General features: G+C 31.7%; 2 protein-coding genes across 6 annotated transcripts in view; both read right to left on the reverse strand.

The window, feature by feature from the left end:
- The window catches only part of LOC130941449 (probable leucine-rich repeat receptor-like serine/threonine-protein kinase At3g14840), a 19,059-nt gene extending 8,028 nt beyond the window's left edge, over window positions 1-11,031 (reverse strand). For 3 of the 5 annotated variants that reach the window (XR_009070645.1, XM_057869954.1, XM_057869953.1), the window contains exons 1-12: window positions 10,756-11,031; window positions 10,117-10,309; window positions 9,284-9,355; window positions 8,923-8,994; window positions 8,518-8,589; window positions 8,231-8,302; window positions 8,051-8,122; window positions 7,613-7,684; window positions 7,443-7,514; window positions 7,257-7,328; window positions 6,234-6,305; window positions 6,073-6,150 (exon numbers count right to left, since the gene is read on the reverse strand). Coding sequence is in view for 4 of the 5 variants with exons in the window: in XM_057869954.1 (XP_057725937.1) it covers window positions 6,073-6,150; window positions 6,234-6,305; window positions 7,257-7,328; window positions 7,443-7,514; window positions 7,613-7,684; window positions 8,051-8,122; window positions 8,231-8,302; window positions 8,518-8,589; window positions 8,923-8,994; window positions 9,284-9,355; window positions 10,117-10,309; window positions 10,756-10,867 (1,031 nt within the window). In the remaining variant the exon portion in view is untranslated. The remainder of the gene's footprint in view (window positions 1-6,072; window positions 6,151-6,233; window positions 6,306-7,256; window positions 7,329-7,442; window positions 7,515-7,612; window positions 7,685-8,050; window positions 8,123-8,230; window positions 8,303-8,517; window positions 8,590-8,922; window positions 8,995-9,283; window positions 9,356-10,116; window positions 10,310-10,755) is intronic. The other 2 variants (XM_057869951.1, XM_057869952.1) reach the window with 2 other exon arrangements.
- An 11,913-nt stretch (window positions 11,032-22,944) lies between these two features.
- Window positions 22,945-49,754, reverse strand: LOC130940066 (probable leucine-rich repeat receptor-like serine/threonine-protein kinase At3g14840). The gene is made up of 24 exons (XM_057868115.1): window positions 49,658-49,754; window positions 49,009-49,192; window positions 40,547-40,618; window positions 40,358-40,426; window positions 40,201-40,272; window positions 40,048-40,119; window positions 30,222-30,293; window positions 30,047-30,118; window positions 29,887-29,958; window positions 29,700-29,771; window positions 29,526-29,597; window positions 29,154-29,225; window positions 28,361-28,423; window positions 28,133-28,189; window positions 27,996-28,034; window positions 27,598-27,644; window positions 27,074-27,456; window positions 26,792-26,987; window positions 26,246-26,377; window positions 25,837-25,955; window positions 25,520-25,730; window positions 24,225-24,462; window positions 23,695-23,845; window positions 22,945-23,313 (listed from the first exon to the last, which is right to left on the reverse strand). The coding sequence occupies exons 1-24, from the start codon at window positions 49,752-49,754 to the stop codon at window positions 22,945-22,947; spliced, it is 3,003 nt and encodes a 1,000-aa protein (XP_057724098.1).
- Window positions 49,755-60,948: the final 11,194 nt, after the last annotated feature.

The following is a 60,948-nucleotide window of genomic DNA, read 5'->3' on the forward strand; positions in this document are numbered from 1 at the left end:
ATGTAATTTTTTCTGCTGTACACATTATCTTACTACATGAAGATCCAACTTAATGTTTAATTTTGTTGTAAAGGATATGATTTGCTGTAAGGAGAACAACACTAATGTTGTCATAATAGAAAAGTTCACGCCAGCCCCCTTTAATAACTCTAATATGTTTAGATTGAGTGAGAATGTATGACTCAGAATCTGATTTGGTTTATCCGATTCCAAAAAAAAAATTAAATTTACCCAACTCTTTAAAAAAATTGAATGTAATTGTTGCATAAGTAATCAAATTTTCTCAATATTAGCACCAGTTATTAGGATATCATCAATATTAATAAGGATATAAATAACTGAAGAAGGTGTAATGCATGTATCAAAATTCGCACCCTCAATTTGGTAAAAACCTTTTGCAATAAGCCTGACTTTGTATTTTAAAATTGAACCATCAGGATGTTTCTTAATAGCAAATTAAACACCTATCTACATCTAATAACATTGCTATTAGAGGAGTAGTTTCGCAAAGTCTAAGTATTTGTTCTTGTTAAATCTACCATTTCTTATTTCATAGCCTGAAACTAATAAGGTTCAAAATTTGAGAAACATGTGAAGTGATCAGCTTTTGATCTTGTCATCATAGGTGACTATTAGTGGCATATGAGGATAGTGGTGAGATAGGCAAATCAATCAAAAAAGTAGAACACACAAATTTTGATATTATGTCATACAAATTTTGATATTATATATACAAATTATTTTTTTTAAATTTAAACTGATAAAAAAATACATAAATAATTATATTTTTAATAGTTTTGATAAAGGATATTTGTATGCTTAGAACACATTTAACATATTTTATAAAAATATAGAGACGTTATAATATTTGTCTTGATTGTCCTTATTTTTAAAGGAACACACAATTAAATAATTTTAATTTTTAAAATAAATCAAATATTTTATTTTTTTATTTATTTCATTACCCAAATAAATTTTTTTCTATTCCAACTTTCAAGCAATATTTTTATAAAGTCAGCAAATAAGCTATGTTTAGAAGAGAGACAGAGACTAAATCAAATTACTATATTGTATTTGGTGTAAAGTATATAAAAATAAATTATATAACAACCCACAATTTTAAAAATATAAATATAAATAAGTTATAATTTATTTTATAAATTAGAGTTTTTATTTTAAAAATTATTTTATTATAAATAATTAAATTAATTTTATAACTATTTAAGTTCAATTAAATTCATATTCCTTTATATATATATATATATATATATATATATATATATATATATATTATGATAAAATATTTTACATAATTAAAAATTATAATTTTATCAATTTATAAATAATGAAAATTATATATATTTTAATTTAAGTAATTGATATCTTTATTTAAAAACAAAGTTTAGTTAATAATATTATTATCGAGTTCGATATCCGTCGATATGAGTAAATATCGGTATTTTTCGGAGAACGTAGCTTTACTAATGCTTCACCGTATATCTTTTATTGTTATGTTGTTAATATCATTTATATTAGTAACTCATATATTATTACTTATGTTTTAATATATCCACCTTTTATAATTATCTTCTTAAGATATTTATAACATGAATTACTGACTCAACAGCTTAAGAACACAACACGTTGCTCTTTAGTGACATCCAATCCTCCCTAATATACATTATCATAATTAACCCTTAGTCTTCTTCATTGATTTTTCAACGAAGCCATGAGAGGAAAAAAGAAAGAGAAAGATTGAGAGAGATTTTCATGGAAACACAAACCTTTGGAGTTTGATTTCTTGAGATCCGTAACTCCAATAAAAAATTAAATTCGGTAAAAATATTCGTATTTTCTTCTTCTATGTGCTGGCGTTATTTTTGTTCGGTAGAAGTTGATGGTGACATAGCTCCATTTCCTCTTGAGTTCGCCCAATTGGAGTTCTAGGAGGCACAGACGATTTCTAACATTTTCTTCTTCAGCAACTCGGTCGAAAAGCTTCTCTGGAGTTTCGAATATTTTGATTTCATACGGAGGCAGGGTTTTTGGTAATTTGTCACTGGCTAAATTGGTATTGGATAAGTGAATTGATGTTGTGATTGATTACTGATTGAATTTGACCGAATTTATGTTGATTTTTTTGTGATATATTGATATTTGTGATTAGTTTGGGATTTGGTCTATTTAAGTGCAATCAAGAACCGAATTATTTTGAGGGATTCGGGGCTAAAATGTTGTTGGTGAATAAGTGGAATTGGTAAGATTTGAAGATGACATTGAGATTTAATAAGAAATGAATTGATGAATTGTGATATGATTTGAGATATGAAAATGGTTTGATTTTGGAAGCGGTTTGATTTTTAATTGGTTTGATTTTATAAATATTTTGATATTAGAAATGGTTTTTGATTTACTAGAAATGATATGAAATAGTTTGAGAAATGGTTTGGATGGGACCCGAGAAAGGTGGCAAAGTCCGAGTTTTAAGGGAGATGCTGCCGAAATTTCTATAAAATCTGAGACTTTGTTTGAAATGTTATTTAGAAAAAGATTGGATTTGAGAAATTTTATTATTTAATTTTTGATTTATTAAGAAAATAGTTATGTTTTGAGTTTAATTCATTTAAGAAAAGTATATGTTTTGAGTTCAATTTATTTAAAAAAGAATTATTTTATGATTTTAAGTTATTTAAGAAAAGTATTTTGTTTTAAGGTTGATTTAAATATGAAAAAGGTATATATTTTGAATTTGACTTAAGAATTTCATTCGGAGGAGTTTTTGTGAACTTTTAAAGCAATTGAATTTTCATTGAATGATTTTGTTTTGCGACGTCTTGAAAAAAATTAAAGAATTAGTTTTAAAGATAAAACTGGGATTGGTTTTAGTTTTGAAATTGGTTTGGAACTTCTGATTTGTATGATTTGGTTTTGATTTGATTTAGAAACTTTATTCGATTAAATTCAATCTAAGAAAACAATGATGATAAAGGATTTCTAATAAATTTAAAGAAATGAGATTGGTTGTCGCTCCCCTAAGGTCTAGAGACCTTGCTAAGACGTTTAACTAATAAATGGTTTTTCTTTGTCTTTTGAAAGAAGAATTGGTTTAAGTGAAATTGTTTCAAAGGTTTTGGAGAATATCACAAAGAGGTGGTTTTGATTTAAAAAAAAAAAAAGAGAAGATAAATTGGCATGTGTGATTATGAGAATAATTGAAAGGTCACGAGAGGGTGACGGGAAGTAAATAGTTATGGTGCCGATGTAAAATTGTTAAGCCGTGGGCTTTGTATGTGAATGATTGTGTGAGGACACCCGTAAATATGGAATGGCTTCCAGGAGAAAGGAGCACATGGTTCAGTTGGAGAATTAGCGCCTACAAGTACTTGCAGAGGTCATGTTCGGCATACTTCAGCTGGAGAATCAGCGCCTGCAAGAGTTTGGAACCTTGTAGAGGTTATGCCGCTGGAATGCCTTATCTGACTTGCAAGTCAGATTGCGTCGGGTGCGGGTCGCAACCGACAAATAAGCTCATTACCTGCACTAGGGATATACATGCATCATACTTGTTTGTGCATATCTTTGTGCTATGTAACTTTATGATTGTGTGTGTGCTGCGTGACTGATTGACTTCTGTGTTCTTTTATTATTTATGCTTATATGTGTCTTGCTGTTAGTTGTGGTTGGTTAATAATAGCAAAATGAACTTAATTTCTAACCCAGACCCTACTAAGAACTCCTCAATTTTCACTCCCTATCTCCATCTCTTTCAGCTACAGGTGCAAAGGTTTATTATGGAGTTACAAGAACATAGAAGATGATTTTCACAAGTTGAGTTTTTAGAATTTATTTTTCCCTCATCGTTTATTATTTTGGTTTTTAGAGGGGATAGGACTTGTATTTGAGAATCTTGAAATAAGTCTATGTATATAATGTTATGTGAATATATATATATATATATATCTTTGTGATTAAGTGATTAAAAATAAAATATTTCCGTTTTCTTAATTAAACTTTTGCTTCGTACTCGCGAAGGTTCAATATTAAATAAACATAGTATATAATCAAAAGAATAGAGGTAAGTAGCACTTAAACTTTTAATGCGATCATGAGGTGTTAAAAGTTAGGATGTTATAAATTATGCATAAGATTGAGTTATGTCTCAATATATGTTTGATTTAATATAAACACAAAAATAAAAACAAATAAAATTACTTAAATACTTTTTTTTCTTTTTCTTTTTCTATATTCTTTCTCAAATTTTTTCTTTATGTCACGCCAGCCATCAAATTTCAAAATCATATTCCAATTATCTAAAATCTAAATCTAAAATAACAAAAATCCATTGCCAAATTGGGTCAAGGGATCTTGAATTCTTGAAACTTAGATTCTAACCTGTTTATGAAGATGTCTTTGTTTTTCTCAAGTGCTTTTTGTAGAAGAAGCAAGAATGGAGGAAGTGAGGTTGGGGATCTTCAAATCTTACGTCGTAGAAACAAGGGTGTGTTGGTATTGGAAGTAGTTGTGACCTGAATAGCCAGGCTCCTCGTCACTCACACCATAGTTTTTGTTGGAGAGGAGAAATCGCAAGGGGGTAGGAATGGCAAAATTCTCCGAGACGCGAGGATCTTTGTGGGGACTGTCTTGAATGGAGATCCGATTGTGAGAAATTTTTTTTTTGCGAAAATGAAAACGGGGAAAAGTTCTCCTGAGGTAGGTGCAAGAACCGAGCAGGGATCCCCACCGCGTTCTCGCTAATCCCCGAAATTTATAAATTTATTTAATTGTCCTTAATAATTTATTTCTCATATATGTTTTTTAGTTGTTTCACATGTCATATATATATATATATAGACCAAAAATTCCTAATCTTTATTTGCATAACCCTTCTTTAATTCATAAATCCCTAGCGTTGTCTATACTCCATCCAACATCTTTGCAACCACCCCATCACCACTCTCCGGTCTCACTGCATTGTCACCCCCTTACCGTTCCATCACATTCACCACATCATTCTTTATATTCGTGGCGTTCCTTTCCACAGTTTTGTCGCCATGTCCATTTTCCTCTCTGCTGTCGCGTCCTCCACCTCGTCCACTGCTTGTGCTCTGCCTCACCGTGGCATCTCCCGCTACGTCATTTTGAAAGAAGTCACCACCTTATCATTTAGAATTTTTGTATAAAATTTTGCTATTTTTGTATAAATGGATACTTTCAACTATATTCCTATGGAAATTGATAATTAGTCAGAACTATTAGAGAGATAGGGAATGGGATCCCTGTAGAAAATGAGATCCTATGGAAAATGGGGATGGAGAGCAATATTCTTCCACAGTGGAAAATGAATATGGGAATGAGGAGCAAATCAGGAGATGGAGATGGGGAGTATGGAGGCATTCCCCACCTCTGCCCTGCCCCGTTGACATCCCTAGCAGGGGATGAGGGAGAGGAGGGGGGTACCAGAGAACAATCGGAGAAGAAGAAGGGAGAATAACAACGACAAGTTTACATTGCTGACGAAGAACGAAGGAGAAGAGGTCGAGAAAGGTGAAATGTCGGAGAAGGTCACCGCTGCTACCACTAGATTCAAAGATACAGGAAAAAGAGAGAGAGGATGAGGAAGTTGCGAGGGAAGCTTCTATATTTCTGTTATCGTCGTTGCTACGACCTTCACTCTTGCTGAGCTGCTCTGCCGATGTGTCCACGCTGGAGGAGGAGAGTTCATCGAATAACTGCTATTGTCCTGTTCAACTTTGTTTTGTCCTCTGTTTTAGTGAAAAGAATAGACTTAAAATTCAAAAGATTATATGAGGATACTTTTAAAAATAAATGTTATTAAGTTTTAATTTACGTCTCTAAAAAATTTAATTTTATGTATTTTTATTTTTTAGAAATATTAAAGAAATTTAATTTTTATTTCTCAAGACTAAATTTTTAATTTTAATTTTTATCTACTAAATATAATACTCTTAGTACCACAAAACAAATACTATTAGATTCTCATACTGTGGTAAAATTAGTTCAGTTATAAACACTAAATAAAAGACTATTGGAAAAGTATGATAAATAAGTTACATGTATGCCACTATTCGTGTGATAAGGCTCTTATATTGAGATGGAATTGGTCCAGTTAATTTGTTGAAGCTGAGATCTCTGCAAAAAATTTATAAAATCAGGAAAAAAGTTACATTAGCTAAACATATTATAAGAAAAATATGTTAAAATTATGCAATTACAAGGTTTGTAAACTTGTCATGCTCCCAAGATATGTAGGTAGTGTTCCATTGATATTGCAACTCCTCAAAATCCTGCGAAAACAAAAGAGACAACACCAATCGATAGATAACATTTCTTTCATATTGCACTCTGCCTTTCTTTTTCTCTCAAATTTTAACTAGTATTTTAAACTGGCGCGATACACAGAATAAAGCTTTTTAAAAAGTCTTAGGATCGAGCATTTTTATTAAAATTTAGTTAGCATTTAACTATAAAAGAATATATAATTTTATACTATTAAATATAATCTCACACTATTAAAAATATTAATAATGACTAATTAATAACTATAAATTACAAAATGTGCTAACCTCCTAATATTACTGAGATCATTTTACTAAAGAAAATTACTTATCAAATTAAAATATACTCAACAATGAACAAAGATTTCATTTAATATTTTTTCTTCTTTATTTTTTCATTATTTTATAAAATAAATGTGTATATTCATCGATTTTATTTCAAATTGAAAGTAATGTTATTGGAATAAAATTTGAATATTAGTTAAATTATAATTTATATTTGAATATTGTTAGAATACAATTTACATTTGAATTTAATTTAGACAATTATTTTTTTATTTTCCTTTTTATTTCTTTGACACCTATAAATAGTAATACTTTTATCATAGGATACATAATAGATTCACATACTAAATACAAATATCCTTTTTCCTAATATCTTCTTTTAGTTTCTAACAAATGTATTTTGTTTGAGTTATGCTACATATACACCAAAAATCAGCTACTAAAGTCAGTCATTAGTATAAAATACATCTTAGAATATAAATATACATTAAAATAAATTAAATTACACATGTATTTATACATAAATACGTTAGTGACTGATTTTAATAGCTGATTTTGGTGTACAAATAGTATTTTTAATTTTTTTCTGTTTTCTCTGTTATCTTGGAAACTAATTTTGTTTACTTTCAACTTCAAATTATTTATAAGAGAATAAAATTAAAACAATAAACTTACAGATTTTTCATTGACATATTTTTAAGTTGAGGAAAAGATGAATTTTCATCTCCATTCAGATCACTTATTCTCCTGCATAAAAATGTAAAATCATCAGAGTCATACCTAAATTAATAAACAGAATCATACTATATAAACTAACTTTTGAAAACAATTCAACAATATAAAATTAAATATGATACTTACAAGTCATATAAGTGTTCCAAAACTGAAATCCCGGAAGGAATTGGCCCACTAAGCCCACTCCCTTGAATTACTCTAACAAAATAAATAACAAGCAGAGGCGAATTCAGATAAGAAAAGTTTTAATTAATTAACAGAAAAATAAAAAATAAAGTAAAATATAGAGTTCACACAGTTGCTGAAGATTTGTCCAACTTTGAATAAAATCAGGTATCTTCCCCGAAAATTGATTGTCGGCAAGTTGACTGCATGCATATAAGATAAGGACACATGAAACAAAGAAAAGCATAAAATTAAATTTTCTTTAGTTACATTTTTTTTTAATTCTGTTATGTTACCAACACGGTTTCTGCCAACTTCTACCAACTCTTGTTTATGACTGTATTTAATAAAAGTGTCTTTGTAGATGTATCTAATAAAAATGTCTTTTTTGCGGCTGTGTCTAATAGAAGTGTCTTTATATATGTATTTTCTGGATGTATCTCCTTATACATATGTTTAAAATATAATAATTAATTATTGTTGACAATAAGTTGGCAGATAGTATATTGGTACCCTATACTTTTTCTTTTTTTTTTCATGATTTTGATAAAACTATATATGAAGCTTACACATTCTGCAATGATGTGAGCTTGGCAAGTGTTCCAGGAAGCTCTCCGGTAAAATTGTTGGAGTTAATTTGCCTGTATATTTAGTGATTATAAAATCCAAGAAATGTTTGATAAGATTATGCATGTGAAATATAATATAATATGAGATAAAGGTAAGTAATTAATAGTAAAAGGTCTTACAGTCTTTGAAGTTGTGAGAGATTCCCAAGCTCAGGAGGAAGCTCTCCAGACATTTGATTGAACTCAACAACACTATATCCATTTCAAGTTATTGATAGTTAAGTTCAACAAATAATTAAAACTCTTTGAATGCAACTATGTTGTTGTATTGTTTAATTTTTAAATAACTATTTATTTGATCAAAGTAACACATTTATCCACATACATTTAATTTTAAACTAAATTTAAAAAAAACAGTAAAAAATAATATTTTTGGGTAACTAAGGTGTGAAAGAGGAGTAACTCACAAAACTTGAAGTGTGGAAATGTTTGCTATCTCTTTTGGAATTGAACCCGTTATTCGATTTCCCCCTAAGGATCTGTCATAACAAAGATTATTAATGTTGACATTAGTTTCTTGTTGCTTAAACCTGTGATTTTGATGTTTTACAGAGATAATTCAATCATGGTGAAAATTCAAGTGAAGTCGACTTCACATGAAGTTGATATCTGAGAGCCGTTAAATGAAAATTTAGTTAAATCAATAAAATCATCTAACGGCTCTCAGTTATTAACTTCACGTGAAATTGACTCCACCTGAGTTTCCACCTTCAATCATTGCTCTAAAATTTCTCTTCGTATATTATACAGAATAATGATTCAAAATATATAGTTAATAAAAGAGAAGTAATTAATAAAATAAAATAATATACATGAAGGTAAGATTGGTCATTCGGCTCCATTCTTTGGGAATAGTTCCATTCAGGAGGTTGTATGTAAGATCGCTGTAACAAAAACAGAGGAAGAGTGTTTGTCATGCACGCAACATATATATTAAAGTTTAGGAAACATTTTAAGTGCACCGAGAAATACTGGTGTACCAATTATTTTAACTATTGATTTTAATTAATATATATTATATATATTTTTTATAATTCAGATTAACAGTTAAAACAACTGGTATATTGGTATTTTCAATGTACTTAAAATGTTTCCTAAAGTTTAAGATACGAGAAAAAAACAATCCAGAAATGATTGGGTATTGAATTTTGTAAAGTTAAGAGAGACACATACATTTGTTGAAGGTAAGGCAACCTCACAAGTTCCGCTGGGAGTTGACCTGGGAGACTTTCTCGTTTCACACATCTGTTTATTGGTTCAAAATGGTTTTAAAATAATATTTCATAAATTTAGTTAATTATTTCCATTTTATACCATAGTAATTTTTAATCTTTTTAATAATTATTCGGCATGTGAAGTTTGTTGAAAATATTAATTAACCATTCATAATAATTTGGCTTTCTTTCTCTTTAATTCCTCCTAATTTCAAATATACCCAAAAACAATTTTGTATAAAAAACATATTTAGAATAAATTATATTTATATATCTCTTTTTATATATCAACTTAAACTTATTTAAAAAAATAATATCATGACAAAGTTAATATATATTTTTTTCTATTTTATCTTAATTGTCTCTAATTTTTTTTATCTAAACAAAAAAAATAGCCAAATTTTTTTAAACAAATTTATTTATATTTTGTCAGATACATAATTATTTATATATTTTTATTTAATTATTTAAATTTTGTAAAATAAATAATTTGATGATATTTTGTTATTTTTTTTTTGTATGTAACATTATTTTTTTTCAAAAATATTTATTAATTATGAGAAATGCTAAAAAATTATAAAAATTTATTATTTTTTTGCCATTACTTTTAGCCATAACCTAATTACTTTAGTTTGATAATCTAATAATATATTTTAACGTTAACTCATATTTTTAAATATTAATAATTAATTAACTACTGACCCATAACAATAAATTCTGATAATGAGACACTCTAGCTTTAATTATCAGGGATAAGAAGGATGGAGTGAGAGAGATATAGAGAAGTCCTACAAGCTAGTGACATGGCAGAGAGTGGAATCGGCATAGGAGCAGTTGCAGATGACAACAGTAGTTTGATTACCCTTCAACAACATGCACGAGCTCCCACTTTGTTCTTCTTCACTACTACTGATGCATACATCTTTTTCTTCAGAAAACAAATCCTCCTTTCCAAGCGTCTTAGCTATGTCGTTCAGAGCTTCCACTATATACATACATTCATACGATATAAAGTACCATCAAATTAAAAAATATCATCAAATAACAAAAAGAAGTTTGATATATATATATATATAACTTACACTTTTAAAGTAATACTACAGTTAATAGCTAACAGCGCTAAAATATTAAAGATATAATTATTTATGTGCTTCTTTTATTTATTTAAATTTTTTAGAGAAATAATTTCATGATATAATATCAGCTTCTATTATTTAAAAGTTTAGACTTCGATTTTTGTTGATATAAAAAAAATGAATTTCAACATAATTATATTAAGATTAATATAAGTTGTGTATCATTCACGTATATCCTTCAATCATACAAAATCTTATTATCACATTTAAATCAAGTTCTCTACATAAAATATATTAAAAGGCATCATGATAGAGAGATGGATATACAAAAAGCATTATATTGTGAGAAAATTACCTTCATCTTGGGGCAAAGTGGCCTGTCCAAAAGCCAAAGAGGAAAAGCAAAAGGCAGAGAAGACAAAGAAGAGTAACAGGAAGAAGGAAATGTATGGTGAAGTTTTCTTCATGCTTGCTACTTCCTGATTTAGTTTGATCGATGACCAAATAAACTAATTAAGCTCCAGAGATGATTGAATTTAAAGAAATTAAACTAATATTATGATGTTCATATATATGTAGGAGAGCAGAGAAAGATATTTAGTAGCGTCGGTGAGAAAATGATGGAGGAAAATTAAAGAAGTGAATGTATATATAAAATATAAATATATTCCAAGGACCAAATTTTTTCTTTTACTTTACAATTGGTGTTTTTTTTTTCCCTTTTATTTATTTAAAGATGTTTTATGACTCAATTCAATGGTTATTCACTTATTCTTATTCGTCTAAGTCTAATTATGACTAGTCATAGCTTATACAGATAGAATTTTTTTTGGTTGAAAATTACGTATTTATTCTTGAAAAAAAATATCTATATATAAAATCAATGCATCTAATTATGTAATATTATATCAATAAAAATAATTAATTTTTACATTATTGTTTGACGATCATTCAAAAAAACAGATGCAATTACACCATTATTTAAAATGTTTTACACTGTTAATGCATTAAAATTAAATTCTAAAATCATTCTTATACTTTTATTTAACAGAATAAAATTTTAGAATAAATAATTTTATATAATATGTTATTAAAATTTTTATAATTAAATAAAAATATAAAATTCATTATTTAAATATTTTTATTTAACTGTTTAAACTTCTAGTATAGATGATTTTTTGACAATAATGTGAAATGCATGAATTTGTCCTTTAATAACTATTAAAGGCGATTTTATGTATCTGAACACATAAACTAAATCGGTTAGGGATTAGCAAGAAGTTATTTCATAATGAACGGGAAAACTCTCTAAATTAATATTTGAATGTTCAATAAATATAGATTAAAAAAAATAGATTTTATTATGACGAGTATATCATTTATCATATACATACTTTTCTTCTAACCCACAGTTCTCTAACTTAAAGTGTTCTGTCAAAGTAGAAATTTGTAGTAGACCCGGCACATGCAGATGCATGCAATGTATCATATATATATATATATATATATATATATAATACTTAAATGTGAAATGTGGATCAATCATCGATGACTTTCCAAAAAGCATTTATAGCACCTGTTCTCAGTAGGGTCATAAACACGAAAATGTGTGAAGAGGAGTATATGAAAGGAAAAACAAAAATTGACTATTATTATATTGGATTAATATAATATAGAAGAACAAAATCAACAATCAATTTTGTCAACTTAGTGACAGCAATAATATGCAGAAACAAATGTTGCAGAGCAAGAAACAGAACAGAGTGAGAGTAAAAATTATGTACTTGCTGAATAGAATGATTTGCTTATGAATGATCAACGGATGAAGGTTATTAGGCTACAAGGTTATATATTTTGCATTACTTTCTCTAAAAGGATCCAAGTGATTTTCACTTTGGCGTGAATTTTTTGCATAAGTTTTTTTTATTAATTTTATAATTTTTTTTTGAGGCAACAAAAAAAATTGTTAAGTGATAGAAATTTTGATACTATTTTATAAATTATTTCTTCAATTAACATAACAAAATTCGTTTTACTATTTTTGGATCATTCTTAATACTAATTTATTTTTATGCTCTACAAATTAACATAAACTTTTTTTACAAACTTTTTTATAATTATTTATCAACATCACCATATTATTGTTTTTATGGAATTACAAATTATTTATTTTATATACGTGTGAATATTGTTTGAAAATCTAAATAAATAACTGTGTATGTTAATTGAAGTCTAATAAATATATATTCTAAAAAAAGGACAATCTACTTAAATAAAACAATTGGAGTTTATATTTATGCAAATATAATAATCTCAATCTAATTACATCAGTGTCATATTTTATCTTCATATAAACTGCGACTGTTAATCACGGTTTAGTATTTGGGCATAAACTGCGAGACTCTTACTGTAGTTTATAAAAAGCAGCATTTGGGCATAAACCGCGAGACTCCTACCATGATTTATGAAGAGGAGCATTTGTACATAAACTGTGGCACTTTTACTGTAGTTTTTGAAGGCGGTAAGCTCTATACATACTAATTGAAGCCAATTGTTAAGAAGAGTGTCATTTTCACAATGTCCAGTGTGGAGAATAGTTTCATATTGCTAGTGCATTACTTTGGAAAATTTCATAAAAGCAAAAGAGAGGGTGTGAAGTTCATTGACAAAGAACTCTCGAGTGTATTTATCCATTCATCGAATATCTTGTCAGATCTAAAAATCAGTATATTACAGAAGTTTAGGGTATTTGAGACTAAGTGGGTGAAGAAGTTATTTTATAAGATCCCTATTGCAATTGTATCAACTGGTGTGAAGTATGATATGCTTGTGATAGGGTTGATAAAGATCTCCAGGTTTTGTTTTATCGTCAGAGAAGTTTTTCGGAGGTCAAAACACACAAGTTGTATGCAAAGTTGGAAGATGGTGTCGACAATTATGGGACATCAACTCCAAATTCCCAGTCGACTGCCTTGGGGGTGCTTCTAGTTTGATACGTGTAGTTGCACTGGCTTGTCTGTTTGTTGCATCTCTATCCTTTGCGATTGATTTGAACCGTACGGATGAATATGGTTCTAGAGCATTGGAGAACTGTTCGTTCCGATAGCTAGCAGTTGAGATGGCTAGTTCTCCTGTCATGACTCTTGATTGTGTAGGTGATGGTAAACCTGATCAAGTTGAGAATGCAATGCGAGAGGATGATTCGAATGAAGAACCTGTCGATATAGTTGGGGACAGTAGTTATGAGGATACAAAAAGCAATTCAGGTATACAGCAGGATCCATCAAGTTCTGGCACACAACAATATCCTCTGCATTTTCAACCCTAAACTTGGAGACTATGGGGCAACAACTGGACGTGATTGCATCATGGAACTGCTCCTACAGAAGTTCAGATTGGTCAATCATTGCAAAGTGAAGAAGAAGTTGTGTTGAGTGTGAAGGATTAAAACATCCATTGTAGAGTTGAGTATAGGTTGTTAGAGACAAATCATCTTAAGTACCATGGAAAATTCAAGGAATTCGACAAAGGTTGCACTTAGTTGATTCGCATCTCACTTTGTGCATAAAAGGGTATCTGGGAGGTTAGAAGGTATAATAGACCGCACACTTGCCTCGTTACATTAATTTCAAGTGATCACCAACAACTTGATTACCACGTCATTTGTGCGAGGATCTTTCTGTAGGTTAGAGCGGATGCTGTGGTTATGATAAAGGTGTTGCAAGAAGCAACAAAAGCAAATTATGGATTTAGGCATACTTATACGAAGATTTGGCTGGGAAAACAGAAGGCAATAGCACAGATCTATGGAGATTGGAAAGAGTACTACGGCGAGTTGTCACGTTGGATGCTTGGAGTCCAGTCCACGCACCATGGCCGGTATAATTGCTATGTTGAAGACTTCTCCAATTAGAGTTGGGGGATCAGGTTGATGAATTTACAGTGTACTTTCATTCTCTTTTTTCGACATATCCTCCTTACATTGAAGCCTTTCGACATTGCAAGCCACTAGTGAGCATCCATGGTACTCACTTGTATGGTACTCACTTTGAAATTGCAAGCCCCATTAGCATCCGCTGGGAGCACCCTGAACCTCTCATGGAACCATATAAAGTGGATCATCATCTGCTTGATCTTATTCGGTGGCGAAAACTCACTGAATAACTCCTAAAACCACTCCCACACTGGTCTCTCATCCTCCATGAACTGTTCAAAGTTAGTGAGGCACCCACTAACAGCCTCTATCAATGGGCAACTCCAATCGATATGTCACGTCCTGCAGCGTGTGATGCGTGAGCATCTTTCCTATCTTTTTCTAGTGAATTTGCATTTGAATTGCTAAGTTTAATCAATATTTAATATATTTTAGCCACTATGAATGCTACTTTGAGTTGTGTGCAATTCTATTTATTTCAGGTAGCGTTTTGGACGAATTTGACAGAGTTGGTGTGAAGAAACGAAGCCACAGTAGCATAAGGACTTGAAGCCAAACTTGAGAAATCTCAAGTTTGGCGCCAAGGATGAAGAATGGAGAAATTGCATACTGGTTGCTTGAAGCCAAACTTGAGAAACCTCAAGTTTGGTGCCAAGCAAGGAGGAGGGAAGGTTGCACATGGGCTCATTCACGCCAAACTTGAAGATGCTCAAGTTTGGCGCCAGCATAGAATTTCCCAGGAATGCTTCACGTACAACTTCAAGCCAAACTTGAGTTTACTCAAGTTTGGCTCCAGCAAGGACACTCCAAAGGGAAGCTTTCGGTTCGTTTCAAGCCAAACTTGAGGCTACTTAAGTTTGGCGCCACACATAGCAACAATAGTGGTCCTCATTCATCCAAGACAAGGCTGCACACAGAGTCACATTAAACTTGATTAAATTTTATTTTATTTTAAAATAGAAAAATATATTATTTAGTTTAAGGAAATATAATTTACATTAATGAGGATTAGATATAAAAGGGAAAAGAATCAGCCCTTCAAGTTCTTCTCTTTCTCTTACTTCATTCCGCACTTTACAGTTTTTCAGAACCTTAATTAGTTTTCTCTCTGAACCATGAGCAACTAAACCTCCACTGTTAAGGTTAGGAGCTCTGTTTATTCTATAGATTAATACTATTACTGTTCTATTTTAATTCATGTATTGATTTCAATTTCAAGAATTATTTTCGTTCTTTATCTTATGAATCTGGGTGGAGCGAAAGTATGACCCTTGTTCTAATTAAGTTCTTGTAAAACTTGGAAAAGCTCTTTGCTTGAACAACAGCTTAAAAATAATTTCTCCTAAATTTCTAATTATCTGGACTTAACGGGATACATGACATATAATCCTCTTATATTTGGGTAATTAGGATTTCTGTGGCACATAAACTAGAATTGAACTTAACCCTCTAATTGGAATCAAGTGACCAAGGAATTGGCGGTTGATGAAGGTTAGAGGAGACTAAAAAAGTCTAAGGAATTAGGGTTTAGTCACGTATAGTTTGCCATGAATTGAATCTTGTATGATTAAAGTAGTTGGTAAGAAAAGTTAATTCGAAAAATAAATATCTCTGAAACCTTAACTGTTTTCTCCATATATTTCACAACTCGTTTACTGTTTGCTTTCTGATATTCTGAAATTATAGTTTATGCTTTTGAACTCTCAAAACACCATTTTTTGTTTGTCTGACTAAGCCAGTCACTCAATCATTGTTGCTTGATCCATCAATCCTCGTGGGATCGACCCTCATTCACTTGAGGTACTACTTGGTACGACCCGGTGCACTTGCCGATTAGTTTGTGGGTTATAAATTCCGCACCAGCGTGATAGTGCACTTTCCAAACAACATGTAGAAAGTGTGCATCTCAAGATGTTACCTCTCAATGAATGTGCTCACCAGAGGCTCATTCACCCAAAACCAATGACTATTCAGTCTAGCCAGGTGATACAAACTAGCGGTTTTTCAAATATTGTATGATCTGGTCATGTAGAGGCATATTCTATTGCCTCATAACACTATATATACCTAGTCAGCTGCATCATACAAAAAAATTAAATTAGTACTAATCAAATTTTGTTAACAGAGAAAAAAGACTAACACCTAAATTATTTATAAATTAGATCTTTCACAGATAAAAGACTAACATATAAATTAATAAAAAAATTGATAATAATTAAATTTTAACAGAAAATAGACTAACACCTAAATTATTTGTGAATTAAATAATTCACAGATAAAATACTAACACATAAATTAACAAAAAAAATTTAAATTAGTACTAATCAAATTTTAATAGAAAAAATTCATAGATAAAAGACTAACACATAAATTAACAAAAAAAAAGAGTTAAATTAGTACTAAAAAATTTTAATAGAAAAAAGACTAACACCTAAATTATCTATAAATTAAATAATTCACACATAAAAGACTAACACATAAATTACCAAAAAAATTAAATTGGTACGAATCAAATTTTAACATATAAATGACTAATATCTTCAAATTATTTATAAAAATACTCTAATCACACATCAGAGTGACAAAAGATATGAATAGAACAATATAAAAACAACTGATATACAGAGAGAACAACATATAAACAACTAACCTCTTCATTATTGTTTCCAGCCATGTAATCAACGCCGTTCAATCGATACAAACGATTTTGTTCTACTATGACCCCATCTCGCCAGAGTATCACTGTCGCGTGATTCTTTCGCAAATCCTCTCAAGATTCTCTCCCAAATCCTCTCAACACCAAACTAAACTCAAACATTAAATGAATGCAATCTATCACTGGCTATCGCGTTTTTATAATGCCACTACACATAAATCGCATTAGGGGTTTCACAGATTATGCAGAGTTCTTCTCCCTCTTAAATCACTACAGGGGTACTGCAATTTATGACCATTTCTTTTCCTGCATAAAGCGCTACAATTGTACCACGGTTTATGCTAATTTGGAGTTCTTCAAATACTGCTACAAGGTGTCACGGTTTATGCTTAAATGATTTTTTCTTCATAAATTGTTATAGGGGTGTTGCGGTTTATACTCAAATGCTAAAACGTTTTACACAATAGCAGTTTATATATATTAGAATTAGGACACAGATGTAACTAATTTTAGATTGTTGTATTTGTGTAAATATAATTCTCGATTGTTTTATTTTCTGTCATTTGTTCCAAAAAAACATTTTTTAAATAGAGTTAGCATATAGACATTGAAAGGCCATTAAAGATATTTTGTGACAATAAGTCAGCAATACCATACTCCAACAACAATAAGATCTTGACAAAATCGAAGCATACAGACATCAAGTTCTTAGTTGTCAAGGAGAAAGTTTAAGAAAAATATATTTTTATAGGACATATAGGAACAGAGTATATGCTAGCAGACCTATTACCAAGGGATTGATCCCTAAAGTCTTTCATGAGCACACTGCTCAGATGTGTGTCAATATTTGTGATGCCTTGATTTAATGGGAGTTTATTTTATGCTATATGTCCTATGACAGATATTGAACTATTTTCTGCAGAATTAAGTTGATGGTTTATTTCATGTTGAGTGAAATGTTCATTTTGTAATATTTGTTTTGTGTTTGATCTTAATAAAGTTTTAAAGTTGGACCAGCTGGAAATAGACATGCATGAGATTACTTGGCATGTAATTTCCATATTACTCATCCAAATTTGATATATGTCGTTAAGTATGTAAAACCCGGTTAATTAACGGCTAATTAACCCATAAATGAGAATTTATTCTAGAAAGCCTAAAATGTGATTTTTATGGCTAAATGTGATAGAGGAGATTGAGACGAGAATTTTGGTACCAATTTTATAGAATTCGGACCAAGATTGGACCGAACGGGCCAAACCGGGCCAACCGGACCCAAAGTGGGCCCTTGGCCCAACATAACTTAACCAAAACCCTAGTTTTCAGCATTCTCTCTCCTCATTTGTTACACATTCACGCTGAAATGGTGGAGAGGAAGGGAAGAACATTCTCTCAACTTCTCTCTCTCACTTGATCTTCAAACCACCATAACTTTTGATCTAGAGCTCCGATTGCCGCTCCGTTTGCGGCCACGCGTTCACCGCGGAGAGCTCTACAAAACCCATACAATTAATCTTGAGGTAAGCCACGTTTTGCTTTTCGAAATTCCAGCCTTGTTTTCGAGTTTTATGAGCAAAAATGTTGAGATTTTGGGCTCTTTGATGTTATAGGACCCAACCCTCTTGAAGGAGAAGGTTAATCTTGTCTCCTTGGACCTTGGGTGTGGTAAGATTCTCAACCCTAGTGTAATTTGTGATTTTATGATGTTTGGGTTTTGAGATGTTGTGTATGGGTATGATGGTTGTGGCTTAGGTTGTGTATATGTGTATTTTGGAGCTTGATTGGTGATTTTGAAAAGCTTGAAAAAGGGATTTGGTGGTGAAAAATCTGTTCTTGGAGGTGTTGAGGCCTTGAGAGCTTGTGGATAAGTGATTTGGAAGTGCTCCGGTGGAGCTTGGGAAATTCGGCTAAGGTATGGTTTCGATTTCCCGTATCTAATATGTAATGTGGTAGGAAATACTTAGGCTAGAGGCCCTAAGATAGGCATTGAATTGTTGATGTTGTCGAATGATTGAGATATATGATGTGATCATATATGTGATGATGATTATTGATGCCTTGGTGGTATGATGTATGAGAAATATGCATGTTGTGATATATGCTTGATGATTGGTTATGGTTGAATTGTGGGTTGAACCATGTTGATGGTGAGTATGATGTTGATTGTGTACAATAATGATTTATTGGAATTGGTGTTGTTGAGAATTGGCATGAGGAATAGTATATGATATGTCAATGTGTTTGAGTTTGAGCCACTTGGGTGAAGTGGGGTAAAATGATGAGATAGTGATTTTGGTAAATTGTGGTTATGTGTCAATGTGTGAGTTGAGGAGGCTTGTTGTTGAATTTGATACATTTTGATTGATTTCAAAGAAAAGGGATGAAATTGGCATGTTTTGATTGATTTTGAAAAGAGTTGAAAATGGTTTGTTTTGAAAATGGCATATTGTGGTTTTGTATGAAAATATAGTTTTTGGGCACACTTTGGCGGGACATAACTTGGACTACGGATCTCTGTTTTGTACCAAATCTGTTTAGAAATGAAATTGGATCCGGGATGTCCATGCCGTTCGAAGAACGGGTGAAAAACGATTTAAAATGAGGAAGTTATGTCCGTTGGAAGATTGGGGTGTAAGTCTGTGAATTCTGCAGCTTTTAACTTAGAAAATTTTTAGCAGAATGACCCCTTGCGCGTGGGCGCACCTGGCGCGTACGCGCCGATCTTCCAGAAAGTGCCATCCACGCGTGCGCGTGATGTGCGCGGGCGCGCCGATTGTGCTGCACCCAATGCCCAGCCATTTTACAGAGAGTTATGCCAGAACTGTGCCAGTGTTGTGCCTGGGGCACGAGAACACCCGCGCGTACGCGTGGTTGGCGCGTGCGCGTCGATTGGCAAGTTTGTAATCCACGCGTTAGCGTGCATGACGCTTGCGCGTCGATGAGTTTTTAAGGCCATCCGCGCGTGCGCGGGGAATGCGCGTACGCGTGGCCCTGTTTTCATCCCAAAGTTGATTTTTGAGTTTTAAAAGCCAAATCTCATACTTCTAAGCCTCCGATCTCACCATTTATATCTTAAATCATTATGACATGCCTAGCTATTAGAAAGGGGCTAGTGAATGAGGTAACTTGCGAGTGAAGCAAGGAAAAAATGGATGATCAATGAGGATCAAGATGGTTATGTGAGATGCGGAGGATGGGGGTGGAAGTGCTTGTTATGCCATGGGCCGAAAGGCTGTAATTGTTAATAAAATGGCTGGTTATGGATTTAACCGTGAGCCGGAATAGCTGTGTATGCTATGAATATTGGCTGGTTCTGGACTGAACCGTGAGCCGGATGGCTGATATGGATGTTGATCCATGGATGAGGATGCATGCATGTTTATGCTGAATTATTGATAATTGTGATTTGCACTTCCACTATCTGAGATACGAGTTTCCCTGGGTAGTAGCAGTGGCTAGCCACCACGTGCTCCAGGTTGAGACTTGATACTCTGGTGACCCTATGTCGTAAGTGTGGCCGGGCACTGTGAAAGACCCGGATGAGCTCGCCCCCGAAATATTCACCAGTGAGGGTGATGGATATGGATCATGTTTATGATCAAGTTTATAACGAGTATAACTCGAGTTGGGGATGCGCGACAGAGGGACAGTCCAATGATTAGCGACCAGGACTTGTCGGGTTGGCTCTATAACCGACAAGATGATATCATCGGCCACTAGGGACAGGCATTCATCATATGCATACTATGTGAATTGTTTGAGATTGCCTATTTGACTGCATATTACTTGCTAATTGTCTAAATGTCTTAACTGCTCCTATTTGTATATTCTTTGTCTGATATAACTGTGTTTGATATATTATACTCCTGCTGGTGGTTGGGAGGTTTGAAGGAATTGGAAAGGGAAGTATTAGTTAGACTGAAGAATCTTTAGTCAGATGCCCTTTATGGTTTAGCTTGTTTATAAGCCTTGAAATTATCTGGAGGAAGTTCTAGGATTGCCTTTGGCTTTCCTCTATTATTATGTATTATATATGTGGAAGCTGTTACCATGCTGGGGACCTCTGGTTCTCACCCATGCGGATTTTGTGGTTTTCAGATGCAGGACGTGAGGTTTCCCGCTGAAGCATGCTGGAGACTTCTAGATTTGCGAAGATCCTTTGTTCTCGAGACTATGTTTTTGGTTTATATGTTTTGCTTAGATACTTTTATCTCCATTAAATAATACAAACTGTGATGACTCCTCTTATGGGAGATTTTGGAGAATATGTTTTATGTATTTGTGTCCCTTTGGGTTTCCTTTGGGGTTTTCCTTATTTTATCATATGTATATATTGCTATGCTCGGACCGGTTATCTTCGCAGCCGGATCTTGAGTCTTGATATTCCTATTTTTGACACTCCTCTGTATATATAAAATCTCGCGTTGGTTTATCCTTTTTCGTTACGTTATCGATCGGAGTGATGCGCTTTTGAGTTGCGGTTTTTGTTTACCCCTTTTTCTGCAAAGGCTCCTAGTTATAATCAATCATTCATACTACTATACGTACTAAATTTTTATTTTAGAGGTCGTAATACCTTGCCATCTCTGAATTATGACTTAAGCATAAGACTCTGTATGGTAGGGTGTTACAAAGTATATTAGGATGGTGCCGTAGTTCAGTCATGATATTAATGTGATAAAAGTTGTAGTAATTCCATATCTAATGTATGAGACATACTAGATTGTTAAAGTAATAAGGCAAATAGCATTCAGATGCGCGCATAAAGTTTATAAGATGTGATTATATCAAGAAAGAATATATGTATAGCCCAAGTGGGAGATTGTTAGAAAATTATTTTAATTTTCAAATTTGTTTGTGGGCAATACATATATTAATTATAATCACAAATTATGCTATTTCAAATTAAATGACTTATATAATGGTGATCTCATTTATTGTTATAAATGTTAAATTGAATAAATCATAATTATTTTTTATTTGGAATTAAATGAGAATAAAACCATATATTATCTTTTGTTCCTTAAATAATTATCTTTTGGATTTTAGATATTTTTTTTACTTTAGATACTATTTTATTTGGGTTTTAGGGTTTAATGGGTGTCATGCTCAAATATAAACAGTGTCTTCAGGGTTTCAGTTCCCAATATATCAAAGTCGTATTTGTAGCTCTTTCCCCATCAGAAGAGTCACCACTCAGCCCCATTAGGGATACAAAAAGTTTTGGTTGAGGAATATCGAAAGAATCACAAGATTGAGAAAATTCTTCCATCAATTTTTAATTTTTATGAGTAAAAGAATACTTTTGCATTGTGATATATTTTTAGTGATTCAATATGGATGATCTAGATTAATAAAATACTTTATCCCACATTGTATGGTATTAGTTAATAATTAGATGGTTTAAGGTTTATTTTAGAATTTTAAAATTGAAAATTTGAATTTTAGTTAGTTTGATTTTTGGATGTATATTTAAATTGTAATATATTAAGTCACCAAAAAAAATTGTAATATATTAATAATTAAATATATTAAATCTGAAAAGAAATTTTAAATTTTAAATTTTAGTTTTATTTATTTTGTATTTTAAATGTGTATTTAATTTTAAAAAAATACTAAATTTATTCATAATTTTTAGATGTATTTGTTTTATTTTTTTAAATTACTATAATAAAAGACTGAATATTGTACAATTTTTAAAGAATACCTAGTTGAATTGTTTACTAATAATAAGTCCTAATATAAGATGCCAACTTATGGGCAAACATGCATAATAATTAATATAAATCTTAAATACAATAATTTTTTTTATTATTTTATTATTGTTCAAATAGATTGAACAACTTCTAATTTTAGACATTATACCAATACAAAATTATTCAACTACTTACGAGTCACACGCAACACTTTAACGATTCATATCCGCTATTTGATCTGCAACAAATTTAATAAATTTAATATTCTCTCTTCTCTAAGTAAGAAGAGTCCAAATTTAATGGATACAAATCTCTTGCAGAAGTAGACGAAGTAGTCCATGGATCCTCCATTGAGATACTTTGATCTTCAAAACAATACAATCTCATTGCTTCCAATTTCTTTTCATCCAATGCGTCACTTGGCTTATCAAAAACTGGTTCTTGAACTATAATTTTGCCTTCTAACATACTTACTACTGAAGACATGTTTGGTCTAAGTGTTGCAGACACATTAGTGCATAATAGAGCCACCTTAATCATTATCATGGCTTCCTCTTTATCAAAATTTGAGCCCAATCTTCTATCAACTAACTCCATTAGATTGCCTTTCTCTTTCAACAAACGTGCCTGATATAAATAATCATAAAAGAAGGTAACTAATATCAAAGTCAGCAACCAATTCGATTTTATCAAATTGAGTGATATAGAAGCAATTATAGTTGTGTATATATAAAACAAGTTGAGTAATTTTCGAAGAATTTAAACCTCTAAATATTTTTATGGCAATATGCATGTCACATTTGTCCTTATAGAACCTCTAAAAAAAAGTGTTAGAAGTTAAAAACACAACATTGGTTTAGCAATTAATTATAGAAAGCTAATTATAGAACAACAATTTGTTATATATATTTCAAATAACAAGTTATAATCTCAAAATGTTTTATATTTCTCTCCAGAACAAAATGCAATCAGATTAATTCTATACAAACTCTTGAAGAAAATATTTACCAGATCAAGCAGATAAATTACTTCTTCTTTCTGCCGCAGAGTAGTATTAGTCTTTCCCGTAATGATTTCCAAAGCAACAATTCCAAAACTATAGACATCTGCTTTGTCAGTTAAATAACCATGCATTGCATATTCTGGAGCCATATATCCACTACATAATAAATATGAAAAAGTTTATGGATTAATACATTGAATTTTGATACCTGCAGCATCTAATTCTATTTTTTGTTCTGTATATTAAAAAACAACAGAAATAACCTAACCTAAAAATTATATTGCTTTGTGATATGTTACTCTATGTATTCCAAATACAAAAGCTCTTGTACTAAAAGCCTAGAACCTTATATTTAGAATAAAATTCAGTTTATGTTTTAATCACTAGACGTTTTATCCATGATGACAAATTGACAATTGACAAGTTGGTTAAATTGAATGTCTTTTATATATATCATCACTATACAAGCTACAAGTTAAATTTATTGGATAAATTTTGCAAGAAAAATTATTTTAAATATATGAATTTAACTCACTATGTTCCTGCTATTCGGGTGCTAATGTGGGTATTGTCCTCTTCATCAAGTTTGGCCAAACCAAAATCAGATATCTTCGGATTAAGATCTCTATCAAGCAAGACATTTGTGGCTTTAATGTCTCTATGAACTATCTTCAATCTTGATTCTTCATGGAGGTATGCTAAGCCTCTGGCAATACCAATACAAATGTTCTGTCTTGTTGGCCAGTCCAATTTTATTTGATGTTCTTTTGGACCTTTAAATATTTGTCACCCATAAAATATTTGTCACGAGATATGAAATACAAAAGTAAAAAAATACCCATAAGAATAATTTTTTCGATCCTAAATATTTGTCATAATAATCATTGTTTAACTAAAATATTTAGAAAATGTTTATCAGTAAACTCCATCAAACAAGAAAAGATTGTAAGTGAAACGAATTCAAAATATGATCAATTAATAAAGATGTTTTTTAATCACATATTTAACCTATTTATATATATGTATAATTAAAAATAGACATGTTTTTTGACCTGAAAGAATAATGTACAAGGTCAGTGGCGGAACTTGAAACAAAATTTTGGGGGGGCCATGATAGAAAATAATTGTCAAAAAGCTTTTGATATAAACGCCATTTAAGATAAGCTCGTCTAATTTCATCTTTCTGATTTGGATAATATTACCAAATTTAAAGCCGTTTTTCAATGTCTCGTTCCAAAAAATTAAGGTCAAACTCATCAGATGTAACTTTTAAACTTTTGAAGGTTGTATCTTACTTTCTTCGTGATTCATTAAAGTAGAAGAACTATCTACAGGTGTTGATATTGTAAAAGTTATATGTTCTCCTTCTTAAATATTAGCCTTCTTCTTAAAAAATCATCAATTCTTTGAATTTTTATTATTATTTTATATAAAAATTGGAATATACATCCTATAAAATATGTAAAGAAGAAGTTAGAAGGACAAATATTAAAATTTATAATATTTATTGAATTTTTTTATCAATTTATACAAATACAATAATATTAATACTTATTGAATATTCTATTATTTTTATCATATAAAAAATTAAATTAAATAAATAGTAAAATATAAAATAATATTAAATTAAATAAATAAAAATATCTAATTTTTTATATTTGAACTTAAAGGTAGAGAAAGTGTTGCTTATTGAACTTATTGGTTACTTTAAGTCATAGTAAAGTATTACTAATTTTTTTATAAAAAGTTTGGGGAGGCCATAGCCCCCCCTTGTCTGAACTAAGCTCCACCACTGTACAAGGTAGTAGACCAAAGTATTATAAGAATTACCAAATAAAGCACGAGCAAGACTATTATTTTGCATGTATTCATATACCAACAACAGTTGATCTCCTTCAACACAGCATCCATAGAGTTTAACGAGACAAGGATGTTGTAAAGCAGAAATCATGCCTATTTCATTTAAGAACTCTCGATTCCCTTGCCTTGATTTTGAAGAAAGCTGCTTTACTGCTATTATTGTACCATTAGGTAACTCTCCCTGTATATAATTGAAATGTTGTTAAAAGAATATAATGCTCAAAAGTGCTAAGCATGCATCTCATTACAATATAAAAAAAATCAAGATAGTGATGATTTAAAGATACCTTGTACACGGGACCAAATCCTCCTTCTCCAATCTTGTTGGAGATATCAAAATTATTTGTTGCTATTTTGATTTGACGTAAAGAAAATAAACTTGTTTGGATATCTAAACTTGTAAATTCTGAAAAATAATTAAATCAAAAGAAAAATTAGAGAAATTATTTAAAAATTATAATGAAAATGATATTTACAAAATGACACTTTGGATCAACAATCATATGATGAATGAAGAGAAAAAAGAAAGAAGGAAAGGATTTAAAGATTTTTCACTCTATCTTTTATTTTAAAATCACAATCTTGTAAATTCACTTTAAAACTCTTCATAGCAAGTTATATAATTAATTTAGAACATAATATGACTTGATCACCATAGCTAAAAATTGCATTGTTTAATTTAAAAATAAAAATTACCTCTTGAAGGAGAGTTTTTCTTTCCTAGGTAGCCCTTCCACCAAAGCACACTAAGCACTAAGATGATGATGATAATTACCACTGCAGCAACAATTCCAATCACAGCCCCTCTTGATATGCTACCTCCATTTTCTAAGTGATGAAGTATATGTTAGGTTGATTGTTAGGAGACAATCATTATTCACCTTAGACAATTATTATATATTATTAATTATTTTATTAATTTTACATATATTACATATATACCAGACAGGTAGGGACGGATATTACCTAAATCCGACCCTACCTAAAATTCTGTCTCAATAAAAATTCGTCCTGCAGCAGAACGGGTAATTACCCACTCCAAACAGATAGGAATGGAATGCATATCCGCAAGTTCGGATATTGTTGACATCCATGCCCATATCAGTCCAAAAGGCATGTACTCGTATAACATAGATTAAAGCTAGTATATCCAAACATAAATAATCTTTAAATGTGTTAATTTTTAATTGAAACAAACCAACATAATAAAATTGAAAAGGAAATCCAAAGAGAATAACCCACCATTCTCCACAGATATGGCTGATATAAGAGGACCATACACTGATTTCTTTGGGATTATGGTTGTCCCTTTTCCAGCCCAATAAAATCGAATCTCAATGGTATTATTAGTGACAGCTGCTGTGTAAGCTTTTACGATTGCCTTACCAACACCTCCTGCTTCTTTTGCAATATTAAAATCCTTCTCCACCAACGTTCCCTACAAAGTCATGAATCACATTAGTTAAGTGATATAAAAACACAGAACAAACACAGTTAGATTTTCGCTCGAAAAAGTAGCAACACCTGAATGTAGATGTGAAATAGACGCCTTCCAAGGCTTTTATAGGTTTGATCATTGGTGAACATGATCTCAGCAAAATGGAGCTTGACTTTGTAGTTTCCGTTATGAAGGCAAAATCCATAGTAAGTTAGAGAAATAGGAGAAACACGTGCATCTTTGTATAGTTGGTGATAAGCATCATTGGAAGAGAGGGCAGAAGTGTCATTTAAAGAGGCAGTAGAATACTCTGCTTCTACATCCATGTAGTCACCGGTGGTACTAACTGCCCAGTTTCTGTTTTGACCTCTGTCGAACAATGCTGTCCCATCACGTCCATCTTCATCATATGTGATTCCCTTCACTTTTACTGATGATGTTCCTCCACAATTTATGTGGATAGCATTGACTGACACAACAACCAGAATAGATAAAAATTATTACTTCAAAACAGACAGAAGCTCTTGCTTTTCATGCTATTTGAATGATTTTTTTAGAAATACCAAAGGGCCTAACTTTTTATTTTAGAAAATATAACCTGAAAACTCACCTTTAGAACAATCAGAGACAGAGCTTCTCAAACAAGAAACAATTCCTCTGATAAAATAACGGAAGCAAAAAATTGACAAATTAATGTAACAAGCTATGTCAATGAAATATAAAATGATTCCCGCTAGGGAGCCAATGGAATATTTGTACAATGTGTACAATGAGCTATTTATTTAGTCTAATATGAGTTAAAAAATAAATATCCAAGGTAAAATATTACTAATTTTTCAAACACAATACACTCATACTATCCAGAATAACCATCGGATAATAAACATTTGATATCCTACTGAATCGAACATCCATAAACCCCATTATACACATTGTACAGATACTTCATTGATTCCCTGTACTTCCTCGTATAGAATTGAACAACTATTTTCAGAATGTAAAACTTACGAATTGTTAATTGTCGGAGAGCTAGCAGCAAACAAGTTCCTATGGCACGTAGTAAGAGAAGCTTATCACTAAATTAGTACTCAAATAGAATGTTAAAATTCAATAACTGCAACTACAAGTACATAAATAATACTTACACTTTTCCATATTGACACTGCTGATTATCTTTGTTGAAGTTGTTATATGAAAGATCTCTACATACAAGACATATAATGAGAGTTTCTCATCAAACACACACTATAGCAATCATTGAAGAAGCAAATTAAAATGATAATATATAAAGTGAAGAAAAAATGACATATAATATGCACTGTGTTTAATTAATCCAACCAAGAAAAAGTAGCATTTGATAAAGAAGTTATTACAAGCTGGTAGCATCACTCTTCCATGAAGGCACTGATCCATTGAGAAGATTTCCAGTTAAGAATCTACATTGCAAGACATGAAGAAGATAGATGATCAACATAAAAGAGTCTACATTGTACAAATTTCAATTGAATCTAATGGATACTATATAAAAATAAATTATTATATATGAATATGTAATGAAATTACTTTTTCTAAAGTTTAATTTGACAAGAAACGACATATAATGATTATATCTTAATATACTTCTAAAATAAGAGTATTATTTTTAAGTGAATTTTTGCATATTATGTTATAAAATCACTTCTACCAAAAAAATTAAACTGATAGAAAAAAGTACATAAATAATTATATTTCTAACAAAATAGACATATAATTATTAGAAGTGTACATACACTAACAGTTTAATTCATTTTTAATATATATTTTATATTTTAATAAATATATACAATTATTAGAATAAAAAAATTATTTGTACACTTATGGTTTAATTCAATTTTATATTTATATTTTATACTATTAACTGATTTTGATATATACCTAGTATTATTACTTTTAAAAATACTACCTACATCCAAATTCCAACTAATTTATTTGTCCTTTAATTTCTTCATAGTAAAATTACAATAGAGCCATGGTTAAGGTACATCCATTATATTCTAAATGTATATAGGGTGATTTTTTTTTTTTCAGAATAGATGTTAAACCAATAGATCTATCATGATAAAAGTATGCTCCAAATTAGCATTTATACTATCTCCAAGTATCAAGCATGATAATTTTGATTATTACATATAATTCACTTTTATAAGCTCCTTATAGGAAGGTGGAATTGGTCCAGTCAATTTGTTAAAGCTGAGGTCTCTGAAAAATGAATAATAAAAAATGTGTTAAATGCTACTATATTAAAGATTACCACCATGACAAAAAAAAAAAAAAAAGATTCACCAAAAGTAAACACTAATAGTTCTTACCATCTTAAAGCATACTGATGTAATTGTACCAATTTGTGATAAAAATTAATAGTAAATTATTTAATATCATTTTAATTAGACAAGAGTCAATAATAAATTAGTAGTGTGTCACATCTTTTATATATATAATGCTATATCTAAAGGATTAATCCTCAAATAGAATTAAAAGCTTCAAATTAAATGCAATTACAAGATTTGTGATATTTCTGTTGTTGAGAGGTAATCCTTTAGTGTTCCATGAATGTTGCAATTCCTTAGAATCCTGGGAAATAATCAAATACTCAATCATGATGTTGTGAACAACTTTTCTTTTTTCCATTATTTTCAATTTCCATTTTTGAAAGAGTCAAATGTATCAACTCACAGATACTTCATCGACTTATTACTAAGATCCGGAAAACTTGAAATTTCAGATCCACTCAGATCACTTATTCTCCTGCATATAAAATTAATTAGAACCAATGCTAATTAATTAACACATAATTCCTATAAAAAAAAGAACCTATAAAAAAATTAACACATACATTAGTCAAAATGAAACATATACTTACAAGTCAATTAAGTTTCTCAATTTTGAAATACCAGAAGGAATCGGCCCACTTAGTCCACTCCCTATAATATTTCTGTAAAAAGAATAGAACAAACTATTATTTGTAATTGAAAAATAATAGAAACGTTATTGAAAAATTAAAAAATTTAAAAGGTTCACACAATGTTTTGAGATTTGTCCAGCTTTCAATAAAATCAGGAATCTTTCCAGAGAATTGATTGTCCCCAAGTCGACTGCATAATTTAAGGAAAAAAAGAGAATCAATAACCTTCTTCCACTTTTCCATTTGTGATTATTTATTAATTAGTTTAATAAAGAAAAAAAATCGAAGCTTACATATCCTGCAAGTTAGTGAGCTTGGCAAGTGTTGCAGGTAGCTCTCCCGTAAAATTGTTGGAGGAAAGTATCCTATATATATATTCAACAAAAGAGAGGAGCATCAGTCATCAACATCAATTAGTCTGATTTCAATTAATATACACATATACATAGGATATATATTGTAAGTTTCGCATGAGAAGAAATAACAATGAGTGAGAGTGGCCAAGATTATAAGGTGTGGGTATATTGGAGTCAATGAGTTGTTTGAGAGCGATTTGTTGTACAAGTAGTTGTCTTTTGACAATGGCCATGGTTTTTGCTCTCTCTAATTTTAGAGGTTTTATGTAATATTGTGTGTTAATTGTTCTCTTATATATTATTATATTTTTGAAAAATAGCAAAAATCAGAATTTATTATTTTTATCTATTAATTCAATTTTTTTTTTAGTAATACTTTTACCTACATTTTTAAATATTGATGGCTAACTAGTAACTATCGACCAAAAACAATAAATTCTGATGATCCTCTAATATTTTTTATTATTTTTTGAATTTTAAATGTTTGAGGTTTCTTACCTAATATTACAAGTTTAATACACTTTACCCTATGAAATTTGATTTGTTTAATTTTAGTTTAATTTAGTTTAGATTTTATTAGAATTTCAATTTTAATTCTCAATCAGTTTCAAGGTTAGTTCAATTTAGTTTTTTAATTTTAGTGGATTTAGGTTGATTAGGTTAGGTTAAATTCAACACACGTTAGATTTTGAATTGTTGACATGTTTTGAATGGTCTAATTGTGTTAATTGCTATATAGATGACTGTTTTGTTGAGAAATTGTTGCTGAGATTGTTTGATAATTTGATATTTGCAGACATGTCGACAGGTAGAAGTGCTGTAGATCAGGCTGTTGGTAGTAGTCGTAGTCGTGGTTGGAGTAGAGGGGGGTTTCTTCCGGTATCCACGGGACTTCTAGCTCATCTCCCTCTACTCCGACCACCCCAGTGACACCACATGTTGCGAGTTTAGTGGATCAGCCGTTAATCATGGTCCTTAATCCCAACTACATGCCTCTGTCTATGACGACGATGCCGCCTCTTACCACTCAGCAGCCCACATCCACGTCGACGCTTCCTCCAGAGATGGATGGCGCAGTCCCGGAGTCCAGCCACGGCAGTGAGACAGCAGCTGATGCCCCACCACCACCTCCCATCGTACGGTTGAATATTTAGCCTGATAGCAGCACAAGATAAGTATCAAGTTGAGTCTCATGTATTTTTTATGGTTATTGCTAAAAGTGCCTGAAAATTTATTTTAGTTTGCGGATTTAGGTTTGTATGTTGATTAATATTTTTAAGTTTCAATGATTATGATTAACTTTGTTGCTGAAAGTTCCTAATAATTGATTCCTGTCTAGTGGATGTAGGTTGATTTGGTTGCCTATTTAGTGTTTCATGTTTCAATAATTATGGTTGTTGCTGAAAGTTCCTGAAAATTAATTCTTTTTTAGTGGATTTAGGTTGATTTGGTTGCTTAGTTAGTGTTTTTAAGTTTCAATGATTATGATTAACTTTGTTACTAAAAGTTCCTGCTAATTGGTTCCTGTCTAGTGGTTTTAGGTTAATTTTGGTTTGTGGGTTCTTAAGTTTACGCCGAATAACAACGCGTGTACTTAGGAGATGACCAATGTCATCAAGCTAATGTACAACCATCTCTGGCACAACTACACAAAGATCCCCGCTGAGACCAGAGAGCGATGGTTTCAAAAATGGACGGTAATTAATACTTTTTTTATGTTCAAATCTTTTTAACTAGTTTATATCTTCTATCTTGCTGAACTAATTTTAAAATTTTTTTGTTACAGTTGCACTTTAGGTGGGACACTGAGCACAATCTGACCATCTCGAAGATATTCGACCGTAGAATGGGTCGGCAACTCCAACAGATGCTGGTGGCATACAAACATCACCACCTTCTACGCTGAGAACTCAGGGCTACGGGACCGATGACAATGACGACAACCTGAAACGGTAGTTATTAGTTTTTCGTCTTATTGTTTCATTGTATTTTTTTAGGTATTTGACTTATAATTTATTTAAATATTGTATTATTTATTTGAAATAAAAGTTTTTCATTATTTATGAATAGACTATTAATAGTGTGAAAAAAATTAATTTTAAAATTAAAATTGATCATTTATTTTAAATTTAAAAAAAAATAAAAAATTAACATTATCGTTGGAATTACAGTAGGAATAATCTGACGCTAATAGTGTGCGAAACAACATTTTTTGGTACGAACAATATTGTCGGAAGAATCTACTGGCAACGAATTGGTGTTTCGAGTAGATAATTCGTCGCAACATCCGATGATAATCACCGTTGACGAAAAAATTCTAACAGTAACTATTTACTGGCGAAGTTTATACCGTCTAATTATTTTCGACAGTAAACCTGACAGTAATTAAATTACCGTCGAATTTTATTCGTTTTTTTTACGATAAATTTGACAGTACTCAACATTTTTTTTATAGTGACTTACCAGACTATAGAGGTTTGATTTAGGTGATTCTATGGAATTTGAAGCAAAGATGTAAAGCTACAAAATCAATAAAAATTCATGCAAAACATAATGTTCAAGACCACTCATTTGACACTCAAATACTGGCCGTGCGTAACGCACGTAAGGGAGATGGGAGCATACAAAGCAATGCTAACGTTTGACACATTAGCTAATGTGGAGGAGGCCTACACATTTAGAATGAACGATCTTTTAAAATTGTTCCATATGGTATGGAGATGGGATGAGTCTGAGACGAGCAAGACTAGAAGAGTATGGCTGGAATGCTGTGGAGTACCTTTGCATGCTTGGTCAACAGAGACTTTTACAAGATTAGGAGGCCAATGGGGTAAGGTGGTAAAGTGTGATACCTTAACAGAAATGTGTAACTCATTTAGTGTTGGCCGCGTTCTAATAGATATGTGTACGTTCGATAATATCAACGAATGGATTCATGTCACTATTGGAGCGAGCGGATCTGATGTTCTAGTAAAGGAGGTAGGTAGTGAAGTATATCGGGAGGAATGCTTTCCGGAGATGAAGATTGACCAACAAGGTAAGCAGATAGGGGTCACGAAAGATAGACAACAGGTTGGAATAAGGCAAGTAGCCGGAACAATGCTGAACCGACGGTGGCTAAGGGGGATTCGGCGGCAGAGATTATGGTGGAGAAACAATCGGAGAATCAACAGAACAAGGGTAAAGTAGTAATTCTAGCAGCTGAATTGAATGAATGGAATATTCAAAATTCAAAAAATAATTATGAAGGCTGTGATAACGCTCTAACGAAGGGGAACGTAACCTTAGCGGGGCCAGCTACATTTATTCAGAGATTGACTCCGATTATACGCTGTCTTGCAATTATGAGGGATTCCACAATGAGGTGTCAAATGATTATAGAAGGGATACCATTGGGCTTCTGGCAAGCAGGAAGGATGTCACTGGGCTTTTGGCAAGCAGGCCCTATGTGCTAAAGAATAGGAAGATCGAATACAAAAACAAAAAAGGCCAGCTAAAAGAGGGAGATATTGGGCTCCATGGACCGGTCAAGGCAGGTCTGGTGGATGAACCAACCCGGTTGAAGGAAGAAGCTGCAAGAGCAACGCGCCTGACCCGGTTAGAAGACGACATAGTGAACGACGCCTGCTGCCTTGAGGAGTCTCAATGGCTGCAGAGGAGAGATGGGGCGCGTCCACGCGAGATCCAAATCGCGCAATGCAGGAACAGGGAAACGCAACACTGCGGGTCGGGTGAGGCAAATGCTGGGCTGGCAGTTGGAGTTGACAGCACGAATCTAGACCCTACAGATGAGGATGATCGACGTAGCACCCAGCAGCAGGACCAAGTCCCAGGTTGCGCCACACCCACGAAGCTATTCGACATCCATGAAGGCGCGGGCAGGAGTCTCAGGAGGAACGAGAGGATGGGACACATCCGTTTGAAGAACCACATGAGGGAACAGATTGCTTGGGCGCTGTGGGAAAGGTGATGGCGGCAGGGATGGAAGAGATGTATGGCGATGGCCAAGTAACAGAACAAGAAGACCAAGAAGGAGACGGGACTGAAGCAGGGATGGGTACAAATGAAGGTACAACGTTGTGCAGAGGTAATAGTACCCAGAACAGGGAAGAAGAAATGGATGAAAATGCAAAAGCTTAGAAGCTGGCAGTCGAATCAGGGGCAATACCATGCAGCGATGAGGAGGACATTATGGTGATTCTTCAAGAGCAAAACGAAGCATTAGCTATGAAACGCAGGCAATCGAAGCTGAAGGAGAAAGTCAGAAGAAGTCCCCAAAAAATCACAAGCAGGTGTGTAATAATTTTTAAAAATGATTTTAAGCTCTTGGAATGTTAGGAGTTTGAGAGGAGTTGCAAAATTGAATATGATAAAAAGTTTCAAAAATAAGTATAAATTAGATATGTTGGGTTTGATAGAAACAAAAAAGAGGTAGTGAACAACTTTGATGTAGTAAGAATTTGGGGTAATAATAGAGCTAGTTGGGAGTATGTGAATTCAATTGGAGCTTCGGGAGGCTTACTGTTAATATGGGATGAATCTGTTTTTAGATTGATAAATTGTTATAAAGGTGATAGGTGGTTATGTGTAGAAGGTGTGATGACTAAAGATAATTTTCACTGTGCTGTTTGCCTGGTTTTTGGCCCTCATATGAGAGATGAAAAATTATTACTATGGGAGGAATTAAGTTATATTACAAGATTGTGTCAAATTCCTTTCTGTTACATGGGAGATTTCAACGAAGTTGTACATATAGCTGAGAGAAAAAGGGCGACTAGTTTGTCAGCATCTGGTGAAGACTTCAGAGCATGGATAAATGATATGGAGTTGGCAGACTTGGTGCTTAATGATCGTAAGTATACATGGTTTAGAGGTCAGTCCTGTAGTAGTATTGATAGAACTCTGGTGAGCTTGAAATGGCTGGATGCATACCCGGATACTCGACTTAGAGGAGGACCGAGAGGATTATCAGATCATTGTCCTTTGATAGTGGAAGATAGAAGGTTGGTTCAGGGCCCACATCCGTTTCGTTGCCTGGACTCATGGTTCACACACGAAGGATTCCTAAGGATGGTGAAGGAAGAATGGAGGGGGTTGGGAGAAGCACAGTTCTTAGATAAGCTGAAGGTGTTGTCAAAACCGCTGGGTAGGTGGCACAAGCAACATTTTGGGAATATAGCTGAGAAGATAAAAAGTTTGAGGACGAGATCAAGAAAGTGGATGACATGGTAAGCAACGGGGTTTATGATGGTACAGTAGAAGCAAGAAGAAAGGCGCTAGTAAAATGTTGTGAGCTATGGTACATGAGACAAGACATACACTGGAAACAAATGTCCAGATCTCGACATGCTAAGGAAATGGACAGGAACACAAGATATTTCCACAATATCGCTTCAGCAAGAAGGAGAAATAACCGAATAGAGTCCGTAATGATTAACGGGAGGATGATAAGGAATCATGCAAGAATTAAGATTGCCACCAGAGATTTCTATAGAAAACTGTTCCAACAGGAAGCTTTGCCAAATATCAGCTTTTGAGACGGTCTGGTCAACCGGTTGGAGACGGAGGAAGCCCAAGCATTAGAGGTGTTACCATTGGTGGAAGAAGTGAAGGATGCAGTATGGGACTGCGAATCATCGAAGGCACCGGGATGTGATGGATATAACGTGAACTTTATAAAGAAGTGTTGGGAGGAGATTGGAGGGGAATTTACTAAAGTTGTGATGGCTTTCTTTGAGACTGCAAGGCTACCAGCAGGCTCCAATGTCACTTGGGTTGTGTTGGCACCGAAATTTGTAGGTGCGACGAAGATAAAGGATCTTAGACCAATCAGTATGGTTGGATGCATTTATAAGGTGATATCAAAAGTGTTAGCAAGAAAAATGAGGAGCGTTATGCCAGGTTTAGTTGGGGAATCGCAAAGTGCTTTTGTCAAAGGCAGGAAGATTCATGATGGAGCGCTAATAGCATGTGAAACTGTACAATGGCTAAAACTGAAAAGAAGGGCGTCAGCAATCATCAAATTGGATTTTCAAAAGGCCTATGACAGGGTAAAGTGGAACTTTGTTGATATTGTGCTAGAAAAGATGGGGTTCGGTCCTAGATGGAGGGCATGGGTTGCAGAGTGTATTAGGTCAGCATCCGTATCTATTATGGTCAACGGCTCACCGTCAAAACCTTTCAAGATGGAAAGGGGACTGCGGCAAGGCGACCCCTTGTCACCATTTCTGTTCGTCCTGGTTGTAGATGTCTTGAACAGGATGATTAGGGAGGTAGTAAGAAATAGGAGAATATTCCCTCTTCTAGTCGGAAAGGATAATATAGAATTATCGCATCTGCAGTTTGCTGATGACACTATATTGTTCCGTCCACCATAGGAAGAAACAGTAAGGAATTACAAGAGACTCTTGAGGTGTTTTGAAGTAATGTCCGGACTGAGCATCAATTTTGAAAAGTCTAGCTTGATACCGGTAAAGTGCAGTCAAGAGTGGGTGGATCGGATGTGCGGATTATTAGGGTGCCAGGCGGCAACCCTTCCAGTGAAGTATTTGGGTATTAATCTAGGGGCTAATCCACGACTGGTAAAAACATGGAAGCCGGTAATAGACAAAGTAGAGGAGAATCTGAGTCTGTGGAAAGCAAAGGTCCTCAGTAAAGCAGGGAAGTTGGTTCTCATTAAGTCCGTCATCAATAGCCTACCTGTTTACTATCTGAGTTTGTATAAAATACCAGTTGCGGTGGCGGAAAAATTAATCTCATTATAACGGAGATACTTTTGGAGGAAGGATGATAGAAGAGTTGGGTTGGCTCTTGTAAAGTGGGAGTTGGTACAGGCACCGAAGAAACTAGGAGGGCTAGGGGTGGGAGATGCCATGGTTCGCAGCACTGCCTTATTGTTCAAATGGTGGTGGAGATTCTCTAAGGAAGAATGCCCATTATGGAAGAAGGTTGTATGCTCGTGTAATAATCTGAACCCGAACCAGTTGTTATCGACCCAAGCTCTACTAGCAAAAGGGGGCCCGTGGAAAGATATATGTAACCTGCGAATAAAAGAGCAATCTGTCAGACAGAAGATAATTGATGGACTTGCTATGGAAGTAGGAGATGGGAAAGCAACTAGATTTTAGGAGGATACATGGTTAGAGACGAGAAAGTTGAAAGACTCCTTTCCGAGGCTCTTCTTGATTTCAAATAACAAAGGATCCGTCATTGGGGACTGTGGATTTTGGGATGAGTTTGAGTGGGTGTGGAACTTCCAATGGAGGAGGAACCTTCGCCAATGGGAGACTGAAAGTTTGAATCAAATGCTAGATATCTTGCATGCTATGAGATTGATAGCAAGTGTACAAGATAGAGTGGTGTGGAAATTTGATAAGAAAGGGATTTATACTACTAACTCATTTGTGCAGGTCTTGCAGGAGCATACTTTGAAGGATGATATCATTAGATACAAGTACACAAATAGAATCTGGAAAGGACTAGTACCCCCTCGAGTGGAACTATTTACTTGGTTTGTGCTAGTAGTTCGAGTCAACACGAAGGATCGTTTGAGTAGATTCGACATTATTGTTCAGAGTGATAACGTTTGTGTGATGTGTAACAAGGATCTTGAATTTGTGCAACATTTGTTTGTCACGTGTGGGTATACTTGGCAGGTTTGGTGCGCATGGATCACTCATGTGAGTAGGGCTTGGTGCATTCCAGGATCCATCAGAGAACTCTTTGAGAGTTGGAGGATGGCGCCGTTGAAAAAAGAGGAGCGCAAAACATGGTTACTCAGATTCTTCTCCGTGATATGGAATATTTGGTTGTGTAGAAATGAAGTTATTTTTCAAAATAAGACAACGGTCATGGTGGAATGCATTGCTAGAACTTTTGGTAGCTCCAAGGAATGGTGTGAGACAAACTCATGTTGTTGATGGCTATGCCGGAGATGACATAGGAGTTGCTTTGTGTTTGTTTGTTTCTGCTTGTTGCTCCACCTAATGTGTTGAGCTTATTTTGACTTTCAAAAAAAAAACATCTTTTTTTATTTTTTAGTGTGTTTAGTAAATGTCTAGTAGTAAAAGCAAAAATACTAAAAAAATATAAAAAATATTTTTTTTGAAAAGTTACAATTTACATCTTTTTTAAAATGATATTTTTTTCTTAAAAAAAAAGATATTTTTTATATAATAAATAACCAAAAAACTTTTATATGATTATACCCAAACATAATTGATAAATAAAAAGATCTTTTTGTATGAGATATCCAAACATAAAATTATTTTTATTTTTTTATAAAATCTTTTAAAATTAAAGATAACTTAAAAAAATATATTTTCTTAGAAGTTCATTCAAATAAACCCTTACTTAAAGGTGGAATAATAAATCTACAAACTTGATAAAAAGAAAAACGGGTTTAGAACAAGTAAATGAAAGAAGATAAAATGATAAATTGCATAATTGAAAGGAGAAACTGTAAATTGTAGAAATAAATGTGTAGGGAATTAAAATATGTAAGAACTAAATACAAGCTCCAAATACTTACAAATATTTGCATTTTTTTTTTCATTTCGTCGATGTGACTGATTCTCAGTGTCTGTGTGTGAATCAATGCAAGTCTTCTAACTTACTGAAATTAATAATCCTATTTATTGAGAAAATTCTTAAGCTATATTTGCTATAACCTTAGACCTCAATCAAATAGCAGTCTTTGACCTCAAATAAACATGAGTACTAAGCATAAATTATCTTGACTACAAGTTTAATGAATCTTATTTTTTTCATTATCTTTTACTTCATGTTGTACCCTTTAATTTCCAACTTCACTTGCTGAGCTATTACTAACTCCGATTATTAAGTTTTTTCTGTCATTGATTGTTGAGATTTTCTTTATTGTGACTATTGAGATATTTGACTCTTTTGGCGCCTATTGTTACGATAGCTAAACAGCTTTAATAGCACTTAAATAATATTGCTAAAATTAAAGTGATAATTTTTTAAATTTTGTTAATTGATATTTTTATTTTTCAAATTAAAATACGTTACTATTACTTTAATTTTAGAAATACATTTTAAGCGTAGCTAAAATTATATAGCAATGATAGCCACTGTAACTAAGGGTGAAAACAAGCCAAGCCAGGCCAAGCTTTATTCTTAACAGGCCAGGCCTCTGAGGCCTGTAATAGAATATATTGGCCTTAACCTGGCCTGTAGTCTGATATAGGCTTTTTAATGAGTATTGAGTCTGGCCTGTTGTTAAATCTGGCATGGCCTGAAGTCTGTCAATAGACTTGTTTTTTTTAATAATAATTAAATTTAAGATATAATTTAATTTTTAAAATTATAAAATATAAAATAATAAATTTATGAATAATATTGATACAAAATACACATATATAATTAAAGAGACAAATAGCTGAGTGAATAAAGGTATTATTATAAGATAGAAGACCCAAGTTCAAATTCTTTTAATAGTATTTTTACTAGTATAATAAAACTCTCTATATATATTTGTAGGCTCAGGCCGGCCTGACAGGCCCAACAGACTATTTCAAAAGCCTAGGCCTAGCCTTTTAAAGAATATAGGTTTTTTTAATAGCCTGAGTCTGGGCCTATTTTCTATCATGCCAGACTAGACCAGGTCAAACACAGACCAGGCTGTAGGCCCCTGACAGGCCGCCTGACCTATTTCTACCCCTGACTGTAACCATAAGTACCATATGGAATGTAAATATTGGCAAATAAAACTTAAGGTAAAGTAATTAATTAAGGTGCTTACAGTCTTTGGATCTGGGTCAGATTCCCAAGCTCAGGAGGAAGATCTCCGTATAGTTGATTGGACTCCGCAACACTATATATCCGTTGCAAATTAAGCTAAATTTCAATTAAGCTTTTACTTTGGTAGCAATAAGGTGGATAAAAAGAAACTCACAAACTTTTGAGTGTGGATATGTTGGCTATCTCTTTTGGTATTGGACCCGTTAACCGATTTCCTCCAAGAGTACTGTGTCATATATATTGTAGTATTAGTATTTTTAATAAATTTTATTCTATTGAATTAATAGAACTGTAAAATATTTTGGCCATACATGTTGAGAAGATTCAAGGAGCCCCATTCTCTAGGAATTGTGCCATTCAGGTAGTTTAAAGTAAGATCACTGCACAAAGATAAAAGGTTCATATCATAAAAATAGATAAATAATGTCGTTGAAGAAATGAAACAACAAATTGCAAAAATGAGGATGGTAATGGGAATAAAGTTGTAGAATTAAACATACATTTCTTGAAGGTAAGGCAACCTCACTAACTCAGGCGGCAGGGTACCCGGGAGATTTTGACGTTTCATACATCTGTTTATCATTCATTTAACCCAAATGTTTCAACAATAATGAAAATTTAAAAGAAAAAGTAAATTATTTTAAATTTTATATACATCACAAAACTGTCATATATGATATAACATATGTATTATTATTTTATGTACGGCTGCAAAAATGAGTTAAGTCCGTCGAATTAACTCATTTATCCGACTTAAAAGATTGAACTTATGTTTTTAAAATTAGTCCCGTAAAATTGAGACGTTAGACTGACTGGACTCAATTAATCTGTTTGTTTATTTAAATTTTTTGTATTTTCAATAAAAATCCAACCCAATCTTTAATTTCTCTTTTAATCTACTAATCACTTAACCCTCCATCTAAAAAATTAAGTTTTTTGTTTTCGGAAGTTTTTCTTTCTATTTAAAAAATGGTCTGTTAAAATTAACAACAACAAAAAATTTCTTTTTTTAAATTCAGATTTTTTTAACCTTTTTTCTGTGGAGGCTAATAAGCCTTAATTCACATGACATATCTCTCCCTCTCTATTTCAAAAGTCTAAAGTTTAAATTCTAGAGATTATAACTGAAGAAAAATGTGGTACTAACAAAAAAAAAAAACTTTTTCTATGGAAAAAAGAATAAAAAAGATAAACAGGTGAATCTGGATAATTTCTTAGTTTGTTTTTTGGTTTATTTTTTAAAAAAATGATAATTTTCTTTTTTAAAAGATATCTAAATGACACTTTTTTTGTTATAAAATATATACTATCCTCTCTTATAACATTAAAATAGTATACACTTTGATTTATTTTACAAAAATACCCATTAATAATCATTATAATTATATATGAATTAGTAATAATTATTTAGTTGATTTAAATAATAATATGAACAATATAAAATATGTATCATTATTGTCATAAATTTTATTTGTTTTCAACATTTTATCACATAGTTCGACATATTTTAGCTTGTTAAAAAAATATTTAATTTATAATTTTTATGTATTCTATGAATAATGATGAAATATTAATGTTATAATATAATTAGGATCAATTAGTATTATTTATATTTATATAGTATATTTGTATATTTATTGTAGAATTTTGTACTTTTATTACTTTAATTATTCTAGCACATATATATACCCTTATACATTGTACCTTTGACAACAACCTGAATAATACACTTTTCAGATTACTCTCTTATTTCTAATATGGTATCAAGAGCATATGTTCTTTTTTTTCCATGAAAATTCGTTCATAGCCCCTTATTTTTCTCTTTCAACAGTGTTCTTTAGCCTCGTTTTTTTATCCTTTCCCAACGCTTTGGTTCGTCACCACTGTTACCACCGTCTTCGTCTCGTTGTCGCGAGTTCAACAAGCTCAGCTCTGTCGCCAGCAACAGCAAGACGCGCCACCGCAAGATCGCTGCCTGATTCCATCGTTCTCTTTCTCCAGACGTCTCCAGCACTGTTAAATCCTCAACAACGATCAACGGTCCAGAGCGTGCCACGTGTTACGGAACTAGCGCCTCCCACTGACTCGCGAGCCAACACGCGCCTCAACCCGACCTGGACCGCTTCCTAACCCGCGTGTCACCCTTGCTGACTCAGCATTGACGTGGCTCCCTTCTTCACTCAGCCATCGCCACGTGTCGACCTTTCCTGCTAACATGGCTGCTGACGTGGCATCTGACGTGGTAGCTGACGTGGCAGACAGTGAAAACCTCCCTAAGATTTTTTGGTGAACTCTTTCCGATTCTGCCATCGGTTTTCTCATTTTTGGCCACAAATTTTTAGTTTTCTCTCATCTCTTTGATCTTTGTATCTACTATTATAGAAAAATCGGATGTTTTTGCTGCCACAAACAAAAAGGATAAATTCTGTCAAAACTGTAACCGTTCTGGACACCTCTTCTTAGTCTGTCTTTCTGTTGAATGTTGCAAATGCCAATAGAAAAGTCACATTGGCTACAATTGTGCATAATTGTTCTGCCATTACTGCAAGTTCTCGGAACATTTTATTACTACCTGTCCTACTCGCCCACCACGTCCTGATCACCTCAAGTATCATTCTCATCCCAACTTCTCCAAGAATGTGTCTGCTTGTGCTGTTGCTGCTACTACTGAATCTACCACCTCTGCTCCTATCAACCCGTCTCCTGTCTCTCTATCTGATATTGCATCTTTTCTTCAGCATCTTCTCTCCCTTTCTAGTAATACTCTTGCTACTTTTTCAACTCCTTCAAGTAATTCTTAATGGTATTTTGACTCTGGTTGCTTTAATCACATGTCTCCTTTGCGTCATCTTTTTTTGTCTTTGTCTACCACTACAAATGCACCTTTTGTCAATACTACTAATGGTTCCCTCTTGCATGTGACACATATGGGTTCTATTTTCCAGTCAACTCTTAATCTCTCTGATACTTATTATATTTTAAATTTTAATCTTATTTTTGGTTGTCGTATACAGGATCGTCGGAAGGTTGTTTGAACTCGAGAATATTCATACTCATTTTGTGCTGTTTCTTCTCCATCTACCTTTCACTTGTGGCATCATCATCTTTTTCACAATTCCTTAGAAAAACTGCGTCCTCATATGTCTCAGGGTATTTTGGGTCAAGTTAATAATGAGTCTTTTGATTGTATTTCTTGTCAAACTACCAAATAACCTGCTTTATCTTTTCACAATAATTCATCTCTCGCTTGCTCTTCTTTTGATCTTATCCACTCTGATGTTTGGGGCTTTTCTCCCACCACTTCTATGCGAGAAACTCGATATTTTGTCATTTTTATTGATGATTATTCATGCTTTACCAAATAACCTGCTTTATCTTTTCACAATAATTCATCTCTCGCTTGCTCTTCTTTTGATCTTATCCACTCTGATGTTTGGGGCTTTTCTCCCACCACTTCTATGCGAGAAACTCGATATTTTGTCATTTTTATTGATGATTATTCATGCTTTACTTGGGTTTATTTGATGACTAATCGCCATGAGCTACCTCAGATTTATATTAACTTTGCCACTATGATTAAAACTCAGTTTTCCAAGGTCATTAAGGTTTTTTGATGCGATAATACTATGGAATACCGTGTATAAACTTTTAACCTTTCTTGTAGAACAGGGTACTTTGTCTAAGTTTTCTTGTCCTGGTACATCTCAACAAAATGGATGAGCTGAACGCAAACACTGTCACATTATTCCTGACTCTGTTCGTGCAATGCTTCTTTCTTCTTCGTGTCCTGAGCATACTCGGGGTGAAGCTGTTCTTACTGCTATTCATGTTATCAATAGACTTCCTTCTTCTGTTCTTGGTAACACTCCCTTTGAGTGTCTTTATCATACCTCTCCAGATTATAATTCTCTTCGAATTTTTGGTTGTGTCTGTTTTGTTCTTCTTCAGTCTCATGAACATAGTAAACTTGAACCTCGGGTTCACATGTGTTGTTTCCTTGGTTATGAAACTAAACACAAGAGTTATCATTGTTGGGATCCTCTCTCTAGACATATTCATATATCTCGTCATGTTGTATTCTGGGAGCATCACATGTTTTCTCGGTTCTCCTCATTTGAGTTTACTCCTCCTACTTAGTCACCCTTTTTCACTAACCGCAATGTTGATCTTTTTCCTAGTGATGATTCTACAGATTCTATCTTGATTTAACCTCTACAGCCTCTTACTCTTCAGGCTTTTCCATCTCTTGATGATTTCAGACCGGACGAGGATCCTACTCCTACCGTCATGCCTTCTCCTTCCACTCGTTCTTCTAGGGTAAGAAATTTATCTCTCCATCTTCTTGATTATCATTATTTTTCTACTATTCTTCATCAACAAGAACCTAAGTCATTCAGAGAAGCCTCCATAAATCCAAATTGGAAACAAGCAATGTAGGAAGAAATCTAGGCACTTGAAAAGTACACACTTAGAATTTGGTTGATCTTCCTTTTGATAAGGAAGTTATGGGTAATAGATGGTATATAAGATCAAGACTTTCTCTGATGGTTCTATTGACGTTATAAGGCATGATTGAATGCTCAAGATTATACGCAAGAGTATGGTATTGACTATTAAGAGACTTTTGCTCTTGTTACTCGTCTCACATCTATTCGAGCTCTCTTTGCCATTACTATTGTTAAAAAATGGTCTCTCAGTCAGATGGACATGAAGAATGCATTTCTTAATGAGGATTTGAAAAAGAAGGTCTATATGGAACCACTTCCGGGTTATCCTTGTCCTTCTAGCAAAGTCTGTCTCCTTCGAAAGGCACTTATGATCTTAAGCAAGCTCTTCGAGAATGGTTTGACAAGTTCAACAACACTATATGCAATCTCGGTTTTACTTGCAGCCCTCATGAGAATGCTCTCTTTATTCGTAAAAGTGAACGTGGAGTTGTTCTTCTGCATTTGTATGTTGACAACATGAGCATTATTGGAAATGATGTTGATGGTATCTCTGATCTCAAAGCATCCCTTCACCATACTTTTGAGATGAAAGTTCTTGGTTCTCCCAGTTATTTTCTTGGTCTCGAGTTCATATCCACAGATGATGGTATCTATCTCTCTCAAGCTAAGTATACTTCATATCTTCTTGCTCGCGCTGGGATTACAGATAGTCGCACTGAGTCTACTCTCCGTGAGCTTAATGTTCGATTTACCCCTATGGATGGCATTGTTTTGGATAATTCTACTCTTTATCGACAGTTGGTTGGAGGTTTCGTCTACTTGACTGTCACACGCCCAGACATTGCCTATCCAGTTCATGTTCTTAGCCAATTCTTGTCAGCTCCTCGTACTACTCACTATGTGGCTGTTCTTCACATTCTTCGCTACATCAAATGTACTCTGTTTCATGGACTTCATTTTTCTGTTCATTCATTTTTATCCTTTCAGGCGTACTCTGATGCTGATTGGACTGGTGATCCCACTAATCGTCGTTCTACTACTGGTGATTGTTTGTTTCTTGGTGACTCTCTCATTTTCTAGCGAGCCAAGAAGCAAACGTTCACTGCTCGCTCAAGCACAGAAGCTGAATATTGTGCTCTCGTTGACACCACTGTTGATGTTATCTCAATTCGTTGGCTTCTCGAAGACTTGGGTGCTCCTCAGTCGTCCTCGACTGATATTTTTTGTGACAACCGCAATGCTATTCTGATTGCCCATAATGATATTTTTCATGAATGCACCAAAAATATTGAGATTGATTGTCACTTTGTTCGTCAACGTCTACTTATTGATGTTGTTCACATCATAGCTGTTAGAACTCTAGATCAAACTGCAGATATCTTCACGAAGGTTCATCATCCTACTCGTTTTCGAACTCTAGTATCCAAACTCAAGATGATATCTTTAGCTCTCACTTGAGTTTGTGGGGGGATGTTAGAGTATAATTAGGATCAATTAAGATCAGTTAGTATCACTTATATTTATATAGCATATATGTGTATTTATTGTAGGATTTTGTGCTTTTATTGCTTTGATTCTTTTAGCGCCTATATATACTCTTGTATATTGTACCTTTAACAACAATCTGAATAATACACTTTTCAGATTACTCTCTTGTTTCTAACAATTAAAGATAAATAGAATTTATTAAAATAATATTCATTAAATATATAAAATTTAAATTGTATATTTTTATAACAATTTAAAATATTTTATATTATTGATAAGATATTATAATCAAATAAATGTTTTACATCAATAATCTTGAAATATATAAAAAAAATTAATTTATATCTTTGTAACAAGTTAAAAGTTTTATGTAATGTGATAAAATATTAAAAATAAATAAAATCTAATACAATTTAAAATATGTATTTCATATTATTATTATTATTTAATTAATTAAATAATGATTACTATTATATATAATTATAATTATAATAGCTAGTGATGGGTATTTTAGTCAAATGAAATAAAATTTATGTTATTTTAATATTGTAAAAGAGAAGAGTGTATATTTTATTATAAATAAAAAGAATGCGAATGTTATTTAGACATCTTTTAAAGGAGATCGATGAGTGTCATTTTCTCTGTTTTTTTTTTTAAATTCAGTATAAAAAATATCCTATATCATTTAAAGATAGATTTATTATATGCAAATTTTTTGATAAATAATACGTTCTTATGAATTTTAAAGAATTATTATGAAGGGAATTTGAAATTAAATAAAAATTACTTTTATTTGGAATAAATATTTTGAATTCAAATTAAGAATATATTTTTTTCGGATGCAATGAAGAAACAAAATTGTTTATGCTTGTAAAAATACTAAAAGGTGACAGGATATTTAAAAATGATAGAAAAGTCAAACACATATATAAGAATGTATAATACACGGAAAATACAAAACAAAACAAGAAAAACTTATTTAATGAAGGCAAAATTCAAAAGATATTTAAAGTTTTTTTTAGCTAAAGTAAAAAAATAAAATATTCTTAGTTTCCATAAAACAATAATTACCTAAAGGCAAGGACGGATTCAGGAATTTAAGAGTAAAAGGGTCAAAGATTAAAATCTTGTATGATCAAATATAATACTATATATTTGATAATAGATATAATTATAATTAATTTTTTAATTAAAAAAATTAATAAATATTTGTCAAATAAAAGAATTATCTCAATTTTTATAATTTTTTCATAATTTTTTATAATTTTATATCTAATAAAATATGAAATTATTTATTTTTAAATATTTTGTTAATTAATTTACTTTATTAAGTATTTATGTGACAGTAGATTATATTTTTATGTTTTATATCGTTAAAAAATATGACATAAAATAATATAAGTTAATTGCATTAACAATTTTGTTATGTCAATTTAAAATATATTAAAGTATTTTTATATAATAATAAAAGTAAAAATTAATTAAAAAATAAAAAAGAAACAACTAATAAAATTAGAAAAAACTAATATTATTATAAATAATATTAAAGTATTTTATATAATTATAAATATTAAAATTAATCTTAAAAAAATTTAAATTAAATAAAAAATATAAATAATATAAATATATGTAAAAAAATTTAAATCCTAATACATAAAGAATAATAATTCTTTTTACTATCACTATATTATTAAATTTTATTTTATATAATACATCTATTATAATAATATATGAGTTTTTAAAATTTGTTGGGACAAACCACTACTTTCCCCCTGAGTCCGTCCCTACCTAGGGATGGCAACGGGTCTCCATGGGGGCGGGGATATGCCCCCCGCCCCCCGCCCCCGCCTCCATTATCTGTCCCCGTCCCCGCCCCGTCCCCGTGACGGGTAACGGGGGCCCCATATCCGCCGGGGACCTGGGTCTCCGCGGATATCCGCGGATTTTTATAAAAAATAATAAAAATTGAAAAAAATTAGAAAAAAAATTAAAAAATAGTGTATTGTATATAATTTAGTATTTTACTTACATCAATATCTACTTTAATATTATGAATTACATGTATAGCACTCAAATGCTTAACCAAAAATTCAAAATCAGTAAAATAATAAAAATTTCAGAATAATTATAACAAATGCTTATCCAAATCACAGTAATTATAATAGAAAAAGCAAACAAAGATAATGAAGATGATAACAAATGCTTAATTATAATTTATAATCATATAAATTATACTTAACCTAACTCAATAATTATAACAAATACTTAACAAAATCATAGTACATACAAATGGGGTATTCTAATCTTTTTACATAAATGGAGTTTAAACGGGTCTCCACGGGGCGAAGATCTCTATTCCCGCCCCCGCCCCGTTTAATATACGGAGCCCCGTCCCCCATCCCCGCGGGTACAAAATCGTCCCCATATCCGCCCCGTAACGGGTAAATCCCCGCGGATACCCGCTCCGCTGGAGATTTTTGCCATCCCTATCCCTACCTAAAGGTATCCGATTATTCATACAGATGCAAATTTAATCACTTTTTAGAACAATGCTATATGCATGTGCACATTTGATTCATCTTGTTCACGACCACAATTTACCCCTATATATATCATAAAACAAAAAAGTTATTTAATTTATATACTAAAATTAATAACTAAAATTAATTATTAATATATTTATATATAAATATATATAATTTAATTTATTTTTAATGTATATTTAAATTTCAATATATATTTTATATTAGTAATTAATTTTAGTATATATATAACATGGTTAATCATAAAAATATGGTACATTAAGAAACTTGATACCTTAAAATAATAATAATAATAATAATAATAATAATAATAATAATAAAAGAAAAAAAGTGATAGTATAAAAACGATAGATTAAAAAAATTAGTATAATATTTTAAGTGTATAAATATAACCCTTGGACTTCTCCTACTCTTAAAACCCCTCTCTCTATATATATACATATATCAAGAGAATAAAACAAATTAAACAAATAAATCACGTACAAGTTAGTGACATGACAAACAGTGTCAATGGAGCAATTGCAGATGACAACATTCTGATATTCATCATCTTTAAATTCCCAACATGAACTCCAATCGTTTCTTCCCTGCCGCTTATTGCATTCATCAACGCTAGGATTCCAATTCTTGATCCCAAGTGTCTTTGCTATGCTTTGCAGAGTTTGCACTGATCATGATATACATAATTCAACAAACAAGTAAGAAGTGCAATCAATATATTATGTTCACTAGTAATACTAGGTCGAAAAAAAAATAGTTTAAACTTATCTTATTTAATATTTATTAATTTTAATAATAATAATTAATAAATAATAAATAAAATAAATTTAAATATTTTTGGTTTATTTTTTTTTTTTACTGAAATTTTTCATATATTCATTATTGGACAGGATTCAAATAGATAGAGTCCGTATTTTAATTTGTCTAATCATGAATATTTATGAGAATTAATACACTATTCAAACCATATAATTTTTTTGGAGAATCCATGTCTACGATTAATCTCATATCATTTAGATTATTTAATTTGTATAGTAGTATATTTACTCTCAATATGACATATATTTTTATTGAGTACATAAATAAATTTATAAAAATAAATAAATTAATGAAAATTGAATACACTCATCACCTTCATTTTCTGGCAGCTGGGTAGCTCCAAAACCTTGAGAGGAAAAGCCAAAGGCAGCAAGAAGCAAAAGGAAGAAGAAACAATAAGGGGAGATCATTTTCATGCTTTGCTGGTGATGAAATTGAAATAATTATTAAAGCAGTTCGGTAATTATAGGAACAGATTATTATATTATATCATAAGTAGGAAGAGTTTATATATATGTTGAAATAGCTGGTGAATGAAGTTAAAGCCGTAAGGATCAAATTGATAGAGTTAGATGGAGGAAATGAAGGCAGGGTCCTTCAAAGTACATCGTTATTATTGAAGACTTCAAACAAGTCAACAAAATGTATCATACATTGAAACATGCATGTTTATGGATGTGAATCACTGAATTGTAGTTTTTTTTTTCTTTTTTTTTTTATATATATTATGTATAGCAACCACTCATATAAGGCAGAAAAAATAATTTTCTCTAAAATTGTTTATTTAGCTACAGTTAAAAAAAATATGTTTTAAAAAACGTAGGTTAATAATAAAAACATAAACTACGAATAAAATTAAATCAACAAGTAAATTAAAATATTTTAAAAAATAAATAATTAAATTATAAAAAATAATAAAAAGATAAAACAATAAAAATTTTGTTAAAAATTCAAATTTTAAACAAATTAAAAAATTAGTATCATAGCTAAAATAACGATTTTAAGAGATAACAATACTTTAAATAATAATGATAAGACCTCGTGTTAAAAATTTAATTTATAATAATCTATTCAATGCATGATACCAAACATTCTTATTTAAAGATATTTTAAATATCTTTATTTAAATCTGCGCTATTATATATATGTGTATGTGTGTGTTTGTTGTCTTTTATTTAAAAAATATAATTATTAAAAAAGATAGTTATATGAAAAAATTTAAATGTGAATATTACTATACAACAAGTTCATCAATACGCAAAAAATTGAAGGTTAAATTTTCATCAATAATATGTTGAGTTATATAATTTATATCTAATTGAAATGTTATTGACTTTTAACTCCTTAGGAGTGTAAAAAAAATTTTACAATCCAGTTATAATGTAATCTAATTTTTTAAAGTATGATACAGAAAATTTTCATTTGTATTTTAACATTTTAAAGCTTATTAATTTGTTTGTCGTTCACTCATGATGGATCTATTAAATTCAGATACTAATAATGAAGACAAAGATAAAAGATGAGAAAATATAGAGGAATAACATTTTTTTTAACAATGTAAATAATAAATTTAAAAAAATAAATTTAATTTTAAAATTAAATTTTAAATTAATTAGATATAATCTTTATTAGTAAGCCTGAAATATGATCTATTATTTATGTTGTTTGCATTTCTCATTATTAACTTAACGAGATTGATAAAAGATATGTATATAATTGATGATGAAAAATATTAGTTAGGTTATGAATTAATAGTCTAAATTATTGGTGTAGTTTTTTTTTTTACAATATTTTTTAGTTTGACAGAATAAACATTAATTTGTTATAAATTAAAATTTTATTTAAGAATTTGTTATTAGTTAATAAATTATTGTATGTAAAAAAAAAAATCAAGCTTCTGACATTTATTTACACGAACTCGTAGCTTAGTCTGATTTGTGTGTTTAGTATTGTAGGCTTCAAACAAAGCAAATAATTGTAGTTCATTCAGCAAGCAAGACAGATCATACCATAACAAATAAGAAAAACAAAATTAGAATCAGCTAAGTCTAGAAAACAAGCATAGCATATGAGATCAAGCCTATATGAAAATAAAGTGTAATCGGCACATTCAGCAATTCATTGGCCAATGACAAATCCTTAAATAAAGTTTAGTATCGTGACGGATTAATTTTTTTCCTGTTGGATTGAGAAATACTGTGGTAAACCAAAAATAAAAAAAATTTGGTGTCAAAGGAAGAAATTAAAGAATGCACAGAAATTATAGTACAATCACAAAATGACTAGATGAAATCAAGACTTCACATTTGATATTCATTGAAAGAGCAAGGACAATAAGAAATTAAAGGTGCTGCCACAGCTGGCAGATTTTCCCAAAATGTTTCTGCTACAATGGCCTTGTTTTAGAGAAGAATCAATTTTTGTGGATTGACCTCTACTTTATAATTGACAATCAACTAGAATTTGTTTCTATATAAAGTTTTGCAAAATTTTATTCTTCTATTTAAGTTTTAGGTTAAAAGTTTCATGAATTTTAAAAATTTTAATGCATTAACATCGTTTAATTATATCTGTTGCTTTAAACGACTATTCACACATTGATTGTCGAAAATAATTATTTTTGCTGACACAATAATATATAATTAGATATACGTGTAAAACTCTTTTATATTGTCAGCTATTAAAATTAAATTCATTTTAAAATGTTAAATAAAGTGTAATAGCTATAAAGGAGATAAAAGGTAAAGATTTTAAATCTTTATTCATAATAGAATTAGAGAAGTAATTAGTTTTGTTTTGTAGTTTTATTTTATTTGGTGGTTGATGATTGGATTTTTGACGGTTTAGAATTCACAAATGAATTCTCGTTGCAAGTATAGTTTATAAACCAATCACTAATCCTTTCATACAAAAAGTTGTTTGTCACTAAAACAAACCCCTAAATTTATAAACCGAAGTATTGGACCTCGGATCATTCTCCCTAGGAATTGTAATGAAGTGTCTTGTTATTGGTTGTGAATTATATTTGGGGTTTTTAAGCTTTTGGACAAGAAATATAAATGGCAAAGAAAATAAACTAACAACTAACAAAGCTCTTGGCAAGATATGAGAACTAGAAGTCCTATCCTAGTTATCCTTCTCAATTGTGATGAGAATTGTTCATTGCTACCACTTAGTTAACCCTTACTAAAGAAAGGAGAGTCAAGTGGATGAATTGACTTGAGCCACAAGTCCTAGCCAACTCCCAAGGAAAGACTAGCTTTAGTGCATTCCAAACCAATTAGCAATCTCTCCAATTATCAATCAACAAAGAAATTAGATAACTCAAGTGTCACTAATTACTCTACCTAGGCCAAGAGGAACAAAATCTATACTATATCTAGAAGAGGCATTTCAACAAACACATAAAAGGCAATAAAAGTAAACAACATAAATTGCAAGAATTAAAGAGAGATCTAACTACAAAGGCAAGAGATCAACAATAGAAAAGCAAAGAAGAACAATTATTATGAATTACCTCTTATTTAATTGAAGGAAAATGGAAGGAACAATAGTAGATCTACAACAAAGCATAAAAACAACATAAAGGAAATTGCAACAAAAGAATGGAAGAATGGTGAATGTAACAACAAAGAATTGAGAGGTAGAAGTAGAAGAAAGCAAAGATTAAAACCTAGATCTAAAAACCAAACCTAATCCTAATCCTAATTCTAGAGAGAAGAGAGAGCTTCTCTCTCTAGAAACTAACTCTAACTTCTAAACTAAACTAATGGTTAAAAGTTAGTTGATTCCTCTTCAATCCTTGGCTTAAATAGCATCAGAAATGAGTTGGATTGGGCCCACAAGGCTTCTAAAATTGCTGGCCACGTTTTGCTTTAAGTGGACCAGGTGGCAGCAACGGCGCGTGTGCGTACTATGCGCGTGCGCGCCACCATACATGTGGCAACTATGGCAAATCTTATATTGTTTCGAAGCCCCGGATGTTAGCTTTCTAACCCAACTAGAACCGCATCATTTGGACCTCTGTAGCTCAAGTTATGGTCGTTTAAGTGCGAAGAGGTCGGCTTGACAGCTTTCCGGTTCTTTCATTTCTTCATGAGTTCTCCAACTTTTCATGCTTCTTTCTTCATTCCCTTGATCCAATCTTTGCCTCCTAAACCTTAAATCACTTAACAAACATATCAAGGCATCTAATGGAATCAAGGAGAATTAGATTTAGCTATTTTAAGACCTAAAAAACATGTTTTCACTCTTAAGCACAATTAAAGGAGAAGTTATAAAACCATGCTATTTCATTGAATAAATGTGGGTAAAAGGTCATAAAATCCCTTAAATGAAGCATAAGATAAACCCTACAAATGGGGTTTATCAGTGGTATATTCTGTTTTGAGTAAGTCTTGGTATAGGACAGTTATATATATATATATATATATATATATATATATATATATATATATATATATATATATATATATATATATATATATATATAAGCTACTACTGTAACTTTAGAAGGGCTCTATTATTTGTCAATTTTAGCTTCTGCCTTCTATTTTTTTCTATTCTGTCTTTTCTTTCTTTCTTTCTTTAGTGTTCTGCTCTCTCTCGTTCAAAATTCACAGTTCTAAAATTTCTTTATGGTATTTAGAGTCTAGTCTTTTTCTCTTTTTGAAAATCCATAGGCTCACCTTTTGATAATTCTGCTATCCCTAGCACAAAGATTCAAATGCTGTCAATTCAACTTTTAATCAGATTCCATTTCAAATTTTCAATCAATTTTATCCAATTTAAGATAAGTTGGGAGAAAATAACCACAAGACATGGGAGCAACAAGCCCTAGCAGCTATTAAAGGACAAGCATTGGAAGATCATCTGCATTAAAAAAAGATACCTACACGTTTTGATAACTCAGAAAATTAACTTGTTGGGATCTAATCTTCTCAATACACACAATGGATCCAAGATGACCGAAACCTAATTTCCTGGTTATTGACTTCTATGGACTCAGTTTTCAAACAAAAAATGGTTGGATGTGTCTATAGCCATCAAAGTTAGCACAAGAATGAGGCTTATTTTGAGGAGTTAATAAAATATAGAATCAAGCAATTGAAGGCACAACTCAATATTATCAAGAAACACAATCTGACAGCATTAGAGTACATTTCCCAAATCAAAACCATTGCAGATTCTCTCAGCCTTGGGAAAGCCTCTCAAATCAGAAAAACAGGTTAAAGCTATTCTTGAAGGACTTAATGAAGATTATCAAATGCTTATGAATACTGTCAATTCAAAACCAGAAATGTTTAGTTTTGTGAGATTGAAACTATGCTGCTAACTCACGATGAAATGCTTGATAAGTATCGAAAGCCAGAGAATCTGGTGATGTAAGCGAACCTCACACAAACCTCCTTTCCATCCATTCCAAATTTCAATCGTGGAGCTGGAGGAAGACGAGGAAGACGAAGACAAACCAGAAGAGGAAGGTCCTTCTATACTTCTCCCAAACCTCAGTGTGAAGTACGTGGCCATTTTGGTCATATTGCTTGGCACTGCTTCCATCGATTTAATCAAGAACTTCCACCCCCTTCTCAGTCTCAATCATTCAAGCCACACACTTATGGTTTTTACTCTGAATCCTCTTCAACATAAAGAATTTCACAGCTTCCACTCATCCACCACCAACTCCATCTTTCCATAATCCACAAGCCTTTCTTGCTACACTATTTACCATATCTAATCCAGCATAGTATTCAAATAGATCTTCACATCATGTGATTCCAAATTAATCTAACATGCTTTCTTGTTTAGAGTATACTGGCCCTGATCAGGTTCAAGTTGGCAATGGTTCAGGTATCTCTATATCTCATATTGATAGTTTATTTTTGTATTTTTTGAATTCTAAACGATAGTTTTCATTATAACAACTCATACACACACCACACATCACTAAGAACCTAATAAGTTTATCCAAATTTGCTCAAGATAATTTTGTTTATTTTAAATTTCATGCAACTTATTGTGTTGTTTGTTTTCAGTTCACCAAGAGAATTCTTTTACAAGATTTTAGAAGAGGGGGTTTTTATCAGTTTGTGAATGTTGCTATGCCTCAATCTTCATCAGCCCCTAATATTCCTTATGTTTTTCTATTTTCTGTTCTAATTTTGTTCTGTGACACAAATGCTTAGGTCATTCTGCCACCAAAATAGTTCAATTAGTTCTCAATCAATATAATATAGCTTATAATAGTTTTAATTTTGATTCAATTTCTAAGATCTGTAAAAATTGTGCTGAAGCTAAAATGCATAAACTACCTTTTTCTAATTCTAATACATCTTATGATGTACATTTACAACTTGTTTCTAGTGATGTTTAGGGCCTGCTCCTGTTATCTCTCATCTTGGTTATCAATACTATGTGACATTTATAGATGCATTTAGTAGGTATACTTGTACCTTTTTGCTTGTTAATAAATTTTATGTGTTATATGCTTTTAAACAATATAAACATCTCATAGAGAACCTTACTAACTGTAAAATTAAGGAACTCCAATCTGATAATGGAAGTGAATACAAATATCTTATTTTTGCTAATTTTATGACACAAGAAGACATTTTACATCATTTTTGTGTCTCTATGTTCCTGAGCAAAATAGCTATACAGAGAGAAAGCATATACACCTCATTGAAATGAGTTTGTTTATGCTATCCACTGTATCTATTCTTTTAATCTATTGGGATGAAGCTGTTATTACCTCAACATATTTAATTACTAGATTATCTACTTCTGTTTTGGCAAATAAATCACCATATGAAGTTTTATTATATTAGAAATCAGATTATAATTTTTTGAAAATTTTTTTATTGTTCTTGTTATCCATTGCTGCGACCTTATTCTAGCAATAAACTTGAATCTAGATTCCACGAATGTTTATATTTAGGCTATGCCACAAATTATAAAGGTTATAAATATCTTGATTCTACTGGCAGGATTTATGTCTCTAGGCATGTGAAGTTTAGTAAATTTGACTTTTCATATCTTGAATTATTTCACAAATTTCTTTTTGAGAATTCTTCACAGGTTCGTGACAGTAATGATCAAGTATTAAGTACTATTTTTCCTTCAATGGTTACTGTTTCATTATTACCAAATAATACTAATAATACTATTACTTTTATTGATAATTGTGCTGTTAATTCTGCTTTCCAAAATGACATTATCACTGCCATTCATAATTCCAATGCTTTTGATACTAATAATCATCAAGATTTTGATACTAACCTTAACAGTCAGCATTTTTATTCTTTCCCCTTAGCTATTAATTCTCCTATACTTCCATCTCTTGAGCGAAGTGAAATTCAACATACTAAGTCAAGTCAAATTAAAAAATCTCATAATATTCATTCCATGGCTACTAATTCTAAAATTGGACATTCTAAACCAAAGACCTATATTGCTATTGTTAACAATACTTCTCACGCAGATTATATACCAAAAACTTTCAAGAATGCTCTTAGTATTTCACATTGGCAATTTGGCATAGAGCTATGATTGAAGAGTATAATGCTCTTATGAGAACAAAAATCTGGGATTTAGTTCCTATACCATAGAATGCCAAAATCATTGGCTGTAGATAAGTTTATACTATTAAAAGGCTACCTGATGGGTCTATTCAAAAGTATAAAGCTGGATTACTTGCTCAAGGGTTTCATCAGCAAGAGAAATTTGATTTTAAACAAGTTTTTAGCCCAGTTATCCGACCTACTACTATTAGACTAGTTTTAAGTATAGCTCTCTCTAAAAATTTGGTCATTAAACAATTTGATTTCAACAACACTTTTTTAAATGGAGATTTACAACATATTATTTACATGTCCTAATCTATTAGTTTTGAACAATAGAGTGATACTCATGTTTGTAGGTTGAACAAGTCCCTTTATGACTTAATGCTAGTCCCAAGGAAAAGGTTTCTGAAGTTAATAAGACCATGAATCAGTTTGGTTTTAAAAAAAGTGCTAATTCTGACACCTCTTTATTTATTCGAAGAACTATAGATTCTTTGATTTATATCTTGTGTTATGTCGATGATATAATTATAACTGGAAATAAATCTACTCATGTAAATTCTATGATTAAGCAGCTTGATCAGAAGATTTAAGAATTTTGAGTTATTTTTTGGATGTTGAAGTCCAACATACACGTGATGGAATCTTACATTTGTCTCAAACAAAATATATGACAGATTTATTGTCCAAAGTAGGCATGGGAGAGGCTTCTCCTATGTCAACTCCAATAGTTTCTTCTTTGCAACTTTTGTCTTCAGGTGCTGAAGCTTTTGAAGATTCAAAATTGCAAAGAACTGTGGTTCGTTTCTTGCAATATTTTACCATCACTCGACCGGATCTCTCCTTTGTAGTTAACAAAATTAGTCAATTCATGCATTCTTCTCTTCTTCCTCACTGAAAAGCTGCAAAGAGGATCCTTAGATACTTGCAAGGAACGAAGGAACTCGGCTTGGCCTTTCACAGATGCACTGACACAAGGCTTTATGCGGTTTCAAACTCAGACTGGGTTGCTGACATTGAGGATAGAAGGTCAGTATCTAAATTTTGTATCTATTTTGGGACTAATTTAGTGTTTTGATCATGTAGGAAGCAGTCTATTATAAGCAGGAGTTCTACAAAGGCAGAATTCAGGAGCTTAGTGTTTTGTGAAGTTGAATTGGTCTGGCTACAAATTAAAACTTTCTTTATGAACTAGATGTCTCTCTGTCGACTCCTCGTACGATTCACTGTGATAACCTGAGCACAGTCCTCCTTATACATAACCTAATCCTCCATAATAAGACAAACCATTTTCAACTTGAAGTTCAACTCATTAGAGATAAGTTGAGGAACAACTCTCTATATATTGTGCACATTCTAGGTGCTGAGCAGATTGTAGATATCCTTACCAAGCCTTTATCTGCTACATCTTTTGAGAGATTGATCATCAAACTGCGAGTTGCTCTTTGACCATACTCGAATTTGAGGGGGTGTAAAGTAAAGAAAAGCTAAAGATTCTAAATTTTTATTTATAAGAGAATTAGAGAAGTAGTTAGTTTTGTTTTATTTCGTAGTATATTTTGTTTTGAGTGAGTCTTGGTAATAAGGCAGTTATATATATCTTTATCTTGTGTATATATAAGCTATTGCTGTAATTTTAGAAGGGTGAGTGTATTCGTTCTCTCTCTATTGTTTTTTAATTTTAGCTTTTGCTTTCTATTTTTTACTTCTTTGTCTTTTTTTTCTTTTTTTGGAGTTCTGTTCTCTCTCGTTTAGAATTCATAATTCTAAAACTCCTTTAATAGTTATATAATTTTTAAGAAAAAATTTAAAAAAAATAAAAAATAATAGATTCATTTCTTTTCTCCCTAATATTTAATTTCTCTTATCAACTATTTAAGTCAAGAGTAGTAGTATTATATGCATACTTTATATATATATATATATATATATATATATTTTTTTTTTCCATTTTCTATTTTCTTTTATATTAGAAGTGAATAATAAAAGGTGAAAGAAATAAACTATTTTTGTACTAAAAAAATATGAAAAAAAATGTAAACATTATTTCTGTCATGTCAATGATATGACATACTGCCTTTGGATATGTATTGGAATTTGATTTAGCCAAAGTTTTCCCAAATAATACTAATACACAGTATAGATCATTCACAGTTTAATGTATAGTATGAGTACATTAAATTGGAATCTTTTCAAGCGTACCAACTTGCTACCTAGAAGGACAAATTTCTATAAAGACACTCATCTTCTGCATTTAATAGTGGTCGGAACTATAGGAAAGAAAATATAGAGCAAGTAGTCAAGTTGATAAGCAAACGGATATGTACCAGCAGGCAGCAGGGACGCACATTGTAAATGCTCAATGAAAATTCTTGTTTAAATGCATGATTTTCATCTTTAGAAAACGGTTTTTTCTAATAAGTTTCCTAAGATTGTTACAATTACTTAGATTATATATATTCGTAAGTTTTAAAAAATGTATATACTATAATAAATTTAAGAATATAAACTAAAAAAATGTTTTAAAAATACTTTTAAGGAAACTTGTTAAATTATATGCCGAAAATCCATGTTGCATTGAATGTACATCGCAGACTATTACCACCAAATTAATTGATCCTATTGTAAGGGACAATATAAAAACTATCCAAAAAAAAAAAAAAACACACACACACACATATATATATATATATATATATATATATATATATATATATATATATATATATATATATATTCTTTTATTCTAGATTTACGCCGAAAGCTAAGCAATTTGTACAATTCTGCTAGCTAAACTAATTCATAGTATATTATACTTTATTTAATATTAATTAGAGTTTAGTCAATTTATGCTCTCTTAAGATGCGTTTGTTTATAAGGATAATGAGACAGGAATATAAAGATATAAAATTATATTTGACAGATGAGATATAGATAAATACATTATATTTAGAGATATTGAATTAGTGTATTTTGTATTTATTCTGATAAGAAGAATATAAAAACATTAACAAAAAATATAATTTATTTTTTATTTTTTTATTTATTATTTTTATTAATTTTTTATAATTATATTTTTTATTATTATATTTTTCTTCTCAAAATTTTTGAATAAAAAAATAATTTTTTTTTTAATTTTTATAATTTATTCTACTTTATCATCAAACAAAATACAAAAACACTAAATTTTATATTTCTATCATTTATGTCTTATTTAGGGATGACAAAACTCCCCGAGACGCGGGGATCCCTGCGAGGACTGACCCCGAATAGAGATCCGACGGTGGAAAATTTTTTCCACGGGGATGAAGATGGGAGACAAACCCTTCTTCAATTCAGAGATCCCTAACGCTGTTCATACTCCACCAACCTTTTTGCAGTCACCCCTTCGCCACTCTTCTTTCTCACCGCATCGTCACATCTCACCGTGCCATCACCCTCAGCGCGTCGTGCTTTCTATTTTCGGCGTTCCTTTTCGTAACTTTGCCGTCGTATCCATTCTCCTCTCTGTTGCTGCGTCTCCCGGTCACTTCGTCCACTGCTCTGTCCTTTTGCTCGTGGTTGCGTCCCCCCACTGCGTTATTTCAAAAAAGTCACCATCGTGTCATTTAGATTTTTTGTATAAAATATTACTGTTTTTGTTTATGATGGATACTTGCAGCTCTAATCATATGAAAATTAATATTAGTTAGAACTATCAGATAGATGGAGAATGAGGTCCCCGCAGGGAATGGGGCCCCGTGGAGAATGGAGACGGGGAATAATATTCTCCCACGATGGGGAATGGGAATGGGGATGGAGAGCAAATCTGAGGGCGGAGATGAGAAGTAGGGAGGCATTTTCTGCCCCCGCCCTAGCCTTATCCCATTGACATTCCTAGTCTTATTTTTAGTGTCTTATTTTATCCTATTTTTAAAAACAAACATAATTTTAAAATATATGATAAATTTATTATTAATAAAAATATTATTTTTTTTTATTTAATATATATAAAATAAATATATTAAAAATTTAAATTTTTTATATTTTTAATAATTTTTTT

This window comes from Arachis stenosperma, chromosome 7 (assembly GCF_014773155.1).
Source record: "Arachis stenosperma cultivar V10309 chromosome 7, arast.V10309.gnm1.PFL2, whole genome shotgun sequence".
Taxonomy (NCBI): Eukaryota; Viridiplantae; Streptophyta; class Magnoliopsida; order Fabales; family Fabaceae; genus Arachis; species Arachis stenosperma.

What these genes read in the sequence shown, in the direction of transcription:
- LOC130940066 (XM_057868115.1), bottom strand. Translation starts at nt 49,754, where the DNA reads ATGATCTCCCCTTATTGTTTCTTCTTCCTTTTGCTTCTTGCTGCCTTT. An exon ending in CTTATAAAAGTGAATTATAT is followed by an intron (nt 28,424 to 29,153) that starts GTAATAATCAAA and finishes CTTGCAATGTAG; the next exon opens with ATTCTTAACTGGAAATCTTC. An exon ending in TGTCTCTGATTGTTCTAAAG is followed by an intron (nt 27,457 to 27,597) that starts GTGAGTTTTCAG and finishes TTGTTGTGTCAG; the next exon opens with TCAATGCTATCCACATAAAT.